General features: G+C 38.8%; 1 protein-coding gene across 1 annotated transcript; it reads left to right on the top strand.

Annotated features, from left to right (window-relative positions):
• The first annotated feature begins 21225 nt into the window (after positions 1 to 21225).
• On the top strand, positions 21226 to 68283 carry LOC117297839 (A disintegrin and metalloproteinase with thrombospondin motifs 6-like). The gene is made up of 20 exons (XM_033780996.1): positions 21226 to 21293; positions 24419 to 24642; positions 27736 to 27819; positions 28782 to 28921; positions 52393 to 52436; positions 52678 to 52783; positions 53041 to 53175; positions 53515 to 53656; positions 54315 to 54425; positions 56130 to 56275; positions 57101 to 57164; positions 59448 to 59696; positions 60018 to 60222; positions 61370 to 61533; positions 61984 to 62122; positions 62779 to 62908; positions 64052 to 64256; positions 64931 to 65101; positions 66025 to 66184; positions 66784 to 68283. The coding sequence occupies exons 2-20, from the start codon at positions 24448 to 24450 to the stop codon at positions 66891 to 66893; spliced, it is 2700 nt and encodes an 899-aa protein (XP_033636887.1). The 5' UTR covers positions 21226 to 21293; positions 24419 to 24447; the 3' UTR covers positions 66894 to 68283.
• The last annotated feature ends 3806 nt before the right edge of the window (positions 68284 to 72089 follow it).

Genomic DNA, 72089 nt, shown 5'->3' with positions numbered 1-72089 from the left:
CACGCATTATCACCAGTATGCCCTCTAGTTCTTATATACAACTCTATGATTTCACCATGCATCCTCCGTCTTGGTCTTGTTCCTTTTGTACAACAGTAGTAATGAACACGGGTTATTATTATATTCAAAAGGGGCCAGACTGTTTTGCTTAAACAGCCTCAGTTTGGTAATGTTGATTTGAATGAAACAAGATACACAAAGTTATTTTTGGGTCCTTTTTGCAACCACAGATTTGACTTGAAGGCTCTGACTCAGGGTTCCAGTCTGGGCCCCCATCAGTACTTTTTAAAAGGTGTGCTTTTGGTACAGGACTTTGAACAGGTGAACGATGCCAAAGCTCAAGCTTTATTTATGGTTTAAAAAATGTCCAAGGGGCAACTCCAGATTCATTAGGATGATTGTTTAATAATCAAAGCAGACATGGTATTGTCTCTAAAGTAAAAGGACTAGTTCAAGTGGTTTGAGCACTTTGAAATTTGAAAATAGTACAAATTCAAAACCATAAATCAGATGGAGGAATAGCTTGTTATTTTTGCCCTTTCCGCATAAAACTAGAATTTACTGTAAATTTCACTCAGTTTTACAGATTAGAATACCAGAAAGCCTACTCGACACTCTTTCAAAAAAAAATTGTGGGTTCTTGTTTATCACAGAACATTAACCACACCTTGGTAAAAAAAAAAAAAAAAAGTTTGGGGGTACGTGGAAATCCCTTTAAAATGGTATTTAACTTTCATTTGATGGGGAAAATGTCAAAATGACCACACCAAAACATGAAGGTTAACCAGTTCCGGAAAACATATCCTCCTTTTAATCAAAAATCATTCAGTAATTCCTCAAGGGAAGTAACATTAGCACAGCAGGTGCACCTGTAATGGATACACCTTTGAAAACATTTTTTGTTACTCTCCCTTATGAGTGGAAGTATCATTTTATACCCCTCAGGTTTCTGACTGTATTTTTAAAAGAAACTGCTCGGCAGCGAGTTTCAGTGTTTCCGTTTCCAGGGATGGTAAACTTGAGGGTATTTTTTTTCTGGGTTTGAGCTTTTGCTGGAGATTTAAGGTTTTATACTGAACTTATGGTGACCTCTGCTGAATCTGAAATATTCATTTCCTACGGTTGTTCAGAGGTCAAGATGAAACTCAGACTGCATGGGGCAGGTGGTGGCCATAAAAGCTATCTGGGGTGCTCTGTTAGTATTGTATCTTTATTGTAGAGCCATTTTAAATTAATGAAAACTATTATAGGTGCTTGTTTATCTCCAACTTTCAGATATCTGAGAAATCTCACTTTTAAATAACTGTGCCAAATAAAATACTAATACAATTCATTAAAGCAATAAAGGACCAATCAGCATCATATCCTTGCCATGTCATTCCAAGGCAGAGTACTCTCTCTACCTCTACACGCACCACCAGACTATCGGCATGAGATTAAGTCGTCCGAGTTAACTTGAACGTTAAACTCAAGAGAGCACGGCCAATTTAGTCTTTGCTGTTCCTGAGTTTGGCTCCTGGCGGAGATCAAATTTAAACGCTGAATGGCTTGGTTGGTACCCCGCTGGTAGGTCAGCGCATATAAACTGATGGGTGACATTGAAGAGTACCAACCCCAACTGTTAGTCCCTGCATTCTATCTCCCCGGTGTTCTGTCTGTTCATTCCATGGCGATCTTGAATTATACGCTGTTTTATTATGCCATACACACAGGACTTCTCTCCACAGGTATTTGTACTTTTTAGTTACATGTTCACAGGGAAATGTCTTGTAGAGTCAATGGGTTTCTTTACTGTTGGGTATTTGTTTATATGGTGTTTATAATATCGTTTTTCACAATGTTTTATCAACCTCTCCCCATTACTCGTTACCAAGTAAGGTTTTGTGCTGATAATCATTTTGATTAATTACTGATAGTGTCCACTGCCTTTAAATAAGCTACACTGCTGGTCTTGAGTTGTGCATCTTTTTAACTAGGTATTCTTTTTAGTTACACAAGAAAATGTTTTTGAGAGATTATGATGTATTGAACTGTATACATACTGCGCAATCATGTTCTCAAGTTTTCGTTGATCTTGATTAATTAGCTATTCTTTTTAATTATAGGTGTGTCCGAAATGGCGACTTCGGCTACAGCTACAGCTAGATCAGCGCAGCTGCCAGTGTTAAAGAATAGGCAGACATGCGTTATCTAGCCGTAGCTGTAGCCATAGTCGCCGTTTCGGACATGTCCTAAATTTATGATGGCAAGCCTTGTGTAACTGTAATAGCCCTTTTACTGTAGGTACAGTATTAAGGTCGCGTGATGAAAAGGTACCTCAGAAATGCTTTGATTTCCTGTGGTTTGTACATGTACATGTAGGCAATCAGTATTTCCCCAGGACTGTTAGGTCCGGTTAATTGGCTGTGACATAGCGGACCTTGTTATACCATGGTTATACAGATCTTGACTGGGACCAAAATAACCCCCACTAACTTCGTTCTCCTGTGGCCCCTTCGTGAGACCAGGGTGAGACAGTCATCTTGTCCTACATATACTTATTTTTCACAGGTACATGTTTTAAGAAGTCAGATTTTATTTTAAAGCACAGTACATTCTTTCAGATCTGATTCTTCTGTTTTTTGGCACTTTGGCAGTTTGTCTTTAGCAGACAGCGCCTCTATCTATTAGGTTAACAACCAACGTGTGAAAACTCTATAAAATTCTGTTTTGAATGTATTGCTGGAAACATGAAAAAGCTTAATAATTGTATTGGATTGTATGCACATTCGTGTAGGGACACTGATGGTATTTCGACTGAGGCTATCGAAATAGGCAATGGTCAGGCGGGGGTCTTCAAATGCCAAGTTTATGAAAGTATTTCAGATAAAAATCTTTCTCTATTTGGAAATATTTATCTGGTGCATTGTGTTTGGTATGAACTTAAGAATCAGTGATTTTCCAGTTTGAAACTAGTCAAGTTGCTGTTTCAGTAGTTAATACTCCTGTGCTTTGTCTATACTGATTGTTTTTTACAACTTTCATGATACAGATTAAATTTTTTCAAGACAAACTTTGGATGTGTACATCTAACAGGCCAGAAGCTTGTTGTTAGAGCAAGGCATTTTGTCTTTAGCAATGGGTATGATGAATAATTAAACTTCTAATGAAACATTTCAAGGGGCACAGAGACAATTGCCTCTGTTGGCTTGGAGAAGTAGCAGCCCTACCGCTGCCTACCATAAACATGGCCAGAAAAACTTTGTATGAACATAATACAAAGAACTTGAGATCTCCAACAACAGATGATTCTTATGTTGATAACCATCCGATTCGAAGGGAGGGGGACAAATTCTGAAAATAGTTAAAGGGGGAGGGGAGGTAGAGGGAGGAAAAGAATATGACATTGAAGAGCATCTATCTGTCTGTGAACGTTTTGTTGTTGTTGATGTTTGGTTTGCGGTAACACCATGTGTGTATCTACTTACCAGGTAGAGTTTGGTATTTACATGTAGTTATAGAACTGTCTTGCTACTGTATATTGTATATTCTACTACCACGGAGTGATTTATCAGATTTTTCGGGAGACTTCTCAGTTCTGAAAAGTTGCTTTTTAACTATTTCCTGGGTAGAAGGTAAAATATCTGCTGGGACTAATACTTTGGCCTATATAGGATCATTATTGACTGCACTACCGCGTAGTGAGTTCTTAAATAGGTCTCAACGTTTCGACTAGCTTGCTCTAGTCATCGGCTGGAGATGTTGATATGGTTTGATTTTTGATGAGGGTTGAGATTTAGTTGTCTTGTCTTGATTAATGATGGAATGTTACTACCTTGTCTAGACCCTGGGAATGTGGCTTTCTTGGAATTCATTCCCTCACATTGACAACGTTTTGCTGTTGTTGAAATTGCAAGGGAGTTTTGATTTTTTGATGAGGGTTGAGATCAGTTGGTTATCTTGTCTTGATTAATGATGGAACTTTATAACCGTATCCAAACCCTTGGAATGTGGAGCAAGCTTTTGTTGGATTTCTTGGAACTCCTTGCCCTCACATTTACAGTATGGTTTCTAATGTTTTGCTGTTGTTGATGTTGACGGTTTAATTTTTTGATGAGGGTCGAGATCAGTTGGTTATCTTGTCTTGATTAATTATGGAACTTTATTACCGTATCCAAACCCTTGGAATGTGGGGCAAGCTTTTGTTGGATTTCTGGGTATTCCTTTTCCTCACATGGACAGTATGGTTTCCATTATACCCCCTCACCTTGATGTGCAGGGCCTGGGGGCGTAAGGTTGCTTGGACCATGGAGGAATTTCATCCTTCATGCTTGGACTGGTCTAGCCAATACTCAACTGGCCTAGAGTTTTATTTGACTGATGAAAATTGAAAGGGATGGTAGAAAAAACACTGTGGTGTGTTTCCCTCTTCCGTGGGTGTAGCGTTTTAGAGGGTATGTCTTTCTTAGGTGAGTACACCTTGAATGAACCACTATACCCAGGATGAATCTTCAAACACACCTTGAGGTTCTCGAGATTCAATTCTTTTTGCATTGAGCTCGGTTTTAACATGGAAGAATTTCCTTCCTCCATGGTTTAAAGGCAGCACACTATTGGTAATTACTCAAAATAATTGTTAGCATAAAAACTTGCTTGGTAGCGAGTAATGTAGAGCTGTTGATAGTATAAAACATTGTGAGAAATGGCTCCCTCTGAAGTAGCATAGTTTTTGAAAGATGACTAGAGCAAGCTAGTCAAAACTTGGAGACCAACCCAAGAACTGACTCTACTCCGCGGTAGTAGAATTAAGCAAGACAGTTCTCTAAGAACAAACTCTACCTAGCAAGTAGATACACACATGGTGTTACCGCAAACCAAATATATAGGTAACTTCAGCTGAAGCCTTTTATTATGCATCTGAAAGCACACACATTTGTGCAATAAGGGTGTTTTTTTCTTATTTATTCTCTTGACACTTCAATGACCAATTGAGTCAATGTTTTCACAGGTTTGTTATTGGATGCACATGTTGGGAAGTCTTTAATTAAATTACCTCTTTCTCAAAAACTATGTTACTTCAGAGGGAGCCATTTCTCTCAATGTTTTATACTATCAACAGCTCTCTATTGCTTGTAACCAAAAAAGTTGTATGCCAACAATTATTTTGAGTAATTACCAATAGTGTCCAGTGCCTTGAAGTTTTTCTGTGGCCCCTTAGTGAGACAGTCATGTGGTCCGTCATTAATACCAGCGTACTGATTTTTCACAAGTACGTGTACATGTTTTAAGAAGTCAGAATTTTATTAAAGCAGTCTTAGTCAGATGCAATGTACTTGTTTTATTGGACACATTTGCAAGTAAGTTTTTACGTCATCAATTATTTGAGTTATTACCATTAGTGTCCAGCGCCTTTAAAGAGTATGGAATCTTTCCCAAGGGGGCAGACAATTTGACTCAGTGTCAAGAGAAAAACACACTCTTCCACATAGAATTCCTGTCAACACATCACTGCCTTGTGAAATCACTGGGCCATCCTGGGAGAAATAGACCTTAGCGTTCCATCTTCTCTCTCAGAGAGAATCTTGGCCTGACATCTGGCTGAGGAATCGCAAGATCGTTTGAATGTGATGGGTTGGTAGCAACTGGTATGGCCTGCCAGGGATGTGTTAATGTGCTATTGATAAGGCGTTGAAATACGTCTGGCATCCTTTACATGCTTAATACAATAGACTGACGTTTGGTTCCTTAGCCCTTGAACTGCATGTACATGTATCAGGGACAGATGTATTTAGCTGTTGGGACGTAGTGGTCAGAACAGCTATTGTAATCGTTGAGTTTTTCAAAATGTTTTTCAAATGTCTTTCTTTTCTCTCTGCCAAAATGCCATAGGTTTAATGCACGATGATATTTGTTTACAGCCTAATCTTAGAAACAGTAGAAATGACAGACTGGAGTTCTATATTGAGTCAAAGCTTAGCACATGACTTAATTTGCTCAATGTTACACTGTTTAATTTGTTAATCAATTAACTGAATTAAACAAGCTCCTAAAACATTTACAGATTCTTGGTCGGTGTTTTATAAGATGCAGATGTATTCACATCCTCCCAACAACAAACTTCCTTGTATGACTACATGTAATTTGTACGAAGAAAATAAAAAAAGTTCAACAGGAGTTGAAGTCAGACCACAGTGATGCGCAAACACATCCGTCACTGCGGTTTCACCGTGAACTTGACCAGGGCACGACAGGTGTGTTGAGTCTACCCCGAATAGACTGTACCACCCCCTACCTACAGAGCAGCAGTTGTGCTGTTACTGAAGTGGGTTTGTTGAGACATCATCGCAGAGACAGGAAACACCTGCCGTCAATTTCACCAAACTCCTCCTAACTTAGGATTAGTCTTAGGACTTTAGACAAGTTAAAGGCAGTGGACACTATTGGTAATTACTCAAAATAATTATTAGCATAAAACCTTACTTGTTAACAAGTAATGGGGAGCTGTTGATAGTATAAAACATTGTGAGAAACGGCTCCCTCTGAAGTTACGTAGTTTTCAAGAAAAAAAAGTAATTTTCAACGTATTTGATTTTGAGACCTCAGAATTAGATTTTGAGGTCTCTAAATCAAGCATCTGAAAGCGCACAACTTTGTGTAACAAGGGTGTTTTTTCTTTCATTATTATCTCGCAACTTCCTAGGTTAGGATGAATTACTCGTCCAAACTCGAGATAGGACTAATCCTAGCGTTTCGTATCGGTTGCTGGCCATGGCCACTTGCTGCTGCTTGTAACAACGCTCTTAAGTAGGATTTGAAAGTTTGCTTGGCAGGAAAAAGTTGTGTCAGCAATTTTACATCTGATACTTGGCCTTAACTTTTTGTGTACACACTCAGGCCTGATGCTTCAAGGAGGCAACAAAGGCAATTGCCTCCATGCCCCTGGTCAATGCCTTGGTGCCCTTGAAATGCTAGTAGAAAGTTATAATTTCCTTTTAGGATGCCCTTTACTGTACCAAGGAGAAATGCCTTGGTGCCCTTGCCCTTTCAAGAGCAAAGCATATAGGCGTGCACGCTGAATGCTAACATTGAGTACTAAAGATTCTAATTTTGATTTATGAAAATTATGACCACTGTGTAATAAGTTAATGTACCCTTTGCAAGCCCAACACAGTACAGTAGAATTCTACAGTTCAGAAGTGCAGAAAATAAATCTCGGATTTACAAACTCGGAATCCCCTATAATGCGTTCACCCCCTGCACTTTCCGTGCTCTCGCATCTTGTAAACTCCTCCTGCAAACAAAACACAGACCAAAAAAATACGAGTGAAACTCAAGACGTCTGAATTGCCCCTTAATGTCCCTTCATCTTAACGTGACTAAAATTCCATTAGCATTCCACTTCATCTTAGCCATTCCGTGCCTGTCATGATTACGCATTAATGAGGGAACCCAACTTGCCAGACTCGGACTTCAGAGGGTCAGAGTTATTACAGCATTAAAGGTGTGAGGCATCGATGGATTGTGAAAGAATATTAACCCATATTCTAATTGAGAAAGTACTAAGTATACAGTGCTAAACACATATCCGTGTATGGGTAAAAACTAAAATTAATATTTTTTATCCCTGATGCAAATTTAACATCTATCATGTTCTAGTCGTCAGTAAACATCAACTGATGAAAGTTTCTTCATAGACTTAATTGTTTTTTGTTGTACTATAAATTATAGTTGTTGTTTTGTCAGATTTTGTGCACTTTCCGTCTCATGCTTAAACTATGGTTAGCGACAAGCAAGGCATTTTGTAATTAAGAGAATAGGGCCATGTTCATTTTGCAAAGGGCATTTCAAATGGTAAATCTTGTCAGTAGGAAATGTCTGAAGGGGCACCAAAGCCAAGACCAGGGCAACAGATGTCATGACCTCTGTGTAGCTCTGGATCTGTAACAGTTCATGGCTTCTCAGATCAGAATTATTGTATTGATATTACATGTAGATCAGATGAGCACATTCTACTTTTATTTTTGTTGCAAGTTTATTGAAACTTTAGAAGGAAACCTGACAAATTGACAAGTTTTGTTTCAGGGACACACACAATAATGTGCTGCTGTCACAAGTCAACTCAAGACATCAAAATTGTCTATCCCTTGACTGGATCAAGTATGTGGGTTGGAACTTAGGAGCCCTTTGCTTGTAATAAAAGCCAGGAAACTATTTCATCCATTGCTTTTTGCATAGCAAAGTGATTAGACTACTTATTTTGTACACACTGAATGCACTAATATTGAATAGCAAAACGATAATTTTTGAGTAGCGATTTGAGTTGGGAATGATTTCATCCAGTGCTTTTTGCATAGCAAAACATTTACACTGAACATTTTTTGTGCACACTGAATACCAACGTTGAGTATCAAAACGGTGATCTTTGAGTAGCAACTCATACAATTTGTGTAGTATTTAGTTGAGGGAAATCATTCACTGAAAGGACATGTTAGAAGTCTAGTTCCCGTGAGGACTGAATGAGGAGGGGACAGGAAAGCAGATCCTGATGAAGCCAGGCTGTGTAGTACCAGGGTACGCTAAAAGTCTGCGCTGCCAGACGCTTGATTTCCGGCTCAGTTCAGTCGTCACTTTCCAGGACTGTCTAAAAAAAATCTTCTTAAACTTGAATTATTCACTGCTCTGGAAACTTGAACGTTTGATAATGCTTAAAGAGTAGTTAAGGGTGCAACAAATTGTCTGTAATTGGAGCTAAATTAAAAGAAGAATGACCGTTGACTTTTTTTGAGTGGGTTTTCAAGTTTTATTGGCTGACTTTATTACCAACACCTCCCGGTTTTCAAATAAGGCTTAAAAGTTTCTTATTTCATAACTTTAAATCTTAAGATCCACAATTAGCTTCTTATAACCTACAAAGAATGTATACCAAACTGTTTTTCTTTTCTTTTCTTTTCACCAGCTCTGCTAATTCATACATGTTTACACTGGATTATGAATACCTTGTTTTTGTTTCATCAAAAACTTATAGGCCTCAATGACGTTTATTCTGTTATTGTGTCAGGGTTCAGTTAGACTTCCTCTTCTTTCCTAGTCCTTTCTGTTTCTCTCTCAGATGAGCGAGTCTTCTCTGAGGTCAACGCACTATCTTATATTACACTGGTCTGGCTAATCAATTCATATTTAACAAAGTTACAACCTTCCAAATAACTTTACATTGTCAAACACCTTAGCTCTATGGATGTAATTTGTTGTAAGTGCCTACTATTCCTTTAAGTTTAAGATCCATTTTGGGAATGGCAAAGGAACGTCTGAGATCATCATAAGATGAATAATAAGATGCCACTTGACTCTTTTTGAGCACTCGGGGAATATACTTTAAATATGATCAATTGCATTTGTCCTATACCTATGTCAAACACCAGATTGGGTGAGTCATGCTGGCTCAATATGAACAAACTGGCATTGGAATTGGCCAAGTTCACTGTGCTCTGCATTTCAGAACTTTTATGTCCCCCTCAAAATGAACTGTCTTTTGAAAGCTCACCTTTAAATTGAAAGTTGGCACCATTAGGAAAGTGCAATCACACTGGGGAATTTTCCTGTTGGACAAAAAAAGTCAACAATTGTGAATTTAAAAACAAATCACCTACAGGTCCTGACTTGTAAAAAGAAACAAATTAGAATTTTGATTTAGACTTGTAGCGGTTGGAGAATTACAAACACTAGATGTTCAGGTTTCTATGAAACAGATTAAACTAGCTGTGGTTCTCAAGATATGAACTTGTAAAACAATTAACTTTGATCAAAATAAAAATGTTAACATCTTGAGAAATCGCACTGTTCAAAGTGATTTCATTTGCAGCAAAAACTTTGCTTGTGTCTACAATGCCACATGGTAGTATTCTGATAACATTTTGTTGGCAAAAGTTTAAGGATATATTTCTTTGCTGTATGCGTCATTCTTTTTAATTACATGAATGTCAAGTCATTTTCTTTGTAAAAAGGGCACCTTTTTGTGGCAACTTTTTAATTTGTACTGAAAACATTTCAAGGGGAACCAAGGCGATGCTCAGGGGGTTATGATGGCAACTGCCTTTGATTTGTTTGCAGTCTCTTTTTAAACTGCCTTGTAAATTTAAGAAATGTTTGAATGGCTGGGCAAGGACCAACTCTTCACAGTTTACCGTCAGTTTCAGTCATTTTGAGTCAAATTCAATTTAAAACCTTCGGGAGTGGAAGCTGTGTCAGTGTAAAGCGGCGGCGAAATAATCCTGTCTAACATGAATGGAATTCCGGAACGAAATTAAACAAATATTCCACAGAGTGAGTCAACAGGTGAGGTGTGATAATGAACAACGGCTTATCACACCACAGTATGAGATAAACCTATCAGGTATTAGTGGCTAGCAAAAACTAAAGTAAACTTGTTTTTGTAGATCACTCCACTTCAGCACACATGATTAGGGTGCTGCTTAAACTCAAGCTAAATCAGTAAGCTAACTTACAAATATACAACCTGGGTTGTTATTCTTTAAGCAGAAGGTGTATTTGCTTCTTAGCGGGTTTTTATTTGTTAAGCTAGAATGAAGTAGGGGCAGCTGTCAACTAGCAATGTAAATCCAGACCAACATTTTTTTTAAAGCCATTGGACACTTTCGGTACAGAAAAAAAAAATTAAAGTTCACAGATTTACAAATAACTTACAGGGTTTACAGAAGGTAGTGGTGAAAGACTTCTCTTGAAATATTATTCCATGAAATGATTTACTTTTTGAGAAAACATTAAAACAATATCAATTCTCGATATCGAGAATTACGGATGTATTTTAAAGACTTGTCATGACATGGCAAAACATGCGGACACAAGGGTGGGTTTTCCCGTGATTTTCTCCCGACTCCGATGACCGAGTGAGCCTAAATTTTCACAGATTTGTTATTTTTTATAGAAGTTGTGATACATGAAGTGTGGGCCTTGGACACTACTGTTTACCGAAAGTGTCCAATGGCTTTAAGGAAGTCTGTGTAAAGTCACATTTCTTAAAATTGAGAAAAAAACATTTGCGGAAAATAGTTTCTCACAACAGGAAATGAAACGGAGTTACCGAGGTGGAATTTATTTTCATTGATCATGAGGCTGTTATCAGTGTTGTGTGTTTATGCCATACAGTGGAGGTCATGTCATAGGCCAAAGGTCACGAGGGTTGGTAAGCAGTTTGCAACAGCTCCATATTTTGTTTTGCAAAAAGTCTCCAATGGGGTTTCTGGGCCCAATTTTGTAGAGCTGCTTATGTGTACAAAAAGTAGCTTAGCACAACAAACTTATGCTTAGCAGATTTAGGTTACAAGCCAAACTACCATGTCACAAGTATAATTTTTGACTGGTACCCTCCCTGTTCATTTTTGCTTAGGAAACATTTTTCTTAAAATGAAGGACAGATTTCTTAAGCCTGTGTTCAATGTAACGCAAGAAGTAACTGTGGAATAACCTTCCTTTATGTATGCCGTCTTGAAAATCAACAGATTATTAATCGACTTTGGATAGTCCCAGATTACTCTGCAATCTACACAACTCACACCTGTGGAACAGAAACTTGCGGACCCAACTCGCCAAATTCACAAAATAAATAGAGCCCATTGATCTGTTGTTGCCAGGTGCCACTGCTCACTGACCAGTAACCAGTAACCACAACCCCACCCTCTCCTACCCCCCCCCCCCCCTCTCCTCAAACTTAGATCAGCAAACACAGGTGTTAATTATCCAATCTAACATTTTTCTTTGATGTCTTGGGCAAATATCTTCAGGAAACTTAACATTTATGCGGGTGAAGGGTTATACAAGTGTGATGTTGGTAGCAAGGTGGTTTCAAAGTTTTTGTGTAGGTCAAATCATGGTCAAATCAGCTGTGCCCAATTTCATGAAGCCTGTAAGCACAAAAACTTAATAGTAAATATTGCTTAGCAAAAATAGGTTACCAAACCAACCAACATATCACGCAGTTACATGTATCATTGATGCGACTGGTATACAACTCATTTGTTGCTTAATAGCAAATAAAATTTACTCAGTAGAATTTTTTGCTGGACAGCTTTATGAAATTGGGCCCAGATCGTCATCAGGAGGGTCATAGACCTAACAACCCTTATTGTAAAACTGTGATAAAATGTTTTTTTTTACATAGACAAGATCACTACATAATCTGAGTTGTTGCAAAGATAACTTTGTTTCTTTTTGTAAAGGATTTGAGGTTGAACAAAGACAAATTTACTATGTGGGATTTGCACCAATGACTTCCAGATTAACATGCCAGCACTCTACCAACTGAGCTGTCTATCTAAGCCTTATGTGCGGGTCTCCCTATTATTTCAAAAATAAATTTCAGGGATATTTTTTTTAAGGGAATTCGAGTGACAAAAAAAACCCCAACGGGGTCCGCTCCTCTACAGTGAAGTTTCATTGAATAATACATTTTCTGACATACCGTTCAACCTTCAGGTTTACAGTGATTTGATCGATCGTTGTTTTGGTATTCTATTCGCGAGGGTTGTTTCCCCCAGGCTGAAGGGGATTTGTTTCCCAAACTCTAAAGTTTGCGACGCTTCTTTTGCTTTGATTATAAATCTCACCCACCAATCACTTTCCAATCATCAAGGCAGAGGTTGATCTGAATCAACAATGCTGAGGGTGCTCTGTGCAATTTTTTTTCTTCTGAGTTCTTTTGAATCGCCGACTAAGGGTGTGAAAAGCAGAGGTTGACTTATATGTATATTGTGTAATCTCTGGGATTTAATGAAAAACACCTTGCTTCTCGAGGTGAACTCTGTCACTCTGTTTGAACTGTAGGTAGTTGTAAAAGTTGTGTGCCTCAATCGGAGAAAAATACTTGCACAATCATTATTGAGCTTTAACTTTTTTCGTGTTGTATTTCAGAGAGCACTAAATTGGGCCCAATTTACAAGCCTAATTAATAATGCCTGGAGGCACCACGGCAATTGCTTCCAAGCCAATGGCCATTGCTGTGGTGCCCCTTGAATTTTTCTAGTAGAAGTTTACATTTTCCATGGAAAATTAAATGGAAGTGCCCTTCCTTATTAAAAGTCCAAACTGCCTTGTTATTAGGCCTGCAGTGAGCTTGCTGTTTCACCAGTCTAAGCTTTTTGACTAGTGCATATTCTGAAGGTTCCCCTTTGACTTTGTCATTTGTATGGAACCTGAATTTGAAGATGTGAACAATCTGTGCAGACTGTGGTTCACAATGTAGCTTTAGGTGAACAGGCAACCACTTAGAGACTAGAGTTTGACTGGTGGGTGAATGCCAGGATAAACGCTGAAATGGCCTTGCCACTAGCGCAAGAATATAATTTGAGAACTTGTATCGTAGTTAGGCTGTTTTCATGCAGTGTATACTGTACTTTAAGGAAAGTGTTTATTGTGTGACCTTTTTCAGCATTGCACTTTCATACAAGCTTTATTTTGTGTTTCCTTCTAAAAACTGACACGTTTTTCTTTTAGGGGCCATTCATAATAGTCAATGTTAAAAAGTTTCGAACAAAGTAAAGCCTCAAATAGTGCAGATTTATCAGGTCAAAGGACTCCAACAACGAGCAGATCGAGCAGCCTTCTTTAGGTTATCATTTAAACATTTAAATAAAAAAAGGAATTTAGATTTTCAGTTATTTCTTTTGACCCACCCACCCACAATTTTGAAAAAATATCAAAATCTTTTAACATTGACTTTTATGAATGGCCCCTTAGGTTGGGTTTGATCAACGACAAAGAGCTGGACTTGAATCAATGTTTGCTTTTCAAGACAGACAGGTTTTTTTTTTTGCTCAACCAACTGAGCTATCTTGCTCCATGTTGGCGATCTCCCTATTATTAGTCAATATTTTTGTTCAGAGGTGCCAGTCAGGAACCAGATGATCATTTATGTTACTTTTTTAGGGAGGAAAAAAACACGACAATGAATGTTTCAAATGATTCGGACTGTTTAAAAACAATCTTGAGGAAGTCCAAGGTTTGAGATTCAAGTACAAAGGATGTAACTCATTCATCCCCCATTCAAACCAATCAGCACCCCTACATTACCTTGACTTACAAGGGGCGATAACTATGAGTGTACCCTTAAGATTCAAGGGAAAGTTAAGGTAGCCCTGTGGTTAAGTTAGTCCACTCTTTGTCAGGGGCACAGGCTCTGGAGAGGTCACATTTGACTTCTGTCACAATAAACACCTAAGGTTTGGTTGGTTTCTCTACTTTTTCTTTGAAAGATGTCAAATTATAGTAGGCCTACCCATTACAAATAACCAATATTGTGAGAGGTATACATTATGCATTTAAAGGCAGTGGACACTAATGGTAATTACTCAAAAAAATTATTGACCTAAAACCTTTCTTGGTAAGGAGTAATGGGGAGAGGTTGATAGTATAAAACATTGTGAGAAACTGCTCCCTCTGAAGTGCCTCAGTTTTTGAGAAAGAAGTAATTTTCCACGAATTTGATTTTTGAGACCTTTAGAATTTGAGGTCTCGAAATCAACCATCTGAAATCACACAACTTCGTGTGACAAGGGTGTTTTTTCTTTCATTATTATCTCGCAACCTTTGATGACTGATTGAACTTGAATTTTCACAGGTTTGTTATTTTATGCATATGTTGAGATACACTAACTGTGAAGGCTAGTCTTTGACAATTACCAATAGTGTCCAGTGTCTTTAAGCTGTTTTGGGTAATATGTGAATGTGTATACAACAAACAGGGTTTGCCCTTAACTTGTTCAGTGACTAGTAAGCCAGTAAGGGCCAGTTAGCTTGTTGTTTCAGTAGTCCGTCAGCCTTTTCACTAGGCTAATTATTTCATATGAAATAGGGATATCTTTCAACACTGATTCAGCCAGCCAGACCACTTGAAGTGTGTTTTGACTGGTCCTCTGTTGTTTTAACTGGCATTTGGCCAGTGGACTACTGTTATTGTGATGTTTAACATGTAGAAATGAGGAGACATGTAGTGGCTGAATGACCTCTCGTGCACTGAACCAGTTCTGGTGGCCGAGAGTCATTAGAGTGTAGGTTCGAATCCCTTCCACTCATGACACTTAAAGGTTCTTAAGCAAGACATTAAAATTTTAGGGTCAAAGATTGATTTATGTTAAGCTAATGCAGATTTCTAGGCGAATTTATTAAGAAAGATACAATGAAAGTTGCCTATTAAAAATAGAGTAGCATTGTATTCAATGCACATGCTTGTGAAATCTCCGCTTTAAAGCAGATATCCGGTTTTTTTTTTATCAGGCTTATTTTTGTTTTCATAATTTTTGTTTCCCCTTCCCATACATAAGCTTTGCATGGCTTATATAAGCTTGGCACCATTAATGTACAACTACAAAATGTGAGGGGGGGTGGGTGGTCTAATTTTTTATGTGGAAACAAATAACCTCAAATTTCTGATGATCGTTTCCGGTTCACTAACTCATCCTTCCATTCTAATTTCCAAGAATAAACCTTGAGTTTTCATACCAGATATTTGTTGATCCTAATAAAAAATGAAATTGATTTTCCCTAAAGGGCCATCCCAGAGGATCATGGAGCACTTCCTCCAACCATGCAGCGTGACACATGCATTCCCATCAAATATTGGCAGTTTGTGTCCCTGACTTTTTAAAATATCACTGGGGAAATATTTAGTGACCTTTGCAATTGTCCCAAATTAAATTGATCATGTGAGCACTTGTTGTTGTCAGACCGCTGAAGTGAGGGGAGTGGGAGGCAGTTTACGGGATTTGGTATTGTGGGTGGGGGACAGGGAGGCATCCTTTATCATGACGATTGTTGAGGGATGTTGGAGGTGGAAAATGAAAGGGGGTAGAGCTTTAAACAAAAAAACTAAAAAAAAACAGGGAATATTTTGTATTTTGAGTTTGCCTACGATGTAGTCTTCAATTATATCAAATGTAGAGAGGTGGAGAGGTGGGTTCGATAATCTTACCTTCATGGTTCAACAAAAAAATAATCGCCAAGGAAAACCTTGTGTACCCCCCCCCCCCCCGACAGACTTAGCCTTGACTAAGGTCTTGGCAGTGACTGTGCACAACAGCTGTTGTTAGGATAAAAACAATTCCTTCCGATTAAAACTGATCGCTCGGAAGTAAAATCAGAAGGGAAAAAAATGAACAACCACAACATACTAAGAAAGGGTAGGAATGTTACTGCTTACATTTGGTAATAATATACATGTACATATACATCATTCAGAGAATTTTTTTGGTTGAAGTATTTTAGGGAAGATAATTTAAACTAAGATGCAGTTCAAGGGGCTTTTTTATTTGTTTTAAAGAAATGCTAAACGTTGTTTGTTTATGAGTGAAGTGAGCGTTGTGGTGTTTTGATGGCCTTTGCTTTCCCATACTTTATTATAATTTAATTCTGAAAATTTTAAGCCATTTTATTCATGCGCTATTGGATGTGTTATAAACTAATTTCAACAAATTAAATCAATCCAAGTCCAAACAATAGGAGAATGGTTAAAGAGAAGGCTTGTCGGTTGACATCGGACTTTAGAGTAGCAGGACACTATTGGTAATTACTCAAAATAATTATTAGCATAAAAACTTACTTGGTAACAAGCAATAGAAAGCTGTTGATAGTATAAAACTTTGTGAGAAACGGCTCCCTCTGAAGTAGCGTAGTTGTTTGAGAAAGAGGTTATTTTTCACTCAAATAATAAAAGACTTCAGCTGAAGCCTTTTATTATCCATCTGAAAGCACACAAAGTATTGCGACAAGGGTGATTTTATTTTCCCATTATTATTTTGCAAATTCGATGACCAATTTAGCACAAATTTTCACAGATTTGTTATTTTATGCATATGTTTGGATACACCAAGTAAGACAATATTGCCAAACATGTCCAATTGACATACAATGTCCATACAATGGGAGCACAGAGACAAGTCTTCGATTCACGGGGTCGACAAACATGTTTTGTAGGGGGGGGGGTGGAGTAGATGGAACCTTCTTGGAAGAAATGCGTGGAATGGGCGCTGTGGCCCGTCTGCTGGAATGCCAATTTCCTTGAGATTAAAACAATCAGCATTAATTAGGGATGTGGCATAGATAAAGCAAAGATGTTTTAATTACATTGGCCTCCAACACAGGATTGCTTCCTGCTGAATATTTCACACACTGTTTTTTCTTCTTCTTCGTAATGTAACTAGTACATTGTAATAGATGTGAAATTTGCATCAGGGATAAAGACTTTTAAGTTTGGTTTTATCCTTACACTGATGTGTGTTAGCACTGTTTACTCGGTACTCTCTTGGTTCTAATCCCACCCGAGTACAATAATATGCCTGTGATTTTTTTAACAGAACTTCGGAAAGTACTGAGTATACAGTGCAAAGTACTGAGTATACAGTGCTAACACACATCAGTGTATACGCCTCTCTTAATATTTATGCATGAGGTACGTCACAATGCAAACCCAAAACGAGGCGATGGGCGGCCACTGCAAGTGGTGGGGAATGTGCGCCCATAGCCTCATTTTTGGTAATAATTATGACGTCGTGCATAAAAATTAAGAGAGGCGTACTGGTTAAAAACCAAAATTAATAATATTCAGACTAATTACCCAATCTGGGTTTGAAATAAGAACTGGTATATATTTGAGTATGTAGACCTGAAGTGATTTGATGAAGTGATGACATACAGCCCAACTATTTCACCACCTTGGCTATGACCACCTGGCATGATGGGAGGCTGGGATATGGGGGTCTATAATATTGTGAGGGAGTACTTTAACTTTCACCTGCCGTTTACTGATCAATTTAAAGCAACAATTACAAGTGTGAGATGAGGCTCTTGCAGGCTTTGAACCCCGATACACTGCCAATGCAAATGCGAAGCAATTTTTGATCTCGCATGGCTTTTTTTTTTAAGCGATTTCGCAGGAGTTGAAGACAAATCAACTGACAAGAAGTATTCGTTGCGAACTTATGACGTCAAAAATCGTGTCACATTCGCATTCCAAAGCTGGGAAGCTAATTCACCTGTAAAGTTATGATCATTTGAATTATGTAATTGTGGAATAATTTGAGACGAGTTGTCTGTTACTATTAGCTGTGAGGTAAATGCATAAATGTTTCTGGAAGATTAAAACAATCACAGAGTAAAAGAAATGCATAAAGCTCAGCATTGAAGACTGCATATTGCATTTAAAAATAGGGGGGACACACTCCCCCTTTTAACTCGGGGTGGATCACTCCCACTCATGCCTGAAGCAGCCACTTTGAGAGAGGATTGAGTGACATATCTCGTCTAGACCATCACTTGCTCAATTTTCTCGCTAATCTTTTCTTACATTATTCCAACAAGACTGCTTGGATAACGAGTGACCTTCAAGGATGTTACTCTCGTACAACATACCCCTTAAAGGCACTGGGCACTATTGGTAATTACTCAAATTAATTGTTGGCATAAAAACTTACTTGGTAACGAGCAATGGAGAGCTGTTGATAGTGTAAAACGTCGTGAGAAAGGGCTCCCTCTAAAGTACTGTTGTTGAGAAAGAGGAAATTTCTCACTCAAATGTTGAAAGACAACTCAAATAATACCTTAAAGGCACTGGACACTATTGGTAATTACTCAAAATAATTGTAAGCATAAAAACTAACTTGGTAACGAGCAATGGAGAGCTGTTGATAGTGTAAAACATTGTGAGAGTTACGGCTCCCTCTGAGGTAACGTAATTTTTAAGAAAGAAGTAATTTCACTCTAAAATAATTGATTTGAATTAGAGACCTCAGCTGAGGTCTCAAATTCAAGCAGCTGAAAGCACACAGCTTGTGCGACAAGGATGTTTTTTCTTCCATCATTCTCTCGCAACTTCAACGACCAATTGAGTTGATATTTTCACAGGTTGTTACTTTATGCATATGTTGGGGTACACCAATCTTTGACAATTACCAACGGTGTTTAGTGCCTTTAACACCAGTCTGGCAAGTCAACAATGCTCCTTGATTCTCAAATATCCATGACAACTTGAAGACCCCTCAAACATGTTCAACTCAGACAAGAAAATAAACAGCGACCAAACCCACCCAGTTCTTCCCACCCAGTTCTTCGTTGTTTAGTGTGTAGATAGTGAATTGGTTGAAAAGTTCATGCGGGGAGAATTTGCGCTGGCAGGTGAGCCATCTGGGTTAAGGGAATTTTAAGCGACTTGTGGACAGCCCTAAAAGGGTGTTTTACAATTGATAAAGAATCTGGGTTAATGGTGATAAGAGTGATTGCTTTTTGTAGATGAGTTTTTTGGAAAGGAACCCTGTTTATACTCTAATGGTGTCGAGGTGTGAGTTGTTTGAAGAGGTGTGGGCGTATAATGTAAAGGTTGAATAGGTCTACACCCTTTAGCACATTTTATGCATGTCTTTCCCCACTTTCGTTTTTTTTGGTGTGGCCAAACAAAATGCTTTCATTTTATGACTTGTGTGTGGTCTTCATTACAAACTTGGGAGCAAGGTTTTTTGTTATGGTTTGTTGTTGGGCGTGGCACCTTGGGGTGAGGCACACTGGAGGGAGTTGAGTTAGAGTTGAGGGATTAATGATGGTGTGTGTATCAAATAAATATTAGAACAGAGAAATTCAATGGGGGGGGGGGGGGCTTTGAGGGAAAGAGAAGTTTTGTTGAAGAAGTCTTTGTGGTTGGTCTAAAGTTGTAATTACTGTACTATGATTAAAAGTTGCATGTTTGTAGATATTGAAGGAAGCAAATGTACAAATTATCTGTCACTGTGGAAGAGTGGTTTGAATGGGTGTGGCAGCTTGGGGTGAGATGGGGGTTAAATGTTGTTGCCTTCAAGGTTAAAAATACACTTGTTTTTATTGCATGTTCTCGTCTTTTTGGTATCATAATTCATTGTGTGGGTTGAGTTTGACAGATTGACACACATCTCTTGAGTAATGACTCATGTACAGTTTACTTCCCGGATTGTTCCATTATAGTAATCTTAAAACAGGATTGCAATCCACTGGGCAAGGGATGAATCCAGGATTGCAATCCACTGGGCAAGGGATGAATCCAGGATTGCAATCCACAGGGCGGGGGATGAATCCAGATTTGCAATCCACTGGGCGGGTTTTGAAATCCTGGGGTTCGAATCAAGGATCAAATCCAGTGGGCGGGGTTCAAATCCAGGATTGCAATCCACGGGGCGGGGTTCAAATTCAGGACCAAATCCACTGGGCGGGGTCTGAATCCAGGATTGCAATCCACTGGGCGGGGTTCGAATCCAGGATCAAATCCAGTGGGCTGGGTTCGAATCCAGGATCGCAATCCACTGGGCGGGGTTCGAATCCAGGATTGTAATCCACTGGGCGGGGTTTGAATCCAGGATCAAATCCAGTGGGCGGGGTTCGAATCCAGGATCGCAATCCACTGGGCGGGGTTCGAATCCAGGATTGCAATCCACTGGGCGGGGTTCGAATCCAGGATCAAATCCAGTGGGCGGGGTTCGAATCCAGGATCGCAATCCACTGGGCGGGGTTTGAATCCAGGATCGCAATCCTCTGGGCGGGGTTCAAATCCAGGATTGCAATCCTCTGTTTGGGTTCAAATCCAGAGTCAATAAGTCAATGGTTGGGGGGTTCTGTAGTGATCACTTAGTGATGCTGCACCCCCAGCATGAAAGTGGACTCATCTATGTATATAATTAAGACCCCTTAGAATACTGAGAAGAGTAGACCTTTCTTATTTAGATTTATGAAAGTATTTCAAACTGGGCATCTTTAACTATTGTTATGGCCATGGGTGAATGGGCAGGGTCCTGGATATAGGAACACACACACATGCAGTGTATAGCTTTATGCACACTCTCTCTCTGCAGACCACTGGAGTGGACCAGTGCCTGTTATTATCTCTACCACCACCAGTTCTAGTATCTTGTCCATAGTATGAAACATAGCCTGTACATAGTAATAAATAGGTTTAGGTAACTATTCTTATTAAATAAATATAACTGGACATACGGATAACATTCCGTATGGCGCCACCACTTTTTCACTCATTTTTACAAAAAGGGATAAATCAATCAGGTAAATTAGATACTATATTATTTAATTTCGAATGAAAAAGTGGTGGCGCCATACGAAAACTTTTCCGGACATACTAATAGGCTTGGAAATTCCCATCATTTATTGAACGTTGGGTGTTTTTATCGTGGTGTTGGCAGTAGTTTACCGCCACCCAAAAAAGGTGCACACCCCGACGATACCTGCCTGCACCTCCCTATGCGAGCTAGCTATAAACAATAGTAACTGTAGGAGGGGTAAGTACTTAAATCATCCTCGTCTCTTCGGTTCTAATTCAGGATCAGAGTCCAAAATCCATTTTTTTTGGGGGGGGGGGGTTCTATATCCATTTTTAGCATGAAATTTATTTACAGTACAGATAGTTGAGGTACCAGATATGATGCAACTGTGATGGACGTTCACAGGATCATGCAATCCATGCAGATGGTTGATTGTTGTCAAAGTGTCGCCGTCCGATTGCGTGACACAGAAAAATCTTCCCACGTGTCTACATCTTTCAGCAGGAATTTTTTTAATAGCTTGGCGTAGACGCTTATTTATTTAAATACACGTGTTACGAATGTGTGTGAGTGTTCCTTTTACCAAGCATAACATATTAAACATCTTTAACGGGAAATCTTTGTAGGGGGGCAGAATTTTTGAAATTGAGTTGTTCGAATTGTTTGAATTCCTGCAAGTGAACCAAACCTAAATATTTGAATTCAACTATTGCATACATATGATCTATCTTGTTTAGAGATACAACACAATATGGGGGTCATTTAAAGTCTTTGGACACTTTCGGTGAACAGTATTGTCCAAGGCCCACACTTCGTGTATCACAACTTATATAAAATAACAAACCTGTGAAAATTTAGGCTCAATTGGTCATCGTGAGTTGGGAGAAAATAACGGGAAAACCGACCCTTGTTTCCGCACGTTTCGCTGTGTCATGACATGTGTTTAAAATAAACCCGTAATTCTCGATATCGAGAATTGATATTGTTTTAATGTTTTCTCAAAAAGTAAAGCATTTCATGGAATAATATTTCAAGAGAAGTCTTTCACCATTACCTTCCGTGAACCCTGTAAGTTATTTGTAAATCTGTGAACTTTTAACTTTTTATCTGTTCAGAAAGTGTCCAATGGCTTTAATCTGTATTAGGGAATAAGGGCATGTCTGTTTTTGTAAAAGCAGAGCATGGTTTTATCAACAGCACTGTGTTTACCCTTTTCCAAATAATCCAACTGCAATACAGTGCTCAGCCTATTTCATTTACGCAAGTTATGAACTGTGATATTTATACATTTCCAAACAGGGAATTTATCAAAAGGTTACCGTTTACTTCTTCAAAAAAAGAAAGGATTTCAGAGAAAAGAGAAATTCTATTGAGATATTGAGAGCATCAACGCTAATGAACTCGCTCTCAGATATCGATCAACACTGTACAATATCTTTATTAGGTTCACTCATTCGGACAAATTGTTTTGTTGACGAAACCACATAATCTAAGAATACTTCAGGTCTTTGACATCGCTTTGCTTTGGGTTTTTGTACCATGATGTATGCTGTGAGTGTTTAACCCAATTCGGAAGGGGTCGTGAGAAGTTCACTCTCAGTTTGTAAACAATCAGGGGGTAAATATAGAGAGGTTTGGTCTGAAAGTTTGTCTGTCGCCCAGGGGACTTTTGACGGAGCTCTATGTGAGTTTTGATTTTCACTATTTTTGGTTCGGAAGATGAAAGTCGGTGGGTGAGAATGGGTTTCTGTTTTGCCAGAAGACACAAAATAATATCGCCAACTTCTCCCAAAATAGACTTGTATTTTGCTTTGTAAAGTGTTTGTGTTGGGTTTATGACTGGACTATAGTTGTGTATTCACAAATCCAGACCCTAAAACAATATATATGTTGAACGCTAAAGACATTATTAGATAATATTTTCCCGAGACAATTGGTTTGCACACTAGAATGTTAAGGCCAAGTAAAAACAAAAGACACACCAGTTGAGTGCCCTGGGGTGTTAATATACATTATGTATTATTAAATACATTGCTTGTGACTGGTATTTAGCTGTTGTTTACTTGTATAACAATTGAACACTATTAGTAATTGTCAAAGACCAGTCTTCTCACCTGGTGTATCTCAACATGCAGTATGCATAAAATAAAAACCCTGTGAAAAATTAAGCCCAATTGGTCGTCAAAGTTGCGAGATAATAATGAAAGAAAAAACACCCTTGTCACACGAAGTTGTGTGCTCTCTGATGCTTGATTTCAAGACCTCAAAATCCAATTCTGAGGTCTCGAAATCAACTTCGTGGAAAACTACTTCTTACCAAGTAAGGTTTTATGCTAATAATTATTTTGAGTAATTACCAATAGTGTCCAGTGCCTTTAACGTACATTTTGTGCTTTTAAGCAGCGCTATGAAATTAAGCCCAGATTCTTTCACTCCGTTCTGTGCCCATCAGAGTCAGCATTTTTCATTCTGTACACAGCACCGAGCCAGACTGATGACCTTTTGTAACATGGCTAGTGGGTGTTGTTACAAAACTCAACCAAACTTTTCATGTCTCTGGGCCGACCTTCACATGGACTTCCTGCTTGGTTAATCCCCCAAGTCTAGTACCCTGTGTGACTCATACTGAAATATAGTGGTCCTCGGGGTCTGTCCCCATGCTGTCCTCCGGTCAGAGGGAAGGAATTTGTGAAGAGGGATGGGGGTTGCTCTCCCTGACCTTGATGTCTGTTAGAAGGAGAAACAACTTGAGGAAGTGGCCCTTTCTGATCTCTTAAAAGTGGGATTGATACTTTGAAGGTGTTCTACCCCATGGACTGAGGAACTGCCCACTTTCAGGGGATGTTATAGCATTGGTTTCTGATGAGCACATTATTCCCTTAATCCCTTGAGTGGTTTACGAGAATCCTTCCTCATTCTAAACTGATGGACTCTGATTATGGTGGTAAAGCAAAGTCAGCTTACTGAATGCAGTCCTCAGTCCAACAAAATCCAACAAAATACGCTGTGGGTTTTGATGAGTTGGGTGGTAAGAGTCCAGTCCTCAGTCGAATAGAATCAAACAAAACATGCTGTTAGATTTTGATGAGTTGGGGGTGGTTAGGGTTCAGTCCTCAATCCAACAGATTTAAGCTAACCATGCTGTTGGATTTTGATAAAATTGGGTAGTTAGGCCAGGTTCAGTCCTCAGTCAAACAGAATCAATCAAAATATAGCGCTGGATTTTAATGTGTTCAGGATTTTAAATAGGGTTAATATAAACTGTCCAGTAATGAAGGAATGTGAAATCACCATATTTGTCATACTTTCTAGAAAATACGTCAAGTTTCACTTTATCATTACTTTTTTTTTTTTCATCCCAGATTCAGAAGAAGTTCATAAATCTTGGTGGATGACAAACAGTGACTTTTCCTTCGCCGAGCAGATCCTGAAAAAACACCCGACACGACGGCGAAAAAGACGTCGACGTGAAGTAAGCAGCATGTCATTAGAGCTCAACGTGGAGACGCTCGTCGTGGCGGACAAGTTGATGAACAGTTACCACGAGGATTATATCGAGTCCTACTTACTCACCCTCATGAATATTGTAAGTTTGAGCTTACCTAAAAGGCAGTGGACACTATTGGTAATTACTCAAATGATTATTAGCATATAACATTACTTGGTAACGAGTAATGGGGAGAGGTTGTTTGATAGTATAAAACATTGTGAGAAACGGCTCCCTCTGAAGTAACATAGTTTTTGAGAAAGAAATAATTTTCCACGAATTTGATTTTGAGACCTCAAAAATATATATTGAGGTCACGAAATCAAGCATCTGAAAGCATGCAACTTCCTGTGACAAGGGTGTTTTTTCTTTTCACAGGTTTGTTATTTTTGGCATAAAAAAAAATGTTGAGATACACCAAGTGAGATGACTGGTCTTTGACAATTACCAATAATGTCCAGTATTTTAAAGTTGTAAAAGACCTTTTTGCAAATACCCATCGCACAAGCGCTAACTGTTGAATGAGGTGCATGCTGGTCTAGCTAGCGATCAAACTTGATCGCTAGCTAGACCATCATGCACCTTATACCAACCCTACACACATGTACCAAGTATTTGCCATATAGCCAGGGTTCACGTACCAAGTTTGTGATACAACTTATTAAACGGCAGGAGAAGGATCACCTTAAGGGGATGCAACTTTTTATTTCCGATATATCGCGCAATGAATCACAACGGAAACTGGCCAGTTTTCAATTACCCAGTCAATTTCTCTTGTGGTTTTTTACTTGTTAACTATTATTTTTGAAGAAACAACAACTGCAATAGAGATTTCTTAAGATTTCATCAGTAAAGGCTGAATTTTTCAAACGTTAAAACCTACCTTCTTTTCACCTTTAGTTTTTAGTTCTGCACCCTCGAAGCAAGAAAGGGGGTAACCGGATAGAGTACAGTTTCAAAAGTTCACTTTTTCCTTCCCCTGGGTCTGTGCCAGATAGGGTTATAATGAATACTTCCATGGCCTTGGGGGATTCTAGGATTCCTCTGTTGAGCTGACCTAGTTACATGAATGTAGTCATTTTAAATCACAGAGATAGTGCCAAGTCGCTACATCGGTTGGAATTTTTCATTCAGATTTGTTAAAAAATTTTTGGTTATATTAGTTGAGATCCTTTAATTTTGATCGTCGAAGTTGCGAGAGAATAATGGAAAAGAAACACCCTTGTCATACAAGTTGTGTTTTTTCAGATGCCTTGAATTCGAGACCTCAGCTGAGGTCTCTTATTCTTTCTCAACACTTGCATTACTTTAGAGGAAGCTGTTTCTCACAATGTTTTTATACTATCAACAGCTCTCCATTGTTAGCTTACTCGTTACCAAGTAAGTTTTTGTGCTAAAAATTAGTTTGAGTAATTACCAAATAATCAAGTAGCCGGCAGCATTATTTGCATTTATTCAATGGACAGACATATCACCATGTTGCTGTACTCCTGTTTGGCCTCCAATGCTGCATTAACCAGTCATTATTTTAAAGGACACACACAAATACTTTGCCAAGAATAACATCATAAAATGATCTAGAACACAAACACCACTCGCCCTAATGTTCATAACAACTTACAGTTCCTTCAACAGTTTAGCGAACTTTTATTTAGTTGTTAGATTTCTGCCAGATCTAAAAGGTTTCACACAAAACTTTATACAATCCATGGCTGTTTCATGATGGTACAATCTAAAGGTTTAACCACAGAAGTTCCCTGCCGAAAAGCTTGGCAAAGTGCGATTAAAGATTAGCCTTTTCACCAAGTCAAGGGCAAAGTGTTTGGGTAATACGGAAGGCATCACCACCCTAAAAAATGTGCAGAGAATGCTTGAAAGGATTGCGATGGAGGGGAAAGTGAAGAGGGCTGACGCAAGTATTTGTCTCTTCACAGAATTCCACTAGAGTGTCTTTTGATTTGTAATGGAAAGTGGCATCAGCAAGGTCTGTTATTTTATAAGAGCTGGTTGTGTGGGGGGGGGGGGAGAGAGGCTCCCTGTGTGGCTTGACGTCACGGCTGGCTATTGTGTAATTTGTGTTGGTCTTTTGATGGTGGAAGATGTTTTCTCTCCACTTGACAGAGATTCTGGGTGTTATTATTTGACTTTTTACGATGAAGTAATGCACACACCATTCTGAGAAACTTATCAATGAGGTAATACACACATCATTCTGAGAAACTTATCGGAAGGGATTTTCGTGTTGGAGAAAACATCTAGAGACAAGTGGCTATCAAAGATTCAAGTGCTACCAAATTTCCTGATAGCTCTTCAGGGTTAAATCAAGTGTCACAATTTTAAGCATGGGAAGTCATGCTTAGCAGAAACGGTATACCAGCCAGAATGCTGTATTGTAGTTGATTGGTTTGCTGCAAAAATTTGCTAAGCGAGTGGTTTAGTTAAGCAATATTTTATGATATGTGGAATTGTGCCCTAGACGTTTCTGTACTAAGCTTAACTGCTAAGCTGCTGTTTGACTAAAATGTAAACAGGTCACATCGCTTATAGTAACAGTAGTCTGTCATGGGGAATCTCTGGGCTGCCTACGTTACCAGCACCTTAACCTTTTCATGTTGTATGTGGACAGCACCCAGCTGAGGGTCCGAAATCAGACTCTAACCGCAACTTCATTGGATTGCTCACTGAGTGTTAACCTAGAAACGACTAACTTGATTAAAGTCGTGTGTGGATAAAGATACTTGTATCTTGTCTTTGACATAAAGCCATTGGACCCATGTGTTGTGTAAACACACGCAAAAGAATCCAGTGCGCTTAACGAAAAGAGAAGGGGTTCGTCCTGGTGTTCCTGGTTTGATTGGCAGCATATTGCCCCACAGCACCTCGTAAACCATAACATGGTGCTATGTAAAAGGAGTAGATCTCATAATTCAAACATAGTCCCACATACTGTATGTTGGATCGCCTTGAGTATAATAATATAATTATTATTGAATAAAACAAGGTACTTGTTTGTTTGTCAAGCCCTTGTGATGGTGTTCGGGAGAGATACATGTAGGTCTCACATAGTCCCACATACCTTGCAGGAAATACTGTACGTTGAAGAGCCTTGAGTGCTCGATATGCCCGCTTTATAAGAAGCCATTATTATTCTGATTATTTATGGGTTGATTCTGCTCTTTCTCTGGAGGCTAGGTTGCTGATCTTTATCATGATGCCAGTGTGGGAAATTTAATCAACATTGTCATCTCTAGGATCATCCTCGTCTTACAAGATCAGGTGAGTTTCTCTCTAAAGCTTCCATGGCCCTTGACCCCTAACCACCCTTGACCCCTAACAACCGCTGACCCCTAACCACCCTTGACCCCTAACAACTGCTGACCCCTATCCATCCTCAACTCCTTCCAAAAATAGTATTCATTTTTAGCCCAACAAATATTTTGGTCAAAGTATGTTTTGAATTTGTTTTCTGTGGGCGTTGCTGATATTTCTCTGCTTTGTTTGACATTCTTGGCATTGTGACTCTTGTTTTTTAAATTTTTCTTTGTTAAATTGTCCACTTGTTGTAGTAATTTTGGTATATACTTGTTGTAGTTGTATTTGACTTCTGTTTTCTTATTTGCATTCTTGCCATGTTTTCGTCACATTGTTGTTTACAATTGTTTTTTTATGTGTTGTTCATAGTTTCATTTCTCTCAAACATCTCTACCCAATGAGTTTTGTGTCATGTATTTTTGTTTCCATTTTTTAAAATGTCATCAGTTTGTATTACAGCTCATGTATGATCAACTGCTATTAAACTTTTTTTATCGATGTCCGCAACCCTAGTTGTAACCATTAATTTTTTATCTAAGTTTTATTATTGTTATTTATTTTTTCCCAAAGCAGTTCACCTTTCACCCAATGAAAATACTGGAATTGTAACATCTGACCTTGTCTATGTGCTTAAATGCACTGGACTTGTTTGGTAACTGTCAAAGACCAATATTCTCACTTGGTGTATCCCAACATGAATGCATATAAAAATAACAACTCTGTGAAAATTTGGTCTCCATGGGTCGATGAAGTTGCAAGAGAATAAGGAAAGAAAAAACACCCTTGTTGCATTACTTTGTGTAATAAAAGGCTTTTATACTCTCAACAGCTCTCCATTGCTCGGTACCAAGTAAGTTTTTGAGTAATTACCAATAGTGTCAAGTGCATTGTAATTTAATATCCACATATTCCTTGATGTCATTCAGGAAGATCTATCCCTGGGCCACCATGCAGACATGTCTTTACAGAGTTTCTGTCAGTGGCAGCGAAGACTTGGCCCACCAGAGAATCTCACTGAAGAAGACGGAAACTTCAAGAAACACGACAACGCTATTCTGATTACCAGGTTAGTCCAGTCAAACTTGATTTCTGAAACCTGGGGTCGATTTCACAAAGAGTTAGGACTAGTCCTAACTTAGAACTAGTCCTAGTTTAGATTTCGACCTAACTTAGGACTAATTCTAGAAGATATTAAAAACGTATGGCTAGTCCTAAGTTAGGATGAGTTACTCCTCCTAACTCGAGATAAGACTAGTCGTAATTCTTTGTGAAATTCACCTCAGGGGAACGGCAGGGATAACACCATTTGTGAAGCAGACCCAATCTTTTTCCTGGAAGATAAACCTGAAGGTCAGACTTAAATGAACTTTGTATAGGAAGAATTATTGGTTAATCTGTCTGAATGTTTGAGTTGAAACTTCTATATTTATCCTTTCAATTTAAACTGCTGTACTAAAAAAGTAAGACACTTATATATTGACCAGTAAATCATTTTTAAAAACCATACAAGGAAAGTACTTCCCCATTACTTGGACGTTTATATTCCCAAATTTACTTGCCCGGGGCATAATCAATTTTGTTTAGCCCTGGATAACACATTGGAAAGTTGCCCAACACAAAAGCCTCTGCTGGAATATTAACTGAAGTGTAGGGTAAATGGTGTTTATCAGATTTTATTGAAGTGGTTAAGTTTTATTTATTTGAAAGGATTAGATGATCGCGACTTCCCCCCCCCCCCCACAGCGTCTGCATAAGCTAAACGAAACATTACAAATACAGACATGAGTAATTCCTAGATTGATGGTGTCCAATCAACTTTCCTTTGTAATTTGTATGTGCGATTGGTCATCATAAGTTTGTAACTTTTTTAGAGTGGAGCGCGAAAATCTATAATTTTGTAGAATTACTTGGCAGTCTGTTTGAATCTGTTCCAAGTCACTTCTTCAAAGGGTGTTGGTCTCCTAAAATGAATGTCAACAACTTACTTAGGAGTAATGTGGTTATAAAAGGAGATATCCAAAACAGTTTGGAATCTGAGAAGCATTTCTATCAGATATGTTCTCAGATTGTTGGTTCAAATTGTGAATTAGTCTTCCTTCAAGAACATAACCGCTCCGGATTTTCGGCGATATAATAACTCAGAAACGCGACCATGTTTTGAATGAAATTTCCACAGGTTAGTGTTTACGTATGTATACTACATTTATATAGGATTCCAACAATTGATCGTTGCCAAAAACCAAAGGTATGTTGCCTTTAAAGACACTGAACACTATTGGTATTCGTCAAAGTCCAGTCTTCTCTTTTGGTGTATCTTAACATATATACAAAATAAAAAACTACTTCTTTCTCAAAAACTACTTCACTTCAGAGGGAGCCATTTCTCACAATGTTTTATACTATCAACCTCTCCCCATTACTCTTTACCAAGTGAGGTTTTATGCTGATAATTATTTTGAGTAATTACCAATAGTGTCCACTGCCTTTAATTTCTTTTTCTTTCTAATGAGCAGGAGAGAGTGCTTGTTAAGTATATGCTTTACTGAACTTTTGAGTGTCATTTGTTTGTTTTGAAAAACATCACCAATCCCGGTCAACTTCTTGTTGACTCGCCCTGTACTCTTTATCTTCGATTGTAGGTTTCCACTCTATCTACTTTTGCTTACAATCATTTATGTGAAAGTAACAAAGGATCTTTGTGTATCCTTTAATTTTTTGAAGTTGATGCATCTTTTGGAAACAGTTTTTTGGTTTTGTTTTATCTGCTTTTTAATTCTTGGAGAGTGACTCTTATTGAAATGTAAGTGTGAGAAGGTTTTGAGTTTCAATTCTTGGCGGATCCTTGGAGAATTAGGTGCGGATGGGTTACTGAACTTTCATTTATTGGTTGGGAGGGGAACTTATTATGTTGTTTATTAATCTTTGGTTATTGAGGGTCATGGTGGAATGGGGTTGGGGGGGGGGGGCTGTCAAACTATAGCGTGCAACCAGTCATGGTTTTACATCCTGGATCATTATCTGCTCGTTGTTCTGTTGACGGGAATCATTTGTCACTGTCTAATGTTGAGTACGGGTCGATCTCCGTTGACGTGAGAACTGAAGGATGTGAACTAACTTAAAATCTACTCAAAGCTACCTTTTTTAGCCCCCTCTATGTTTGGATGAAGGCTGTTTGTTTCCTGTATGTTCTGTGCGCCACTCCCCCCCCCCCCCCCCCAGACAAAAATTGCTCAGCAGAAATTCGTTCTCAGCCTAAATACAGTAAAGTTGACACCATTGCACTACTGCAGCTGAAGCATTTTGGCTTGGCAAGGAAACGATGAACTGAATATGTTACCCTTTTTGGCTCAGTAACTTTATGAAGTCAAGTAAAGGAAGAAGCGATCATAATACTTATGAAATTTATATGCTGAGTGTGAATAGCGTAAGCCGAGTCCAAAACAATGAATCTCTTAGCTTGTAAGTTGTTCCTTTCAAGTAAAGGTCTGGTCTCGGGCTTCATATTACAAGTCTATGACATCACTCACTTCTCACAAACCCATCAATGATCCCCTAGAGTGGCGTACCGATATTCAGTGGTTCTCTGAAATGCTTCATATCAATGCTTTAGTGTGACGTAGACGAGCAGCATTCACACATGTGCCGGTATGGATTTGTGATGTGTGAATTTCGGTTCATGGGTAGGCGAAATGGGAAATACCGGTTGCTTTTAAAGGCACACTGGACACCTTTGGTAGTTGTCAAAGACCAGTCTTCTCACTTGGTTTATATCTCAACACATGCATAAAATTTACGTCAGAGGGAGCCGTTTCTCACAATATTTTATACTATCATAGCTCTCCATTTCTCATTACCAAGTAAGTTTTTCTGCTAACAATTAGTTTGAGTAAATACCAATATGGTCCAGTGCTTTTCAAGGAACGATGTTGGTTACTGGCTACAATTACCATAGAAAATAACCGGTAACTAATTTGAATTGGAGCTATGTGTATCTTACCGCGTTTCATAAAAAAGTATCGGGGTCTGTGTGTCACTCCAAGACATGTAAGTCACTTTTTCAATATTGGTCAATTGTTCTAGCTCTTCTCTCCAGGATTTTATCACACAATTCGTTTAATTTTTTGAGAAACCTATGTTGTTAAGTTTTTTCCAAGCACTTTTGGTACCAACCATTGATAGGTTTACTTCAGTCAGGTGTGAGTCGTCATCATGCCATCTTTTGTTTTCCATCCTCGTTATCACAGGGGTCTCCGTTTGTGGGTCAATGGGTTAGGGCTGTTATTGTACCCCCATCCCCCATGCTGTTTGTTATGAGCCAATGCGTCAAAACTATGCATATAATGTTTGGGTAATTACGCATGATAACAACGAGTGTACTGAGAAGTTTGTTTTGGGAGATTCTGTATTGCGTACTGGATGCCGTGACCCCATTGATATGTTTATCGCCCCCCCCCCCACTTCTTTCGGCGATGAGGACGTCAGGGAAATTGGTTGTCAAAATACCTGGGGATGGGAATTGATGGAATGTACTGTACCGATGAATTGAAAAACAAGGAAGTTTCGGATGAATTCCGTAAGAAGGATTGAATTCCCTGTTGTATGTGTCTTAAACAGATCACCTCTAGCCTCCTTCTCAGAGACTTGCATCATGATGCAGACATCTTGTGTCTCTCCCATTCAATGTAATGTAATCAAACTGAGCCTGGGAAGGGGAAAATAGTCTGGTCCCCATTTGGTTTGATGAGAATCTGTATATACCTTGGTTGTTGCTACAGGGAACATGACCAGTGTGATGAAGGTCTATGAAGACGTTTGCTAGAGCAACTCTGACCTTTTTTCCACAGTGCACCTTTTTCCCCACAGTACAACTTTATCCTGTTTGATCCATCCTCCTACATCTTGTAGCCCGTTTGATCCATCCCCTTTTTAGATCTGAGCACCCCAGTATCAGTAACACCTTTATCCCAGTGTTCCCTTAGCCCAGTTCCACCCTGACCTTCATTAGGCTATTGCCATTGTAGATGGGTTTACAGTGATGATTGAAGCTCAAAGTAACACCTTTATCCCAGTGTTCCCTTAGCCCAGTTCCACCCTGACCTTCATTAGGCTATTGCCAATGTAGATGGGTTTACAGTGATGATTGAAGCTCAAAGTAACACCTTTATCCCAGTGTTCCCTTAGCCCAGTTCCACCCTGACCTTCATTAGGCTATTGCCATTGTAGATGGGTTTACAGTGATGATTGAAGCTCAAAGTAACACCTTTATCCCAGTGTTCCCTTAGCCCAGTGCCACCCTGACCTTCATTAGGCTATTGCCATTGTAGATGGGTTTACAGTGATGATTGAAGCTCAAAGTAACACCTTTATCCCAGTGTTCCCTTAGCCCAGTTCCACCCTGACCTTCATTAGGCTATTGCCATTGTAGATGGGTTTACAGTGATGATTGAAGCTCAAAGTAACACCTTTATCCCAGTGTTCCCTTAGCCCAGTTCCACCCTGACCTTCATTAGGCTATTGCCATTGAAGATGGGTTTACAGTGATGATTGAAGCTCAAAGTAACACCTTTATCCCAGTGTTCCCTTAGCCCAGTTCCACCCTGACCTTCATTAGGCTATTGCCAATGTAGATGGGTTTACAGTGATGATTGAAGCTCAAAGTAACACCTTTATCCCAGTGTTCCCTTAGCCCAGTTCCACCCTGACCTTCATTAGGCTATTGCCATTGAAGATGGGTTTACAGTGATGATTGAAGCTCAAAGTAACACCTTTATCCCAGTGTTCCCTTAGCCCAGTTCCACCCTGACCTTCATTAGGCTATTGCCAATGTAGATGGGTTTACAGCGATGATTGAAGCTCAAAGTAACACCTTTATCCCAGTGTTCCCTTAGCCCAGTTCCACCCTGACCTTCATTAGGCTATTGCCAATGTAGATGGGTTTACAGTGATGATTGAAGCTCAAAGTAACACCTTTATCCCAGTGTTCCCTTAGCCCAGTTCCACCCTGACCTTCATTAGGCTATTGCCATTGAAGATGGGTTTACAGTGATGATTGAAGCTCAAAGTAACACCTTTATCCCAGTGTTCCCTTAGCCCAGTTCCACCCTGACCTTCATTAGGCTATTGCCATTGAAGATGGGTTTACAGTGATGATTGAAGCTCAAAGTAACACCTTTATCCCAGTGTTCCCTTAGCCCAGTTCCACCCTGACCTTCATTAGGCTATTGCCAATGTAGATGGGTTTACAGCGATGATTGAAGCTCAAAGTAACACCTTTATCCCAGTGTTCCCTTAGCCCAGTTCCACCCTGACCTTCATTAGGCTATTGCCAATGTAGATGGGTTTACAGTGATGATTGAAGCTCAAAGTAACACCTTTATCCCAGTGTTCCCTTAGCCCAGTTCCACCCTGACCTTCATTAGGCTATTGCCAATGTAGATGGGTTTACAGCGATGATTGAAGCTCAAAGTAACACCTTTATCCCAGTGTTCCCTTAGCCCAGTTCCACCCTGACCTTCATTAGGCTATTGCCAATGTAGATGGGTTTACAGTGATGATTGAAGCTCAAAGTAACACCTTTATCCCAGTGTTCCCTTAGCCCAGTTCCACCCTGACCTTCATTAGGCTATTGCCAATGTAGATGGGTTTACAGTGATGATTGAAGCTCAAAGTAACACCTTTATCCCAGTGTTCCCTTAGCCCAGTTCCACCCTGACCTTCATTAGGCTATTGCCATTGTAGATGGGTTTACAGTGATGATTGAAGCTCAAAGTAACACCTTTATCCCAGTGTTCCCTTAGCCCAGTTCCACCCTGACCTTCATTAGGCTATTGCCAATGTAGATGGGTTTACAGCGATGATTGAAGCTCAAAGTAACACCTTTATCCCAGTGTTCCCTTAGCCCAGTTCCACCCTGACCTTCATTAGGCTATTGCCATTGTAGATGGGTTTACAGCGATGATTGAAGCTCAAAGTAACACCTTTATCCCAGTGTTCCCTTAGCCCAGTTCCACCCTGACCTTCATTAGGCTATTGCCAATGTAGATGGGTTTACAGCGATGATTGAAGCTCAAAGTAACACCTTTATCCCAGTGTTCCCTTAGCCCAGTTCCACCCTGACCTTCATTAGGCTATTGCCAATGTAGATGGGTTTACAGCGATGATTGAAGCTCAAAGTAACACCTTTATCCCAGTGTTCCCTTAGCCCAGTTCCACCCTGACCTTCATTAGGCTATTGCCATTGAAGATGGGTTTACAGTGATGATTGAAGCTCAAAGTAACACCTTTATCCCAGTGTTCCCTTAGCCCAGTTCCACCCTGACCTTCATTAGGCTATTGCCATTGAAGATGGGTTTACAGTGATGATTGAAGCTCAAAGTAACACCTTTATCCCAGTGTTCCCTTAGCCCAGTTCCACCCTGACCTTCATTAGGCTATTGCCAATGTAGATGGGTTTACAGCGATGATTGAAGCTCAAAGTAACACCTTTATCCCAGTGTTCCCTTAGCCCAGTTCCACCCTGACCTTCATTAGGCTATTGCCATTGAAGATGGGTTTACAGTGATGATTGAAGCTCAAAGTAACACCTTTATCCCAGTGTTCCCTTAGCCCAGTTCCACCCTGACCTTCATTAGGCTATTGCCATTGAAGATGGGTTTACAGTGATGATTGAAGCTCAAAGTAACACCTTTATCCCAGTGTTCCCTTAGCCCAGTTCCACCCTGACCTTCATTAGGCTATTGCCAATGTAGATGGGTTTACAGCGATGATTGAAGCTCAAAGTAACACCTTTATCCCAGTGTTCCCTTAGCCCAGTTCCACCCTGACCTTCATTAGGCTATTGCCATTGTAGATGGGTTTACAGTGATGATTGAAGCTCAAAGTAACACCTTTATCCCAGTGTTCCCTTAGCCCAGTTCCACCCTGACCTTCATTAGGCTATTGCCAATGTAGATGGGTTTACAGCGATGATTGAAGCTCAAAGTAACACCTTTATCCCAGTGTTCCCTTAGCCCAGTGCCACCCTGACCTTCATTAGGCTATTGCCAATGTAGATGGGTTTACAGCGATGATTGAAGCTCAAAGTAACACCTTTATCCCAGTGTTCCCTTAGCCCAGTGCCACCCTGACCTTCATTAGGCTATTGCCAATGTAGATGGGTTTACAGTGATGATTGAAGCTCAAAGTAACACCTTTATCCCAGTGTTCCCTTAGCCCAGTTTCACCCTGACCTTCATTGGGCTATAGCCATTGTAGATTGGTTCGCAGTGATGAGAGAAGCTCAACATAATTGGAGCAACTATCAGTCACCATCTCACTACACCAGTGGGACTTCTTCAACAAATTGAAAAGCTGAAAATAGATTGTTAGGGTCACTTCAAAGCAGGTGGTCATAACTTTGTAACTAATTCCTGCCTCTGTTGAGGTAAGGAATAGGTAGTCTGGTCCCCTGTCTTTATCGCAAGGATAAAGACAGGTACTTGTCTTTAATTTCATTGGATACAATGATTTCATCGGATAAACTCGCAACGAGGTGAGCTTTCCGTATCTGTGTTGAGATTGATCCGAGGTGATGTTGATTTTTTCAGCTTGCACTTTGCAATCATCTGCATGCAGCGTGTACATGCTGTTTGTACATCATGTAACAATGTGTCCATGTATGTGTGAATTGACTGCAAATCTCTGTGAAATTGATATGAGGTCAAAGGTACATCTGGTGGCATCAGGTCAGGCTGGTATCTGGCTTTGTTCACGATCTTTGAAGTGTGACGTCAGATGTTCAGGCTATAAGGATTAGGCTGTGTGTTGAAGCATCTGACTCTGTGACTGAATTGGCTTTAAAAATTTGACTGCACCCAAACCTCTCCCAGTCACTATTGTAAAATGTCACTTTACTTTAAAAAAGCCCACACCCCTCCCCAACAAATCATAGTTGAATAATCGCAAACCTCCAAAGTCATACTTTACAGTACTTTTCTAAAAGAGAAAGTTGTTAGTGCTTGGGACAACAAATGGAAAAACCTGCTCGTTGAGACAACGAGGGGGCAAAAACCTCAACTTTCCTTTCCTAGTCCCGTTTTTACCCTAGCCTTCCGTCTGAACAAAATAAACTTAATGGTTAACATCTGGGCAGTAATTTCTCAACTTCCAACTTGTTTACATCCATTCCTCTTGAATTGTAATCTCTTAAAGGCTTGTTAGATCGGTTCGGAGTCTGTTTTCCTGAGGACAACGTGAGAGGGTGGGTCCGATAGACTCCCCTTGACTCTGGCCTAACGGCAATTTATTCTTGCCCAGCCAAACTCTTCAGTCTTGGGCGAGGTCCAAGGGGGGGGGGGGATTTACTGGCAGAATCTTGCAGGAAGCTTTAGATGGGAATTTCAGATACTTAAGGGTCATTATCTGATGACAAACTACCCTTTTCTAACCTTGGAACATCATGAAACGTTTCAATTTGTGGAGTTGTCTCTTTGGTGTGCGTGTGGATTCAAGAGACGAATTAGCAATTAACTCTAAATTCTTGTCTTTCTTAATTTGTGTATTGCTGACTGTGGGACCTAAGCTCTTACAGCTTTGTTTATTTAAGATAGCTTGTGAACAACTTTTGAACGATTCAAACTGGTCTTTGGTCCAGAACAAATAGGCATTCACATTTCAATGTTCACATTTCTTTCTTGCGATTGTATGACATTGTTTGAAAATGGCTCAAGTGCTACTCAAGTTGTCCTGTAGCATGCGACTGCAACATGGATGCCCCCAAGTTGCCTGCAAAAGTTGCCTCGTGTGACAATTATTTCCCTTAGATGATTTATATTCAGTTCATTGCTTCAAGAGTCCGTCTTTAATATTGGATTAGTTTCCACTATTTTGTGATGGGAGATCAGAGAAAAAGAAAGTTGGGGTTCAGTGAAGTTGTTTTCTCGTTGAACCTAGGGTCAATAATACTTTTCATGTCACCAGGCCCCCAATAAAACTTGATCCTTGTTCCCAAGAGACGGAATTATGTTTGTTGCAGACTCTTAAAACAAATTGAAATTTTCCACACATAACTATGGCGTGTTGAATTACGAGCATGTTGCAACAAAAATGACTATTTGGCTGGCTTGTGCTCGTTCTAATAATGTCTCGTCCAATTTGAGGATTGACAGCCGTTGGGACTGCTTAAGGGGTTAGAAGTTGTCCCGCTTTGGAGGCGCCCAGAAACTCCTCTCAAAGTGGGGGGACAGAGATCTAAGAAAGGAAGGAGATATTTAATGAAGGGGTTATATCAAGAGGTTGTTAATGAGAAGTGAATTGAATGAACAGAAATCTGTCAACAACTTTTATTTATTGGGAAAGGGTGTGTCCACTTCCCAAATCATAAAAATGAACACTTGAACGTTTTTCTTGATCTTTAAGGAAACCTTTTGTTCATGGTCAAGGGCACTTCAATCATACAAATACAAAGTTGCTTTTTGAGTATAGGGCACCACGGCTGGGCCAAAAGCAAGCAACACTTATGCTCTGGGTTGCTGTGGCAAGTTCAAGGCGTACAACACAATTTGCAAAAAAAAGGGTAACAGCCTGCGATAACAGAATCTTGTAGCCTTTGAGAAAGACACTACTACATGTATATGTAGGGTCGAAATTCAGGCCATGTTATGAACTATTATTTGCATTTTTACCATCGGTCCATTTGGTTGGTAGGCAGTTTGCAACAGCTAATTCTATTTTCTCACAATATATCTTGCGGACAGCTTTGTGTTTAGTAGCACTCCATTTTTGCTCTTATCCTTGAATAAATGTTGGTGTGTGCTTTGCAAAACTCTTACAGTGTACCCTTGTTCCCCTAACCCAGCATTATTGAGTTTAATTACTATACAACATTAAAGGGTTTGGGTACTTTTTGTACGACACAAAATACAATGTCCACAGATTTACACTAAACTTGAAGATAATGATGATAGAAACCTGACCTTAAAATATTACTTGCAGAGGTGCTGTAGTTTTTGAGAAATGAGTAAAACAAGTCATGTAAATTATTTTCGTCTCAGTGAGACGAAAACAAGTTCATGCTAAAACTAAGACAAAAATAATTAGTTTTTTACTCGTTTTTCAAAAACTACAGCACCTCAGTAAGTAATATTTTAAGGTAAGGCTTTCTACTAACATTATCTTCAAACGGTGCAAGTTTAATGTAAACCTGTGGACATTACAGATCTGAATCCTTTATATTGATCTTGAATGCTGGTCCAATGACCTGCAATAACAATCAGCGCACTGCTGGAGAGGCAATCAGTGGGGAATAGATATACCAAATCCCCCCCAGAGTATCCACAAGTTGAAGGTCAGAATATTAAATTAAGATGGATAAAGAAATATGATTTACTTTAATGTTACCCAGGGGAACCATTAAGAAATTGTATCAATTGGGTGAACACCTTGAGTTTAAGAAGTTTCCTTTCGTCAAGAGTTGAGGTTCAACTCGGAGAAAGTTAAAGCCTTCTGTGACGTATTTACTCCAAATATTCCAAGTGATTGCTCGTAGTGGGTGTTAACCTTGATGGGTTTTATTATGTTAAAGGAAAATTAAAGAATTGGTAAGACAAAAAAATTGTCTAAGATCACAGATTTACATTAAACTTTACACGGTCTAATGATGATGAAAGTAGAAAACGTCCCTTGAAATATTTGTGTTTGAAATATCATATTTGATGGGAAGTAAATCAAACTAATTACCTGTTTTATTCATTTTTCTCTTACTAAATCGATGTCATGCAAAACTGTAATAGTTTTTTCACAATTTTTTGTAACCCAGAACAATCTCAAATTTCTATAGGTTTGTCAGTTTATGTATGTGGTGGATTACATAAAGTGCTAACATTGCCAGCAACTGTTTTGTTTGCAAAAACCAATTCTGTTATGTTCCTTTCAACTTGGATAGGAAAGAATTTGATACTAACTGTGTATTGTTGCTGCAAGACTTCTCGGCTGCGAATGGATTACAGTAAATATGTTTAAACTAGGTCTCAATTTTATAGAGCTGCTCTAAAAGAAATTTTGCTGATAAGCAGGAAACCGGGTACATCATTACATGTGAAATGATATCTTGGCTGGTTACCTTATTCTGGTTAGCATAGTTTTTTATTTTGCTGTATGATTTTGTGTAACGCAATTAAATTTTGCTCTGCACAGTTTGATATCTGCCTTTCATAATTGGTTGTGTTTTTATTAGTCTGATATTATTCTTGGTTGTTTAGATGTATCTCAGTTTTCGGATTTTGGGTCTGAGTTTTCTAGCTGAAAATCTCTGCTTTTTGTGTTGGTCTTGGACTCAGTTTTAGGCTAAGGTTATGACACTTTTACTGATTTGCAGACCATCTTTGTTAGCGTTTTTGTCTGGGTGAGATCCCCTTGAGGGCGTACATGTAGTTGAGGAGATGGCCAGGTTCCAAAACATACAGAACCATATGGAGTTCCAGGAAGAGTTTTATTTCCCAAAGGGGGTGAAGAAAGTTACCTTTCTTGTAGGAAAGCAAGGGATCCTGGCTTAGGAAGGGGGGGGGGTAAGGAAATTAAAAACAAATTCTGGGGATTATTTTTTCTGACTTTCTTTTTGGGGGCATTGTTTATCAGATGTGTTTTTAGGGAAATGCTATTCTTGGTCCATCATCATTAAAGCTTTACACACAAACTTACTAAGCACATAAAGCTCTTGCTCAGTAGAAACAGGTAACCAGCTGCATTGTCATTAACTTAACATTGGTATTGACCGGTTCCTTGCTTATTATTGCTTAGCGGATGAATTTATTAAGCAGCAGCTGGTTAACCTATTGCTTTAAATGAGTGGTGAAAAATTCACTTCTGTAGAAGTTGTGAAAGTGGAGGTTGTTTGGAATGTCAAGTGTTTCATCAGGTCTCTGTCTTTGTTAATCATTTGGATTCCTGTGTTTTTGAGTGCTTGGTCAAGTGGTACTCTGTGTATACAGGAATGTAGTGACACTTGGTTCCTAATGCGTAATAAATTACACCATTAGCTTTCAAAAGAGCTTTTGGTGGAGGATCTGTTGTTGAGTTATTTCTTTTTCTTCTGGTTTTACTGGCGTGGTCTTGGGGTGGAGTCATAATTCAGTCAAGTTAGTAAACACTTAATGACTTTTAATTTAAATTATATTTATAAAGGTAAAGTAGTTAAGGTTTTGTGGTCAGGTTGAGTTGTGGTCGGGTTGAGTTGTGGTTCTAAAAAGAAACAATAACTTGATGTTGTGATCAGGGCCCAATTTCATGGCTCTGCTTATCAAAAGCACAGAATCGGCGCTTCCTACAGCACCTCAACGAGTAATATTTTAATGGAACCTTTCTTCTATCATTATCTTTATTTGTGTAAGTTTAATGTAAATCTGAGGACGTGTTACAAAAAGTACCCAAACCCTTTAAAGTGGCGGTATTTGTCTCACATTAAAATCAAATCTTTCACCCTTCAATCTACACTACCATTCTGACCACCGCCGAGAGTTTATTGACGAAAATCTAATTTTAACTTATCAAAACTTCCCATGAAGTATTGTCCAACACTTCCTGTTTGACATGAGTTTCTAAATTAAATTAACCACAGAAACAACCCTGAAAACAAACTCTAATTTTCAGCCGCTTTGTAAGAGGTCAATTTCGTTCCTCGCTAATTGGTTACCTTGTTGGTCAGATTAGTTGTGATTTGTTTTTGTGTGTTTTTTATCAAAAATTTGTCAATTAAGAATATGTCAACATGGTTTTGACATTCCATTGAAATTAACTGTTCCAGTTATTCAAGGTTTTCAGAGGGATGGGACGGGACACATTTTTGGGTGGGGAGGACTGGTAGGGGAGGATGGTCAGAAATGTTTGTTCCTTGTGCAATACACCAAGCAAAACTTCTTGCAGACTCAGAACGTGGGTTCGAATCCCTAACAAAGCTCCGAGTAAAACGATCTGTAAATTAGTGTTTTAACATGCATTTTTGTGTATCTGTGCCACTATAGTACATTAAGGTATTCCCTCTAATTCCCCCCACCCCTCCCCTCCACCAGCTTCCCTCGGTTTTTCTTGTAGACATTTTATGTAGCTTCATGTTGTAAGTTCAAATCCACACCAAGATTTTGTTAAACAAGCATTAATTACATTTTTGTTTCTCTGGGCCATCTTAGAATGGATTCCCTTTCTCACATCTCATTTCTACTCATCTTTTCGACCAGTCTCCTCCAACTTTTCTTTTAAACTTCTTGTAGCCTCAAAATATGGGGGTTCGAATCCCCTCTAAGCTCTTTCTAATCTGTTGGTAATAGTGTTTTTCGACACCTTTTCTTCATCTTGGTCTCCTATCTAAGCATTCCTTTGCTTCCCTCTCATTTTTTCAATCTTCCCCTACCAGCCTCGCCCAGTCTGTTCCTAAACTTGTTGGGGCCTTTGACTGTGAGTTTGAATCCCTACCGTTCTCTTTGTATAATGTAACCCTTGACCTCATTTTATGAAACAACTGCGTCTTCAGTTACTTTTGTTGTAGTATTTTTTACATGCTTGTATGTTTGTTTCTTGTCAGTGGCTCAATAAATACTCACAATAAAAATAATACCACAAGCCATGTACTACCTTAATCAACGTCGGCTGATCATTTCAATGACAATACCACAAGCCATGTACTACCTTAATCAACGTCGGCTGATCATTTCAATGACAATACCACAAGCCATGTACTACCTTAATCAACGTCGGCTGATCATTTCAATGACAATACCACAAGCCATGTACTACCTTAATCAACGTCGGCTGATCATTTCAATGACAATACCACAAGCCATGTACTACCTTAATCAACGTCGGCTGATCATTTCAATGACAATACCACAAGCCATGTACTACCTTAATCAACGTCGGCTGATCATTTCAATGACAATACCACAAGCCATGTACTACCTTAATCAACGTCGGCTGATCATTTCAATGACAATACCACAAGCCATGTACTACCTTAATCAACGTCGGCTGATCATTTCAATGACAATACCACAAGCCATGTACTACCTTAATCAACGTCGGCTGATCATTTCAATGACAATACCACAAGCCATGTACTACCTTAATCAACGTCGGCTGATCATTTCAATGACAATACCACAAGCCATGTACTACCTTAATCAACGTCGGCTGATCATTTCAATGACAATACCACAAGCCATGTACTACCTTAATCAACGTCGGCTGATCATTTCAATGACAATACCACAAGCCATGTACTACCTTAATCAACGTCGGCTGATCATTTCAATGACAATACCAAAAGCCATGTACTACCTTAATCAACGTCGGCTGATCATTTCAATGACAATACCACAAGCCATGTACTACCTTAATCAACGTCGGCTGATCATTTCAATGACAATACCAAAAGCCATGTACTACCTTAATCAACGTCGGCTGATCATTTCAATGACAATACCACAAGCCATGTACTACCTTAATCAACGTCGGCTGATCATTTCAATGACAATTCCAAAAGCCATGTACTACCTTAATCAACGTCGGCTGATCATTTCAATGACAATTCCAAAAGCCATGTACTACCTTAATCAACGTCGGCTGATCATTTCAATGACAATTCCAAAAGCCATGTACTACCTTAATCAACGTCGGCTGATCATTTCAATGACAATTCCAAAAGCCATGTACTACCTTAATCAACGTCGGCTGATCATTTCAATGACAATTCCAAAAGCCATGTACTACCTTAATCAACGTCGGCTGATCATTTCAATGACAATTCCAGATGTGGTTGTTTTCCCCACAAAGATGAAGTACCGGAACTTTTTCAAACCAAAAATATGATTTCCTCAATTATGGTCTATTATTGGCAGACAGCCTCTGTTATTACTTGTAGTATTAGAGTGCTGAAAAAGATTAATACTGAAAATAGATTTGACCTTAAAAAGTTGCCAAACCTGGACTGGTGAGGCCATAAAACTTTCATTTGTCTGTCTGTAACAATGGTAGTTTATTGCCAAAGAAAAAAATGGCATATTGATTAATTTAAGAGTTAAAACTCAATAATTTGTCTCTGCACAGAGCAGTGTTACAACAGATGATGAACAAAAACAATAGTAAATCATCGGAGATAAAGAATATTAATTTTGGTTTTTACCAAAACACCGATGTGTGTTCGCACTGTATATTAAGTATATTCTGTGGAAATGAATAGTCATGAGAAAAAAGTATCACTGGCATATTACCTAGGTGGAATTCAAACCCACGACCCTTGCAATTCTAGAGCAGTGTCTTACCAACTAGACTACCGGGATTGCCTGGTAGCTAGAGACTAAATGTTATGTACTATTGTGAATGTTTTCCAATCAAATGCTTTCAAAAAGAAGACTCTTTCATTTGTTATTTGCTGAATTGTTTGCAAAATTTGAGCTTCAAATATTTGGGAAGTGCAATACAACGACTTATTATACCCACACCCCCTTGCCTGCTGATGAGTTGGCCAGCCCCGTCTAGACGCGTGCATTTACAAAGTCTTGCACTGTGATGTCACAGAGTATAACGAATTACCGATGGGGCAGCACTTCCATGCTCCCATTGGTTTTGTCTGCTCCTCACTTGGGGAGATTTTTCAAAAAGGAAGAACAACCCCGTCAAGTTCCAAGCAATAGCTTCATTTTGAAGGTGGAAGAATGGGACTTGAATCAAGTCACCTCTGTGCCGTATTTGGAAGACCAGTGCGCGGAGTATTTCACAGGCCCCAGAACCGGTGATGTCAGAATGATCGGTGTCACAGGTTGGTGACTGCCCTGAATGTCTATTAAGTGTAACCTGTTGCCCAGATCTTCTGTAAACCAAATAAACTACTGACAAGACATAAATAATGTACAACAAGGTGTCTGTAGGAATGTCATTTTGAACTACTGCTGTTCAAGATGAATGGTATGTGCTGACTAGCACATTGGGAAATGTACACATTGTTAGGGGGTAGACAATTTTTATTGTTACAGACTGACGTTCAGGAATGTATCACACGGATTAGAAAATTCAGACTTGTATCTGAAATTCAGATTTTTCAGTCAGCTGAGTGCTTAAAATCAGGTGTTATTTTTATCACTAGTACAGAAACCCTGATCTTTCTAGTTGTATTCTTTGGTTATGAAACAAACATTGCTGTTACTTCATGAAGGCACTGAAGGGTGCCCCCTGGTCATTGATTTGGTGCCCTTGATATGCTCCTAGAGAAATTTACAATTTCCTCATCGGGTGCCCTTTATCAAGGAGAAAATGCTTTGGTGCCCTTGCCCTTTCAAAAACAAAGCATTTAGGCCTGATCAAGGAACCCCAAACGTGAATAGCAGTGTAAACCGTAGACCTGAGAAATCCAAAGTAGTGAAGACTATTAGGACACGTCAGTTTAGGATGTGGAAGGGGAACTCCTAATAGGGTGGGGGGGGGACTCTCAATCAGGGACTGACAACCCAATGCACAAGCAAGGTTCTGATCTGGGATTCGAACCAGGGTCCACAGAGGTGAAGACAAGAAAGAAACCATGGAGCGTACCTATGCCCCCTCCTGGTCCCACTCCCTTTATCCCATGGATTTTGATTAGTCAATATGAACAAGGTCTGTATTCCCTGTATCCCATGCTTTTCGAAGAGTCTGTTTTAAGATCTACAGTGCCTTAAGCAAGTACATGGACCATAACCAAGATCAGCCCCTGCATGTACTGTTCGAGAAAATCAAGTTAATATAAGTACATTTCAATAAAACAAGAGGAAATGGACCCCCTCCTATTTCCCATCAATTTGTCATTGATCTTTCAAGTCTTGTCGTTTCCCTTCGAGTGTCTTATAAAAACAGGATTTTCCTCTACGATTGATCGTCTTACCAAATCCTTCCTCTAGATGACGCAGATTCCTAAATGATTTATTGGGCAGTTCCAAATGTTCATATCCTTCCATCAATGTCATCCATGTGTGTAACACTGAGATACTCGGCTTCCTCAAAGGACTAAGTGGGCCAGTCTAACTGTTTCACTGGGTAGTGTTACAGACAGAAAAAAAGATATTCCCCAGCCTCAAGCCTTTAACCCTTAACCCCAACCCTTTACCCCAGCGCCAACTCAAAACTCCAACCCACAATCCTTAACCCACAACCCAAACCCCCAACCCCCAAACCCCAACCCAGAACCCCCAACCGCTAACACCCAACCTGCCACCCCAGCCCCCACCCCCTCCCCCACCCCCTCCCATCATCCAACCCATCTCCCAACATCCAACCAAATATAGATTAGTCTACACTTGATTTCTTGGTGTTATATCCTGATTAGCAGACATGCAAGCCTAGCTGATACTTTCTGGAGCATTCTTTCTTTAATAACCCAACAGTTTTTTCATTGTTGGAAAGCTCTATGGTATCTGAAATTAGAAATGCTGCGATCTCTGTTTGGAAAAGGTTCCAGTTAGTCTCTTCTTTGTTGAATCATTTTAGATATCATTGTGGATATTATGCAACAATGTTTTGGTTTAAACTCTGGTGGTTGATATTGTCTACTGAGGTAAATTTCCTTCCCCTTTAGATAACAGTTACAAATAGACGTCACGCAGTGTGGAATCAATGACATATCACTTCTGGCTTAGCACAATGAGACTTTTTCCTTTAGTAGTACTGCATGAGTGTAATACTACTTCAAACATATATAAAGAAAGTGTGGCTGAGAAATAGTCCGATCCCCCTTCAGTCAGCACCAATTACTCAAAGGAACCTGACAATAAAAACCCTCTTGGTCAGGTTCCCCGTATAACCAAATACAAATCCTGCATATTATACAAAAATAGGACCAGGCTATCACTTTTATCCAAGCCTCAATGTAGTACTAAATTGAAGCATAAATTTCTGTCTACATGGACTCGGCAATGGTCCTTTTCAAAATCATGGCTTTCGGCTTAGGTTCAGTTCATAACAAACGGTTTCAAATGCTTTTAAAGGACCAACTTGCACGATCCGAGGCAACGTGTCCCTTTAAGGTAGGTTGTAAAGGCTCAATGTTTTCAGGTAACATCTTAGAATTTATCCCAAGTTCAGCAATCAACACCTGGGTTCTATTACGGCAGTCCCTAGACGGGCAACTGGTATCTTTAACAGTAGCTGCTCTGTCAAAGTTCCAACTCAGGAAACCCACTGATGGGCTCCACATTTTGTTCAGGTCCGTTTTAAATCGGGGCACGGTTCAAAGCCACTATTAATTATTGTTAGTGTCTTGAAAATGAAACGCAGGGCTGGGTTTGACAAGAAAAAAAGGTCACTTCAAAAATGTGGTGGTTTTTTTTTTTTTTTTTTTTTTTTTTATATTATTTATTAAGAAAGAGAGCTATGAGCTATGAAAATCAAAGATCTTTGCTTCCTTGTCGCAAGCACCTTGTAAAAACCAATGTATGTTCTTCTGGCCCTCATCAAATATGTCTTCCATTTTGAAAAGTTTAATTTTGACAGGTCTGTGAGTTGTCAGGAGATTTCCCTGAATTCATGATTTTGTGTTTTCGCTTTACTTTAAAGGTTAGAGGTGAAGTTGCCAATACATAGCCATTGGTTGATCAGGGATGGATTTCACAAAGAGTTGAGACTAGTCTTATCTCAAGAGTAGGATGAGTTTTACGGTTGTTTCTAAGTGCACATTTAGTGTTTCCCTGCAAGGATTGTTGGACTACGTTTGAATTATGAGACCTACTCCTTTTACTTAGTACCATGTAATGGTTAACATGGTGCTTTGGCCCAGTAATCTGCCAATCAAACCAGGTACACCGGGCGATTCCCTTCTCTTTTCGATAAGTGCACTGGGTTCTTTTGCATGCGTTACACAACACACCGGAACCAACGGCTTTACGTCCCATTTGAAGGACGAAGCAATAATTAAGTGCCTTGCTTCAGGACACAAGTGTCACAACCGGGACTCGAACCCACACTCTGCTGATCAGAAACACCAGAGCTTGAGTCCGATGCTCTTAACCGCTCAGCCATGACACGCTACAAACAACATCGTACCTTTGAGATCCTTTCTGGTCAAATTACAAGGCAATAATTCCATTTTAAATCAACAGGAATTAGAATTGAGGTACCTCAGGAGCACCAGAGGAAACCACTTGTCGTAATTATCTCCTCTATTTGCTAGTTCCGAGGTCAACTAACACAACAATAGTAGATATTATCATCAATCTGGACTGATGATGGCAAACAGGAAAGCCTAGTCATACTCTAAACATTTCGCGATCGTTGGATAATTTTTAATTGTTTTTGTTAATCGGAAATATATTTGTTGCCGTTATCTTGTTTTTTTCTTCTGGTTTGCTGTTTGTTGGTTGAGGTGTTTGTTCCTCCTTTATTGTGACCTTTTTGTATACTCGGGACGAGTCATTCATTGTAATACACGCATCAAAAATAGTACGATGACCCACATTGCTCTGTTGAGTTACACAAGACCACCTGCCGTTTGTATCAGTCCCAAAATTTAACTTAAAAAAAAAAAAAAATCCATAACACTAAAAGTGTATTCTCCAATATTTCAGTAAACAAACTCAAGCCCCTCATACATAAAATAGAAACCGTATTTCCCCACCCCTACCAAAGATTCATTGAAAACCCCAAACTCTTCAATATTTTAGAATAGATGCACAACAAGTATTTTTGAGAAATTAGTTTGTAATCATAACTGGAGCCAGTTACGAATAATGTATTAGTTATTTAAGACTTGAATTTCGTTCTCCAAGGGGAACAGCAATTTTCCTTGAGGAAAATTTATATTTATATTTGAACTTTGTAAAGTACGTGCAGCAAAAGCACACCTTGGAAATTGCCGAGGCCTGGTCTTGTCTGAATGAAATTGTACCTTTGCCTTTACTAGGTCACTGAAACTTTCTTCAATCTATCTTTCCAAATTAGTCATCCTAATCCCTATGTCACTACAGTCTCTTGCCCCAATCCTCCAAAGTGTCTGACAGTGACATCTTGTTTCCTTAAGAAACCCCCCAACACCAACTTACTGGCACTTCAATCTTCTTCACTCCTTCTTCAAATCTGATCTTTGGGATCCTGCAATTTGTCAAAGCCGAGCTGACCTTGTTCTTGAAAATGAGTCTGGTATTCCTTGTTTACCTGGTTAGTATACAGGGTGCTCTCAAAGGTGCACATTGGTTTATTAAACACCAAGAGACAATGTCACATGAAAGAAAACTAATTGAAAGGCTGAAACCTGGATAGCTTCATTGAGAGGGCTGTAAATCACGCATAAACAAGGAACTACTTTCCCTAAGTCCTATGAAAAAAAATCTAAAGGCATATTACACTGAATATACACCTTTAACCGCCTCTGTAAAAGTATATTTTCATTTACAGACGTTTTTTTATCAAAGGTGGACACGCTCAGTGCTACACTCATGTTGACTAGGTTAAAACATGTCATCCAGGAGATTTACATTCGGTCTTGCTGATATAGCCTATTCCGTCTAAAGGGAACCAACCTCAATGAAAAGTTGCCTCCAATCTGTGAGTGTCACTCATAATAAAGAACTGAAACTAATTCTCAGCACATTTTTTGAATGTCAAGTTTGAAGTTGGATGGTCCTAGCTGAAAATATGCTTTGCAGGCTGAAATAATTTTCGTCTCGGGAGACGAAAATTATTTTTGTGACTTGTTTTAATGATTTCTCAAAAACTACAGCACCTCGGCAACTAATATTATTAGGGAAGCTTTCTAGCATCATTCTCTTGGAATGATTGGTAATTGGCAATACTAAAAGTATACAATGTATAAGAACTTACTTGGTAACAAACAAAAGAGACATGTTGATAGTATCAAACATTGAGAGAAACGAATCCCTCTGAAGTAGTTTTTGAGAAAGAGGTAATTTGTCACTCAAATATCTCTCTAATATTTGAATCTGAAAGCCCACAAATCTGTGTAACAAGGGTGTTTTTCCCTTTCATTAATATCTCGCAACTTCGACGACCAATTGAGCTCAAATTTTCACAGGTGTGGTATTTTATGCATATATTGTGATACACCAAGTGAGAAGACTGGTCATTGACAATTACCAAACATGTTCAGTGTCTTTAACTTTGCATGTTCTATACATCCAGTACACATGCTTCCCCATAGGTACTTGTTGTAGATGAAAATTTGGTGGCATAATTGAATTAAGTTGCAGCTTAGTTTTCAGTCTCCAGACTTTGTGGTTACACTGCTCTTGCAGGCATAATTTCCAGGCCTCTCTAGACATGATAATCATTCTCTACTTTGTCTGCCAAATCGGGAATTTCTCTTGAAGTTTTACCAGCCGGCTTTAAGGATTAGCGTTCCAAATTAGGATGGCCTTGAATGGGCCATGACTTGTGTACAATTAGTCCCCTCGTTAGTTGGTACATGGTGTAGCTGGCTCCTTCAGTGTTGCAGTTGATGTACTTGGTTTGTTTTCGTGTTTATTTATTTGTGGCAACTTTGTGTGTAAGATCTTCAAGACTTTGTTTTTGAAAATGGAGAAGTTCATATTTGAAGATAGTGATCCTTGAAAGGAAGATATATGTTTCAACCACTCTTAGAATTAATGGAATCACTTACTTACTTGGTTTGAAGTACAGCTCAGCTTCCGATAGTTTAAAGCATTTTGAGAATCATTTCAGTTTTAAGTAGTGTGGTTATGGAAATAGACATTAGTTTTTATCCCCACAATTTGAATCAGATAAGTTTCTCAGAATGTGTAGTCCAATTCGTTCCGAAATTTTGTTCCTGGGTGGACGTAACCGCTCTACATAATCGGCAATATCTCAAAAAGGCGCCGACCCTTTGGAATGAAGTTTTTAAAGGATAGCTTTAATAATATTATATATAGCTACATTGTATAGTTTTGAAAAATCAGATGGTTTTAATAACAAAAGGTAAACCTTCTCTTTAGTTTCACAATTCAGTCAATGGGCACAGAATGTAGTGTTTTCTTCTCAGGAGTCTTGGGTTTGAAAGAGGGTGGTCCTTGCTCACTAAATCTGATCTTAAAGGACCATTACAGAATTTGTAAAAAAGAAAACGTTTACATGAAACTTACATGGTCTAATGATGGTGATGGTAGAAAACATCCCTTGAAATATTTCTGTCTGAAATGTCACATTGATGAGCAATAAATAAAACAAATTTCCCGTTTGGAAGTTATCGCTCAGTGAGCATTTTATTCATTTTTCTTTTTAAGTCAATGTCATGCATAGTGTTTTATCAGTTTGTCACTATTTTCTTGTGACCCAAATGGCCGATCGATCTCAAACTTCTACAGGATTGTCAGTTTACATGTATGTATATGGTGGATTACATTAATTGAAGTGCTTACACTGCCAGCAATGGTTTTGTTATAAAAAAAAAACAATTCTATAATGTTCCTTTAATGTAAAGCATGGCATGCTGGATTGAGTAGGGAAAACATTTGAAAGAGTACAGACACCAGACGCTGGAATAACATTGATAGTGGAAAGTGGGAGACAGTCCAAGTTAACTGGGTCTGACTGTTTTACCTTGAGGAACCAGCATGCTATAGGGACGTCTGTAACTGTCTAGTGGTATAGCATGGAATATGTTATGAGGGGTGCTTTCTCTTTTGAAGCTGCCTTTGAGTTGTCAACATCAACATGTTTTTTTCTTCTCATTTAAAGACACCTTGAGACATTGGATACCTTATGGTTATTACCGTAGACCAGTATTCTCACTTGGTGTATCTCAACACATGCACAAAATTAACAAACCTGTGAAAATTTGAGCTCAATCGGTCCTCGAAGTTGCGAGAAGACAATGACAGAAGAAAAATCACCCTTGTTGGACACCTTGGTGTTAAAGGCTTCAGCTGAATACCTCTTAAAATATGTTACTTCAGAGGGAGCAGTTTCTCACAATGTTATATACTATCAACAGCTCTCCATTGCTCAGTACCAAGTACATTTTGTATGCTAACACTTATTTTGAGTAATTACCAATAGTGTCCAGTGCCCTTAAGGACTTTTGTTTGCTGATCTCCCTTTGCGTTTTTACTTTCTTGAAGTATGTACAAATGAAAAGGAAATGAAGTACCCCCAGTTGTGTTCAAAAACCCCTGTGATGTGAGAGAGCCTGTGAAGATATTGGGATATTATTTGGTTAGGATTTGTTCACTTTGTAAATATAGAAATGTGCATCTACTGTGCAGAATGTTCCACCAGATCTTTTTATAATTGTCGCAATTGAAAGCTCATAATATTATTAAGGGAATAAAAGGGTAGCGATGAGCTCTTACACTGCCATTTAATGGCGGCAGGGCAATTGCTTCCATTGCCTCCGTGACGTATCAGGCATGTAGGCTACCATTTAATGGCGGCAGGGCAATTGCTTCCATTGCCTCCGTGACGTATCAGGCATGTATGCTACAGTTTAGCTAGAGGAATGAAAAAGAATGCTGTACTGCAGATGATAATTTCATGGCTTCATTCGATTGTGATTCATTTATTTGGCTACTTTTTCTCCTTCTCTTTCTTGTCGTCTAGATATGATATCTGTATGTTGAAGAATCAGCCATGTGGAACAATAGGTGAGAAGTATTTGTGTTTTCTGTGTCAGAACTACAGAAAGATTGGAAATATATTTGATATTTTTGGGGCTCGTAATTAACACTGGACCACAGGCCTGTTGCTATTGGGTTTTGATTCGGGCCAGTAAGCTCGATGATTAGACAAGCCCAGTGGTCTTGTGTTGAGTAATATTAGGCCACCTTAATGTGTGAGAGCTCTGTGAAAAAAATGTATTGACTTAATTTTTGTTTTCATCTGCAGGTTTGGCCCCAGTTGGTGTGATGTGCAACCCGTCCCAAAGTTGTAACATTAATGAAGACACAGGTTTAGCAACTGCGTTTACTATCGCTCACGAGATTGGGCATAAGTGAGTACTCAGTGTGACAAAAATTATTTATTAAAATTATTAATTTTTTTTTTTTTTTTTTAAAGTAAAGCATATTTTCGTTACATTGTTTTACTCATTTCTTAAAAACTAAAACACCTCATCAGCAAGTAATATTTTAAGGGGAGCCTTCTTATATCATTATCTTCAAACTGTGTACTGTAGGTTGTGTTGGCTGAAGGTTGTTTCTGTTTTAGAGTAGCTTTTCATTTTGCAAATATTTTGTTTTTTCCTCTCAGTTTTGGTATGAAACATGATGGAGATGGTAATGCCTGTGGATCGAGAGGAGGCATCATGGCTGACCAGATCACTGAGAACACAGATCCGTTTGCATGGTCGACCTGCAGTCAAGAATATATCACAAACTACATCGAGTAAGTCATCAAATATTGGATAACACATTCTTGGGAAGTGTATGATCAAATGAAGCTTGATGTATGCTCTTTTCAGCCATGTTTAAAACTCAACAAACTAATTGTCCCTCCTGTGGTGCTCGATTTCATAGTACCCATCATGGAAAAGTTTCTGTATGGCGCCACCAGTTTATCATTCGATATGAAATAATATAGTATCTAATTTTCCTCAACGAGATATCCCTTTTTGTAAAAATGAGTGAAAAAGTGGTGGCGCCATACGGAAAGTTATCCCCCATCATTCTTGCATTGACAATTTTGTATTTTTGTATTTTTTTTATCTGTTATCCTTTGTTAAAGTTCTGGCAAAGCAGAATGTCTTGTCAACCCTCCAGAGCTGGTCAACTACGGCTTCCCGACAGCGATGCCTGGTGAACTAGTAGACGGAGACCATCAATGTAGGTTACAGTACGGGCCCGAAGTCAAGGCGTGTAACACAAATGTAAGCATACAATTTATTATTATTATTATGATTATTATGATTATTATGATTATTATTATTACTATTATTATTATTATTATTATTATTTTTTTTTTTTTTACTTTTTTTTTTTTTTTTTTATCCAAGTAGCCTGACACACAACGTCCGAAGGCCAATTTGAACAATGTGTGGACTACAAACTTTTTTTTTTTTTCAGAGGCCGTTGCCACCTACTCCTGTGCTGAAACAGGGTTACCCCATTTACACCCCATCTTTGTTAATATATATACATTTTATAACTAAGAGAAATTTCTTAAGAAAATGAAGATAAAACCACATGAAACACCCGATAGTGCAGAGTAGGATTATCAAAACCAAAGATAATTGTATGTAAGCAGGCTTCGCACTAGGAAGCTGGCGCACTCACAAATTTTCACACTTTACGGTCATATTTGTTAACAGCCCATAACATCCCTCCCCTCTGGATATATAAGATCCGTTTAATATCTGTAGCTTGCCTCAACCCGCCCTACTTTTATGTTCTCCTCACCTTGCCCTACTTTAGTTTGCAGAGCATCTTCACAATGTCTCGTTTTGTGTTTTTTCCCTGAAAAATCCGTTGCTGAAATCTATCTGAACGCAGCCTCACCTGACCCTACTTGTTTTGTTCTTGATTCAGAGTATCTGTCGGGAGTTGACTTGCCTGAAGCCAGGATCACGGTCTTGCTGGAGAACAAACACACCAGCGGCTGAGGGGACGCAATGTCAGACACCAAACGTTCTTGACGGGGTAAGAACCTTTAGGTTTTTTTTCCCGCCTTTTTTAGTCTGGGTTAATAATAATAACAACAATAACCAGTTTTTATATAGCGCTTTTCACAACCAAAGGGCACATCAAAGCGCTTCCAGATTATTACCCCTGGTCACTGGGCCCTAAATTATTTCTTAAACCATCTCAGCGCCCCTGGGAGTATACAGCCAGTGCAACAAGTATGTGCTACTCCGCTAAATCAATCACAAGAACCATCTCTGCCCTCACAGGTTCCCATTTACCCCTGGGTGGAGAGAAGCATTTAGTTAAGTGGCTTTCTCAAAGACGTAAGTGTCACGACTCCCGAACCCACACTCTGCTGAACAGAATCCCAAGAGCTTGAGTTTGGTGCTCTTATCCGCTATGCTATGACACCCTACGACACCCTAGTTTCTTTGTGATGAAGTTGTCCTTTTGCTTTTGAAAAAGTAAAGCTTAGATTTCTAAAAGGTGAAATGAATGAAAGGTGATGTCCTGGAAATGTCAAGTCCACAAAGAGTCTTCTTAATTTATTGTGGAGAAAGATTGATTGTTAAAAATTTGTAAAAGAGTGATGTCCGAAATTTGCGTAAAAAATTTTCACTGTAAGTTTCTGATAATGGTACAGCAACCATGTGTAGACCAGCGGCTGATACTGCATGGTAGTCTTCCTCGGAAAAAAAGGTGTAAACTTGGCCCATGATGTACGTGGCGTTCTTCGTGCGCCGATGAAATGTTCTTGAGTCACTGATCGACAGAATCATGTTTATGATTTTGTTTGTTAGTCCAGATGTTTTTTTTGTAAATGCAGATATTTTATCACAATCTTTCTTAAAATGTGCATTTTGTTTTTTTAATATTTGGGCATGGAAGTCGCAAGAAACTTCTTCTTTTTTTAGGGTAAAAATGTTCATATTAGCCCTGTCTGACACGCCCAAAGATTGTAGTACACTTCCTCATCTATCACGAAACAAGCCCATAAAACCTTCTTTCTACTTGCACAGGATGTATGCAGAGTTGTTTTATTACACCTTTTAGCACCTGTTTTATCAGCAGTTTCATTCTTGCAAGGTCTTAAAATGTTAACCCCCCCTCGGTAAAAAAAAACCCAGGTAGGCCCTAAAAATAATACCTGATGTTAAGGGTGCAGACAAAGTGAACAGTGTAGCAATATTCCCTGGTGTAATATTGCAGGTATGCTCTAGGGCTATCTCTACTTGATATAAATAGACCACTTCATCAACCTATATTTTTTTCAGGATATGCCTCAGTTCCCATACCATTTAAAGGCACTGGACACCTTTGGTAATTACTTGAAATATTTGTTGGCATATAAGCGTACTTGGTAACGAGCACAAGAGAGCTGTTGGTAGTATAAAACATTGTGAGAAACAGCTCCATCTGAAGTAACATAATTTTTGAGAAAAGAAGTAATTTCTCACTCAATTTTTGACTTGAATTCGAGACCTCTCGAATTCAAGGCAACTTAAAGCACACAACTTGTGCGACAAGGTTGTTTTTTCTTCCTTTATTCTCTCGCAACTACTACGACCAATTGAGTTCCAATTTTCATAGGTTTGTTATTTTATGCATATGTTGGGATTCACTAAGTTAGAGGACTGGTCTTTGACAACTACCAAAGTTGTCCAATGCCTTTAAGTATTTTTTCCCACCTTATTTTGATTGTAATTCTTTTATTTTTAGTGGTGCTATCGAGGGGACTGTGTGATGTATGGGTTGAGGCCCGAGGCCGTCGATGGGGGCTGGGGAACCTGGTCTGCGTGGAGTTCATGCTCACGGACGTGCGGAGGGGGAGTCACTGTGTCGGAGAGACTGTGCAACAGCCCCAGGTAATACAGACTAGCGGACTGGGTAATTTTATGGGAGGGCATAAGCTCAGTGTGCAGTGGAGTTCTGTTATGGGGGAGTTTTCGACGACGGTTAGTAGTTTTCAGCCAAAGTTTGTAATTTTTTAGCACATTGCAGATTCATCACATTCAAGTACTGTCATAGAAATTGAAAATAAGCTCAAAGCCGGCGCATGCGCAGATGACGCCAAATGTCATCATTACCGTCGCAGAACCATCCTTTGTCAAAAACGAAAAAACTTCCCATTGACTGGGCAGTATAACATTGGCATGGCAGTACTATTTTATAACACCCCAGAAATTGTGAGTAAGGGGGCAGGCACTGATGGGGTGGGGTCAGGGTGGTTGAAAAGCTGGCTGGTAGTCACCATGTAATATTGTCTGGGCAATATCATTTCGTAGGGCAGTATTATTTGATCCTGCTCAAGAATGAGATTGAGCATGTGTTGGTGAGATGGGGTGGGGAGTCACAGAAGGCAATATAACACTTTTGGTTGACAATTGTGAACGGGAAAATCAGTTTGGAAACAACGCTGCAAATTGTCCAATAATTATTTATACTGGACGGGCGACTATCCAATATTAAATTTGGGAGCATCGCGGCGGTGTGCAGTATATGAAAATTAATATTGACACGTATGGCCAACCCAAGCTCCATCTTATGAAGTTCCAGAGTTTGTCGGTTCCCCGTAAACCAAGTGTAATCCTCACTGAGGGCATTAATAAACAATTGAGGGCATTAACAATCATATATTGACTGCTCTGAAGGGCATTATAACACACACCTTTTGTTTTGTCTCATAACAGACCTACTCACCGAGGATTGTACTGCACTGGAGAGAGAAGTCAATATAAGTCCTGCAATATCGATGTAAGTTTCTCTTAAGTATTGTTTAAAGTTTTGCATGGTGTGGATAAATAGGAAGAAACTGTGAGTAAATAGTAAACTTGTGGGTACAACCTTGTGTAAATCTCTTAGGTGGGAGTGTTGGCTCTGAAAAGAGCCGATGTAGTCTCGACGTTTCGAACGGTATACTCTGCTCGTCTTCAGAAGAATCTCTGCTCATCTACTCCTGAAGACGAGCAGAGTATACTGTTCAAAACGTCGAGACCACATTATCTCTTTTCAGAGCAAAAACTCCCACTAAAGAGACTTACACATGGTTATACCCGCAAGTTTACTATTTATTTATATTTTTTTCTTAAGTTTCTCTTACTCTTTTTCTCTATCTCCTCTTATGAAAATGATGTTTAAAAGAATTGTTTCTAGGGTGTTGCTTTCTGATCCAAATATTCTTGGATTGTTGTTAAAAAAACCTCTGGAAACGTCTAAGATAATTTCCTGCGGAGGAATCTGAAGGGAGCATCCCCCAGAAAATAATTATTTAAACGATTGATGACTGATGCTACTTCCACATTCAGTAACGAGTCATAATAATAACAACGATTTCTGCGATTGAACGTTGAAAGTTTTTGCCATTCTTTATCATGTAGTATAAAAATGTTCCGAAATAGTGGATCCCTAATCAACTTTTTCCTGGCCGAAAAAAAGATTGGCAGTTAAATTCTGAAAAGTAATCCCCATGTGTATAGAAGGCTACTTTGCAGTCAGTCGGTTGGTACCACACTGCACGCACTTCCTACATCCAGACTTAAAGGGTTCATTAGTTTTTTCATTCCCTGAAACAAAAAAGTTAATGGTCTCAACCCTAGCAGAGCCTTTCTTGAACGCTTTATGGAACATTACAGAATTGGTTTTTGCTAACAAAACAGTTGCTGGCAGTGTAAGCACTTTATGTTATCCACCATATAGATAAACTGGCAAAGGTTTGAGATCGATCAGCCATCTGGGTCATAAGAGAATAGTGAAAAACCGATTACAAATTTTGCATTGCATCGATGCCAAAATAAAAATGAATAAAGCGCTCACTGAGCAATAAACTCCAAACGCGAAGATAGATTATTTATTTCTCATCAAGTGTGACATTTCAGGCAGAAATATTTCAAGGGATGTGTTCAACTATCATCATCATTAGACTGTGCAAGTTTTATGTAAATCTGTGATCTTCACAATTTTTGTTTCTTACCAATTCCTTTAAGCCCCTTTCACATGAGAGCAACGTAGCAAGGGTCCCTTGCTAAATTGTGGCATGGTAGTAAAACTTTACAAAATGTACCTCGTGTGAAAGGACAACAAATTTTTTTCTACTGTCCAAGTTCTCTTGCAAAATCTTTGCAAACATTGCAACATATTATAACCAGGCTAAAATTAAGCACTTTAAATGACAACACAACAAACATGAACAGGTATATAAGTGTAACAGAAGCACAGGAAATACATGAGTAGAGACAGAAAGCACACATCAAAAAGAAGCATCACAAGTAAACGATAAAACAATACTATTTGTTTGTATATTTTTACTCAGCACTTTCTGTGACTTGCCCCAGATTCATAACCTAGTGATGCTCGTACGGTTGAAGGACAGTTTGGTTCACAAAAAAACCTGAAAAGCAATTTTCAGTTCTTTGCAACGGAATCGGAATTGTTTGATGTAACTCACAGATTGATGATTCGTTTCCACATACAATGAATAAAATCTGATTAAATCTTGTTTCCATATGTCTGAAGAGGATAACATGAAACTTCCTTCCTGTACTTATCCTTTGATTATTATAAAATATGTGTGAAAAAAAACCCAGTTTATGGCATTACGTTTCGAGCAGACCCTTTTTAGCCTTTGAGAAAAACTCTGCTAGGGTCCAAACGTCAGGTCATGTAATGCTCTGGGTTGCTGGGGCAAGTACGAGGCACACAATACAATTTGCAAAAAAAAAAAAAAATAGCCTGATGTTTCGACCCTAGCAGACCCTTTTTAGCCTTCGAGAAAGACTCTGCTAGGGTCCAAACGTCAGATCATGTAATGCTCTGGGTTGCTGGGGCAAGTACGAGGCACACAATACAATTTGCAAAAAAAAAATAATAGCCTGATGTTTCGACCCTAGCAGACCCTTTTTAGCCTTCGAGAAAGACTCTGCTAGGGTCGAAACATCAGGTCATGTATTGCTCTGGGTTGTATACAGTGATAACACACATCGGTGTAATGGGTTAAAAAAAAATTAATAATGTTAATTTCCTTTTGATTTCTTCCTTCAGGATTGCCCTGATCACTCCAGGGATTTCCGATCCGTCCAGTGCTCCAACTTCAACAATGAGCCATACAGTGGCCGGTACTACGTCTGGGAACCTTACATTAGTCAAGACATGGACGCCTGTGAGCTGACGTGTATCACAACCGGCGGTGAGCACTTCAGGAAAGTGGATAAGGTTGTTGACGGGACGAGGTGCTACCCAGAGAAAATCGCTCCTCAGGTCTTGGACGTCTGCATCTATAAGAAATGCCATGTAAGAATAAAATCAAACTCGTGCAGCCCTAAAAAATGAACTTGAAACTGACCATTAACATTTCCTTATTACAAAACAATTCAATAAATAAATACTCAAATCAGCACTTTATGGGAGCATCTTTTTTTCCAGCCAAAACAGAGTCTGTCTTGAAAGCTAAATGAGAAAGCCTTCAAGAAAGACTATGCTATGGTGGAAAGGTCTGGCCACTAACAACTTTTGCAACAAAAAACCCTCAAATTTAAACAAAAAATCACTTCAAACCAGCCCTATAAACTGAGTATTTTATCCTCATGGCCTTCTTGTGAATCTCCTTAACAGCATGTGGGTTGCGATAAAATCTTAGGATCGGATGTCACCGAGGATAAGTGTCGCATATGCGGGGGTGACGGTAGCACTTGTGAGACGGTCTCCAAAAACTTCACACAGACGTTGTCTGCCGGCGACTACCATGAAATCTTCACCATCCCCCGGGGGTCTGTCCACATCAAGATCGAGGAAATGGCCGTCTCCAGAAACTACTTAGGTACTAGTTGTGTGTGATGTCTTAATAAGAACCTTAGCCCCGCCCCTATGCTAGCCTAGCATTGCTCCTAATTAGTGGTCCAACGTCTCAGGTTTAAAATAAGTCAGTTTGCAATCATTGTGATTATATAGTACTGTATCATAATGTATCATATAATCCCCATCTTCCTTACAGGTACTAGACACTATTGGTAATTAAACTATTTCTGTGACGTCATATTTTTGTTAAAAGTGTAGATTATTTTTACGAATCTACATTTAACTGTAGATTCGTATCTATACTTAAGTGTAGATTCATAACATAATCTACATGAAAGGGGTAACCCTGTTCCAGCCCTAGGAGTATGTGGCAATGGCCTCTGGAAAATACATTTTAGCCCACACCTTGAAGTGGCCTTCAGGCCTTGTGTGTCAGGCGACTTGCAAAAAAAAAAAAATACATTTGAGTGTATGTTTATTACAATAGTTTAACTTGAAAATTACTGTCTCTCCAAACTGAACGATAGCATCAAGGGCAACAAAGCATTGGCTAACTGAAAGTATGTTTTGTTTCAATTTTACAAAAACATTAACCAGTTTAGAATAATCATTTTAGAAACACAATTTATTGTTATTTGAGCAAACTGACGTTGTACTAGATAATGTTGCAAGCACTAAAGTGTGCCTCAATATTTTGTAAAATAATTATAAAAATAAATGTGACCAACCGTCGTCTGTAACAGAGATTCGTGAATACAATCTATTCACGAATCTACGCTTTCTCGTCCATTCTCCTTAACTTAATCAAAATAATGGTTAGCATAAAAACCTACTTGGTTACAAGCAATGGGGAGCTGTTGATAGTATAAAACATTGTAAGAAACGTAGTATTTGAGAAAGAGGTAGTTTCTCATTTAAATACTTCAGGCCTGAAGCATTTTTAAGGCATCTGAAAGTACACAAACAAGGATTTTTTTCTTTCATTATTTTCTTGCAACTTTGATGACCAATTGGGTGAAAATTTTCACAGATTAGTTATTTGATGCATATGACTGGTCTTTGACAATAATCAAATGTGTCCAGCGCCTTTAGTAAATATATTAACATGTAATAATTATACAAATACAGGATTGTGTGGACATCAATGACAGACTTTATTTTGTTTACAGCCTTGAAGTCGGTGAACAATGACTATTACCTGAATGCAGAATGGATAATAGATTGGCCTAAAGCTTACGAAGTCAGTGGAACGACTTTCAAGTACGAGAGACCGGATAATGATGCCGAGTCCCTGACTGCCTTAGGACCAATCAACGAGGAACTTGTAGTTATGGTAAGCGGGTCTTTAACCCAAACCAATCTTATGAGTTCCTAGAACTGCTTAAGCACAACAAGTAGCTAAGCACAGTAAAATTATTCTTGCTAAAATATGGTTACCAGCCAAATCCTAGCATATAACAAAACTTACTTTGGGTTTGGGTTTGAACAAGGAAAATGACTATTAAATAGGTAGACCGCCAAAATACGGTCAGATAGCTCATTTGAAAGAGCGCCGGTGTTCATCCAAATTGTTTGTTGGTTCAAGTCTCACTCCAGTCAATTTTTCTTTGTTCCAATTCAAACTCCTTATTATTACCCGATATAACTTGAAAGTGTCAAATCTTTAATTTAGAATATACTTGAAATTAATTTATTTTCAAAATCTGAGAATGAACAAGAAAACTTGACTTTGGTTTTCAAAATCAGTCATATTACAAATATTTTTTTGGTTTTTCCCTGGTAGCTATTAGTGCAAGAAGACCAGCAGGGTATATCCTATTCATACAATCAGCCGGTAACCAGACAGGGTAGCGGTAACGATGAAGTGGTTTTCATCTGGCATTGGAGTGCTTGGTCCGTGTGCTCGGCAACTTGTGCTGGGGGTAAGTATAGTATTTGAAAACAGGGGATTCAGATTGTTAGATAATGATAGACTGTAAGACATTTGTTTCTATTGGGGTTTTGAGGCATTGTATGGTGAGGTATCAATGTATATTCAGTTTGCGGAAATAAACATCTGTATATATCTACCTAGATGTATAGATAAGTTCTCTGGGAACTAGGTCTTGCTTTTTATTCAGAATTTGGAGACTACCCATTTCTGAATGAAAACTGCCCTGCAAAGCAAAAGGTGCACTTACTTACCAGCGGTTCTTGTAGTAAGTTGACTGTCGAAACAACAATGCAAATCCATTGCGAATACGCATACGCACTTTCAAACTGCATAATGCTATTCTCTTCAGTACTATTGAGTAGCACATGTACAATGTAAGGAAAAACTAATTATCAGAACTTAATAGTATGGGGATGTCGCAGACAAGAAGCCAAAGCTTGTACAAGGTCTGGCCTCTTCAAAAAGAATACATATACATATAAAGTTACTACCACAAGTTTTCTAAATAAATAAGCAGCCGTTATTATATGTTTCATTTTATTTAATAAAGTAATTTAATAATTATTCATAACCTGATAAGTCGATAATACAGTTTAAAAGAAAAATAACCGTCTAAACAATTTATTAATATTACCTCATCATCAGGTGAATCTGTAGCAGAGGTCCAGTGCATTCGCTATGACGATAAGACGGTAGTATCAGACACCTTCTGTAATGCTGGAACCAAGCCAAGCCGGAGGAAGGAACCCTGTAACACGGAACCCTGTCCACCTGTGTGAGTAGTTAGTACCTCATAATCAAGGGCGTAAATCATGTTTTAAAGAGACGGGCCTTTTTATTTTATAGTCCCCGGGTTTTCCTCCAAGGGGACATGATTCATGAAATTATCCCCTTCCTTTTTATTTTCCTGCAAAAAAAAAATGGCGCCTATGTGGCATTTATGTTTGGTAATAAATTATAATTAGGCTGGAGTTGTAGACCTCTTGTGGTCTCAAATGAATGCCCACAGGATTTGTCACCTTGCCTACATGGTCAACTATAATAATAATAATAATAATAATAATAATAATAATAATAATAATAATAATAATAATAATAATAATAATAATAATAATAATAATAATAATAATAATGATGATGATGATGATGATGATGATGATGATGATGATGATGATGATGATGATGATGATGATGATGATGATGATGATGATGATGATGATGATAATGATGATAATAATAATGATAATAATAATGATAATAATAATAATAATAATAATAATAATAATAATAATAATAATAATAATAATAATAATAATAATAATAATAATAATAATAATAATAATAATAATAATAATAATAATGAAGTATTTTTAAAAGTATTTTCTTGTGAATGTGAGTTCCTGTTTCATTACCATGTCATGGCTAACTTTGAGAGTATGCTTTTCATTTTGTAAAGACCGGTTTGGGTTTCTCTTTTAAAAATGGTCATACTTTCCCTTGTGGTGTGTCGTGGCCTTGCGGATAAGAGCACCGAATTAAAACACTGGTGTTTCTGATCAGCAGAGTGCGGGTTCTAGTCCCAGTCATGACACCTGTGTCCTTAAGCAAAACACTTTACCATGATGCTTCGTCCTTCGGATGGGATGAAAGCCCTTTGTCCCATATGTTGTGTAACTCACGTAAAAGAATCCAGTGTACTTATGTAAAGAGAAGGTGTTCCTCCGGTGTTCCTGGTTTGATTGGCTGCATATTGCCCCACAGCACCTTGTAAACCATTACCTGGTGCTATGTAAATGGAGTAGATCTCATAATTCAATCGTTGTCCCCAAACCTTGAGTGAACTGAGTGATGGAAATGAGCGCTATACCAAAAGCCACTATTATTATTATTATAATTAATATTATTGACTGTCTTCCAGCTGGTCTGAAGGAGCGTGGTCAGACTGCAGCCAGACCTGTGGTGGTGGTCAGAAGACTCGAGCAGTCCTCTGCATGATGAAAGTGACCCAGTTAGAGGAAGAGGTAGTCGATGAAGCCCAGTGTACCAAACGTAAACCCATCGACCGTATGAACTGTGGCATGCAGGAATGCCCTCCACAGTGGGTCGCTGATGCATGGGGTCAGGTAAGTCCCACTATTCAATTATTCTCAAGGGACATCAATTAAAACATCTGAAGCCCTGTTCACACTGTATTTTGTGTTCCCCATGAAATACAACTCCGGGAGGCCCCTACTTTGTTTACACCAGGGTTACCCCGGCGCATTCACACTATCCCTTTTCCACGGGGTTCCGGTTGCACGTTTTAAGATTACCACAGGGTTGTACCACTTGCCCTTACTCTGGAGTAGAGGTGGCTATTCCCCGAGGTATGACCGTTTACTGGGGCAGACTGGGAGCAAAGCGAGCATTGTGTGAACAGGCCGGCGTTATTCCCTGAGGGCAACCTGGGGAAATGTGAAGAGGGCTCTAATGAAAGAAAATGTAATTGTTTTTTAAAGGTTTTGTAAGAAAGGGGCACTCTGCAAGCCTGCATTTACGCAGTAGAAGATAGATGCATCGAAACAGTACACTCTTTGCACAGTTGCTCCACAGGTGAAAAACAGACAGCAGTTTACATCTAAAAGGTCCTTCAACTCCCGAGAAATCTGCTGCTACCTGGTTCCTAGTCCCCCGCCTCTCCCTCCCCCCCCCCCCCCCCCCCCGAAAAAAAAAAGAATTAAAATAAAAGAATTCTGGTTGGAAAAGAAGTGGGACATCGGTAAAGTAGGGTAACCTTTCTTTATGTTTGTATTTTCAGTGTATGCCAAGCTGTGGTCAAGGGCACCAGACTAGACGAGTAGCTTGTATGAGCAGTGATGGTAGACCCTACCCTAACATGTGTAACTGGGCAACGAGACCATCCGCTATCAGGGAATGCCAAACAGCTGGGTGTCCACCGCCTAAATGGGTGACTGGTGACTGGAGTGAGGTAAGACAAAGCTCACATTCTTGTTTTACATCTTTGGCAGTGGACACTGTTGAAAATTACTCAAAATAATTGTTAGCATAAAAACTTACTTGGCAACGAGTAATGGGGAGCTGTTGATAGTATAAAACATTGTGAGAAACGGCTCCCTCTGAAGTAACATAGTTTTCAAGAAAGAAGTAATTTTTCACTAAATTATTTAAATTTGATTTTGAGACCTCACAGTTAGATTTTGAAGTCCCGAAATCAAGCATCTGAAAGCACACAACTTTGTGTGACAAGGGTGTTTTTTCTTCCATTATTATCTCGCAACTTCAACAACCAATTGAGTTCAAGTTTTCACAGGTTTGTTATTTTATGGATAATTTGAGGATTGGACAATTTGAGGATGATGCGACTACGGACGCATGTCTATGCACTATGAAAAATATTAAAAAGAGGGGAAAACATTCAATGTCATTTTGTTTTTGTGATTGGGTGTGCTGTTTTTGTTTTTTTTGCTCTTAAGCCTTGTTATGTACATGTACTCCTAAGAAGGTAACATGATCTTTGGGGTAAATTTTGGCTGAGTTTGTGTTTTATTCTTGTGTATTTTATATTACATGTATCCAGAAGTTTATTTCCAAAACGCTCTCTCGAGTTTACTCGTCCTGACTTAAGTTGGGTTCAATGCGTCTTAATATCTTCTCGTCCTGACTTAGGATGGGTTCAATGCGTCCTAACATCTTCAGATATGGACCTTAACTCTTAAGATTAATCCTAAGTTAGGAAGAGTTTGGTGAAATCGACGGCAGGGCCTCCAGGGAAACTGATGGGTTCCCCTTTGAAATACGACAAAGTAAATGGATAAATAAAAAGTATGTGAAGCCATGATAGTTTTCTGATTGGAGGTTAACAGGTTTTTTTTCTGGTCTTGCGTCTTATAGTGCAGTGCAAAGTGTGGTAGAGGCCAGCAGCAACGTCGGGTCCGTTGTTTATCCTACAACAATGTTCAGCTTGGTACGTCATACTGCAATCGATCCCTCATGCCAAGTGCACAGCAACAATGTGAAAGCGCTTGTGTTGTACGACCTACGGACCAAGAAGGTAAGATTGAAGACTTGGAATGAACAATATGCAAGGGGCACATTGCCTTCAAATCTCTCAAAATGTTGCTGTCGTTTTTGCTGCACTACAAAAGTCTATCATCATTAACACCCCTTACAAAAATTCTGCCTTTTCTTTTGTTTAGAGTGCGTCATACGATATTTCTTAGTTTTACTAGAAGACTATCACATAGACTATCCGAAGACTATCACATAGACTATCCGAAGACTATCACATGTTGCGCGCAGTACCTAGACGTCCATTTTACCCACCTCAAACCAAATTAGAGAAAACCTCTCGATCCACTAAAGCTGAAGTAGTAGTTCTGGCAAATTTTCTACCTTCCGCCAAGGTAGTAGTTTAACAGCCGGACAGAAGTCTCCCAAATTCCTTAAATAGACTCAGCTGTAGTAGAATATAAAGCAAGACAATTTCTAAAAACAAAAAAAATCTACATGGCAAGTAGATACACAAATGGTGTTACGGCAAACCTATTACATGTATGTATTGATACCTCACATCATGCAATGCCTCACATCCCATAGATGTAAATGATCATAACAATATTAAATGTGATCAATTTTTCTCTATTTCTGCAGATTGTCAAGATGCTGCCTCGGTCCAATACTGCCCTCTTGTGGTGAGATACAAATTCTGTAACAACGAGTATTTCCGCAAAATGTGTTGTCACAGCTGCAGCACCCAATAAAACGCCCCAAAAGGGTAGCGGCAAAGCAAGAGGAGAACAAACCAACATGCCCTGAAGTAGAGCTGCTTGTATTTACAAGGTGGAGCAGAACTTCCGTAACTTAGTATTTTCTGTTTAAAAAACACAAAGAGTTTTGGATTCGTGAGGGATCAGACATGAAGTTAATCGAGGATACTAGTGGCTGCAATTGTTAACCTTCGACCCAGATGAGGCGGATCCTACAAACCTCAAACCTCAGAGGCTGATGAGACTGTGAGGAGAATCAAGGATACTAGTAGCTGCAATTGAGAACCTTCGACCCAGATGAGGCTGATCCTACAAACCTCAGACCTCAGAGGCTGACTACAGATACCTCAGTAGTTCTACAAGTGGACACATTGACACAATACTTGTGAGGATGACATCCAATACTTAAATAGATCATTTGAATGTCTCAGCTTACCCATGTTGTCCAAACGGTATCAACCCAAACTACAAGTTGTTATGAGGAACACCTCACTCAGATAGAGAGCAGTGGAGATCACCTCAAAGGTTGTACCTCTAACCTGTTTGGAACCAATCGGGGTATAACCAAGTCCTCAATCAGGAAACATTTTGATGACACATCTGAACACCTCAATCGGGATATAGGCTTACACAAATGAACCATAGTAATAGGTGTACCTCTAACCTGTTTGGAAACAATCGGGATATAAAAAGTTGTCAATCAGGAAACATTTTGCTGACACAACACCTGAACACCCCAATTGGGATATATTCTTCCCCTAAATGATAACTCTTCACCAATCAAACTATAACTCAGTTGGAAACCTTTTTGGTGACGGCGATACCTTTTATCGCAAACTTGTTTCATTGAATGCCCAGGAATTTTACTTTAACCCAAGCTTGTCCGCAAGCCTGAGCCATCAGTCAGAGAATTGAGAAGATTCAGAGAGCGCGTAAGGATAAGTTATTAAAGCTGCGGAGTTTGATGTCGAGGATGTACAGATAATGAAAAGACCAAGGAAGAAGAAGGCTTGTGGATATTTTTGTATTTATTTATAAAGAAAGAAAACCTGGATAATCAATAAAAATATAGTTTTTATTTTCTCTGTAAAAAAGCCAGTTATGTACACTGTATTTTTACCGTCCATGTTTATAAAGGGTTTTTGTTTTGTATGGAATAAAGACCTTTTCGTGATTATTTTTACTATTGTATGGTTGTGAAACCTTGTAGAAACACCAGAAATCTTTGGTTTGAAATCTGTACACAGGATTAGTAGTTGTAAAATGTTCATTTGAATATGGATTGGTTGAAGATTCTACCACTCAAAATAACAATTGAAAAATTTATACAGAAACGTTTATAGACAATGTGACCTATGTTTACGTTCAAACCGCCCTCTGTTGACAAAACAATGTATACGTCATGTTTCGCCGGACAAAAAGATGCGTAGTCATGGTAAGATTGCATACACTTTCTAGCTGGCTGCCAAAACACAAAGGTTTTGCCCGGCGATATGCGCGCGAATCATGTTATGGTTTTTGAGTGACGTCAAAGGTCACATCGTCTATACCTAAGCGTTTAGTGTGAGGGCTCGCTAAACTGCCCTGGAAGCGTAAGAGGTTTAGATTATTTTTTAATGTATACTTATGCATTTATTTAACAGCTTGGGAACTTGGGATTATGAACCAAATGTTTGGTAGTTGTTAGAGATGGCTTTGATATGCTAGTCATGTCACACTGAAAATTGTAAACTTACATCACCCCCAACAACACCCCACCGCACCACAGCTTGAATTTTTATATTCCTTAGGTGTTAGCCATTGCTGATATATCAATGACAATAATTAAGTTTTGCATGGCTGTGAGCTTAGCCATTGCTCATATATCAATGACAATAATTAAGTTTTGCATGGCTGTGAGCTTAGCCATTGCTCATAATATATCAATGACAATAATTAAGTTTTGCATGGCTGTGAGCTTAGCCATTGCTCATATATCAATGACAATAATTAAGTTTTGCATGGCTGTGAGCTTAGCCATTGCTCATATATCAATGACAATAATTAAGTTTTGCATGGCTGTGAGCTTAGCCATTGCTCATATATCAATGACAATAATTAAGTTTTGCATGGCTGTGAGCTTAGCCATTGCTCATATATCAATGACAATAATTAAGTTTTGCATGGCTGTGAGCTTAGCATCAATAAAAGGAAAAGGGCTCCCTCGTAAGTTTGCACATGGCATGGATGTTACTGTTCAAGCTAAATTATTTATGGTGTACGTTACACCAGTGCTGTTTCTGTATTGTACATACAGTATGTATTGGTACACTTCTATTGGTTTTATATGAAATAAATTGTAAATTTGGTGCAGCCATCTTGGTTTTGTTTTCCTCACATTAAAAACATGTAACCATACAGAGGCTGTTAGGGAAAGTAGTCTGGCCCTCCTTTAGTACATTGAGAATCAGGAGTCATGATGGCCTGTTGGACACAGGGAATATGACGTGGTCTATTGCAGCTTTCAAACATCCACCAAAGTCTACTTGCATGCAAATGTTTTTAAAGCTAAACCGATATTGCTTAATTTATGATGATTAAGTTTAGTTGTTACTTTTTAATAACGTGTATATTCATGTGTACAGTTTATATTAAATTCTGTAAACATGGCATTGTATTAAATACACACAGCATTATTTCAACAAATGATTTGCATTTTTATAAACAGTATTTATATCTTTTATCATATAAAGCTTCTGGTTGGAGAAGTTGTAACTTAAAGGGATGGTACAGGGTTTGTAAAATCAGATTTCAAAATACATAATTCCTTAAAGTGACACTCTGTGTCTCCAAATATCAGCTTTAAAAAATTCATCTTGAAGTAATATTATTTTGAAGCCAGATGTAAATAGGGGGCTTTTGGGATGCTTGGTGGCAGCAGACTTACTGATCTTGGTAATATGCGCATGCGCAGCAGAACTACTTGAACTAACGTTCAAGGGTCTCCCAATGTCTACGGGCTTTGTGAGAACATTTCTAAACACAAAATACTTCGCTCTTGAGGAAACGCTGGGCTAGTTTTGTGATTTATTTGTTGAATTAGGGGTTTGGACAGATTTGATGTTTTTCCCGAACCTCCTGTTGTACCTTCCCTTTAAAAGCTGATTTTTTTTTTAAACAGCTAAAAGTAAAAGCTGCTTCTGAATATTAAGAAAACTATGTAAATGTAATTAAAGAAGAAAACCAAGTGAAAGGGTTGGGAGATACTAATGTGTATATAAAGAAACGAATCTGATGTAAAGTTATGTGTTTAAAGTGGGACAAAATGTATTACCTGATGTAGGTATCGAACCAGGAGCGAACAGAATGTGAATGAAGTGCTCTACCACTGTTTTCTCTGTTGTTTGAGAAAGCTTGGGATGAGGTTAAGTGAGTGTACCAACTTAGAAATGGTTATGGTGCAGTAGCTCAAAATTAGGGATTAAATTTGTGGAGAAAGCTTTACAAAATTGTGTTTTGCATTTGGGTTGCAGCATAGCCTTTACTTGAGAGGTTTTTTATGATAGCTGTAGAGGATTGAAATAATCAAGGAACAATCAATCAACTTTGAACAGCTTTGGATTTGTTAGATTGACACAAACGAAACTCTGTTTAAAGAATTGCTGTCTTAAAATATCCAGCGTAAATATCTGGAAATTACCAGCGCAAAATTTCCTTTTGGATGTTGGCCAAAAGTCTGTTTTGCATTCACGTGACGTCCCCTTCTCTAAAACAACAGGAAAACGGTAAATTGAATCCAGGATTTTGGCGGCAATTATGGCAAACCGAGCAAGGATTGATCCCTAAGGAAGTTGATTTATTTGTTTTTTTTATTTCAATAGTTTTTTTTCCCCTGCAAAGTCTCACAGGGTTTTCCCCCTCTTATCAAAGTGGAGTTTGTGATGTGATTTGGATAGAATGAGCCAGCTAATTATGTCAATCATTTGAACTACAGAACTACTAAAATAATCTTAAGATAAGATGCTTCGGTTTTTAAAATAACTTGTCAAAAACAAGGCATTTTGAGGTTCGAGTTTTGAGAACTGTAACAAAGTTTGAGTTCAACTTTGGTATTTTTTAAAACAAAGTGTAACAAACTGGTATCTGAATTTAGCCTAAACAATCAAGGTTGATAAGATAACTTTTTCAGAGGGAAATTATGTTTTCCCGAAATTATTAGAATTTGTTTTTTTTGTAAATGCCCAATGAAAAATACTGCACTCGCACTCATTCTTGTAATTTGAGTGATTAAAATTGCACCAAAAAGCACAATCTTGGAATATGATTTTGACGAATTTTGGTCATGATTTCGTTTATGGGAAACACCCTTTTCACTGATTGTGACATTGATTGGTTTAAACGCACTTATAATGCACTGTGCTTTTTGACGATCATGATGGTTTTTGCAGCAATGAACAAACAAAGGTATAATTAGAAAATACAAAACTTATGTGTTTTAATTAAACTCTATTTCTCTCACCCTTTACTGTCACCTTACAAATGGTATTATAATCATTCCTGTACACAGCTTAGACTCCTCAGAATATGCACTTTCGTTTGTCTCATTATAGTAGGCCCTTTAAGAAAGCACGGCTTTGGTTTATGACTTGGGCACTGCCCGCCTGGTTGAAACCCTGTGAGGAAAGCGTACATTTTCCAATTAACTGATGTAGCCTTAGCTTAAGCCCAAGCACAAACCGTGGCTTCGCAAAGGCCAATTGACTTTTAAGAAAAAGCAAGGGGGAAATATACGATAATGTTAGGTACATTTTTGTGTTTGAAAGAGTTGTCTGGGCGTTCTACATTTACAATTGGAAGATAATGAAGTTGAAGTTAATGTTGAATGTCTGTAGATCGTATCCGATTGTGGCTACGACTGTCGCTAAGGTGATGCTAATTACGTCATATACTTCAACACATGATGACCCGGCTATCCAGCTGTAGCCGCAGCCAATAGCCGCCATTTTGGAATCTAAATATACATCTGAATCATGTTCGAGCGTGCTGAATCTGGGCAGTGCGATTTTGTGTCGCTTTTTGATTATGTCAATTGATTTAGGTATCTTTTTGGATTTGGACAAAATTTGTGTCCATTTCTTCTATTGATATTTGTAGATATTGGGAAATTTAAATTTATAACCACTTTTTCCCTTCAATCACTTCTGTAAATTT

Source organism: Asterias rubens, chromosome 12 (assembly GCF_902459465.1).
Source record: "Asterias rubens chromosome 12, eAstRub1.3, whole genome shotgun sequence".
In the NCBI taxonomy this organism is placed as follows: domain Eukaryota; kingdom Metazoa; phylum Echinodermata; class Asteroidea; order Forcipulatida; family Asteriidae; genus Asterias; species Asterias rubens.
This window is presented reverse-complemented; position numbering and strand designations above follow the sequence as displayed.

Bases quoted from the DNA above. Each gene is read 5' to 3' on its own strand.
- LOC117297839 (XM_033780996.1), top strand. From the start codon at position 24,448: ATGACAAACAGTGACTTTTCCTTCGCCGAGCAGATCCTGAAAAAACAC. The intron at 24,643-27,735 runs GTAAGTTTGAGC...TCTGGAGGCTAG, and splicing joins TACTCACCCTCATGAATATT to GTTGCTGATCTTTATCATGA. The intron at 52,784-53,040 runs GTGAGTACTCAG...TTTTCCTCTCAG, and splicing joins GCTCACGAGATTGGGCATAA to TTTTGGTATGAAACATGATG.